The sequence below is a fragment of the Balaenoptera musculus genome, chromosome 18 (genome assembly GCF_009873245.2).
Source record: "Balaenoptera musculus isolate JJ_BM4_2016_0621 chromosome 18, mBalMus1.pri.v3, whole genome shotgun sequence".
Taxonomy (NCBI): Eukaryota; Metazoa; Chordata; class Mammalia; order Artiodactyla; family Balaenopteridae; genus Balaenoptera; species Balaenoptera musculus.
In genome coordinates, this window is record NC_045802.1 from 24,443,116 (window position 1) to 24,515,204 (window position 72,089).

General features: G+C 41.0%; 1 protein-coding gene across 1 annotated transcript; it reads right to left on the bottom strand.

Moving 5' to 3' along the window:
• Positions 1–8,893: 8,893 nt before the first annotated feature.
• TNFSF11 (TNF superfamily member 11) lies at positions 8,894–42,323 on the bottom strand. The gene is made up of 5 exons (XM_036831915.1): positions 42,087–42,323; positions 35,179–35,346; positions 15,310–15,355; positions 15,131–15,229; positions 8,894–9,315 (listed from the first exon to the last, which is right to left on the bottom strand). Exons 1-5 carry the CDS (start codon positions 42,321–42,323, stop codon positions 8,894–8,896), a joined length of 972 nt encoding a protein of 323 aa, XP_036687810.1.
• Positions 42,324–72,089: the final 29,766 nt, after the last annotated feature.

Here is a 72,089-nt window from a genome sequence, read left to right on the forward strand (position 1 = left end):
TTGCCACCAGCAGCTCCCTTCTCTGCCTTTACATATTCATCACTCTTCTCTCTTAAATAAATCTTGAACCGATATTTTAAAATATTATTTTTAAGTGGCCTAAATTGGTCTACCACTTCTGGGTCAGGACCTGCATTCTGGGAGACCCAGGACATTAAATGACTCATTCCTTCCAGGGGTACCAATAACCACAGAAATCTCCCTAAGCCCCCTATAGAAATAAGATTATGTCATATTATGGCTTTTTAAAAATAATTTAAAGGCTATGATATTAACAGTGCACAACAAATTTCAAAGGATTTTATTGTGAAGCACAGATAAGAAAGGTTTTCTGGGACTTCCCTGGTGGCACAGTGGTTAAGAATCTACCTGACAATGCAGGGGACATGGGTTCAATCCCTGGTCCGGGAAGATCTCACATGTCACGGAGCAACTAAGCCTGTGTGCCACAACTACTGAGCCCATGTGCCACAACTATTGAAGCCCGTGCACCTAGAGCCCGTACTCTGCAACAAGAGAAGCCACTGCAACGAGAAGCCCGTGCACCGCAATGAAGAGTAGCGCCCACTGGCCACACCTAGAGAAACCCTGTGCTCAGCAATGAAGATCCAACGCAGCCAAAAATAAATAAATAAATAAATAAATTTATTTTTAAAAAGGAAGAAGAAGAAGAAAGGTTTTCTACCCATGTTTGCCTGTTTTCCTCCCTTTAGCCAGCCTTTACTGATGGAAAAGCAGAATTTTTGCAACGGTATAGGGCCAGAAGCCGAACCCTCTTTTCAGGCCAGTAGATGCTCTATAGACACCATAGCTTGCAGGTTTGGACTTCTATGGGCCAATATTTCAGACTTAAATAAAAATTCCTAGGTTCTGAAACACCGAAGTTTCTGTTTTTAACAAACGCCTTTATTGCCTTTATCACCAATTCTTATTATGTCACAAACAAAAGTGTTCAGCTGACTTGTTGAGTTCCTTTTAACAATCTAGTTAAAAAAAAACAAAAACACAACCCACACACCTTATTAAACAGCCGTGCCACAAGGATGCCATCTTTCCATCTTTACCCAAGGAGCTTGCCAGCTAAGGGGACATTTCAATTAACTTGTCTCTGTCTGTCAAGCTTAGTCCCTTGTTGAGGGCAGAAAACAAGGTGAACAAGTTGTCAAGTCATCTTTAAAAATTTAACTCGGAGCCTCTTGGGTTTAACACATTCAGGAAAAGATTCTTCTTTGAAACTGTGCTGCTTCCTCATCTTGTCTTCTAAAATCAGGAGAATGGTGGAAAAACGTGTATCAGAAGAGAATGAGGGAATGTTGGATGATAAGCCCGTTCCTGTTCCTAATTTCAACACTGGGGAGAGGTCACTTCTTCTCATTCTAAAACACACTTTCCCCATGCTTCTAGGGTATTCCATTTCAAAATCACAGGTCCATGGACCTAGATATTATCATATTAAGTGAAGTAAGTCAGAAAGAGAAAGATAAATATCATATAATATCACTTATATGTGGAATCTAAAAAAAAATGATACAAATGAACTTATTTACAAAACAGAAATACGCTCACAGACATAGAAAACAAACTTATGGTTTCCAAAGGGGATAGTGGGGTGGAGGGTGGATAAATTAAGAGTTTGGGATTAACATATACACACTACTATATATGAAATAAACAACAAGGACCTACTGTATAGTACGGGGAAATATATTCAATATCTTTTAATAACCTATAATGGAAAAGAAGCTGAAAAAGAATATATATATGTATATATATGTATGTATGTTTGTATGTATGCATAACTGAATCACTTTGCTGCACACTTGAAACTAACACAACATTGTAAATTAACTATTCTTCAATTTAAAAAAAAATAGCACACAGGCTTACATCATGGAGCTCTAGGCTTATTTAGCACCAAAAGCTTCAATGTCGTTTCTCTATTGAAAAGATCAGCTTTAATGCTCTTTATGATTGAATTCAATGGTAGTGTCATAACAGGAAAATTTTGAAATGAAGAAAATATCCCTAATTCCATCTCCGTAACACAGCAACAGTCTCATATTTGTCTGTTCCCTCTGGGATCTGTCTCCATGCAAGTCGCAGATTGAGGGATTTTTGGATCATTCATTCTTTTTTTTTTTTTTTTTTTAATTATTTATTTATTTAATTTTGGCTGCGTTGGGTCTTCGTTGCTGTGCACGGGCTTTCTCTAGTTGCAGTGCACAGGCTTCTCATTGTGGTGGCTTCTCTTGTCATGGAGCACAGGCTCTAGGCACGCGGGCTTCAGTAGTTGTGCCTCGCGGGCTCTAGAGCTCACGCAGGCTCAGTAGTTGTGGTGCACGGGCTTAGTTGCACCACAGCATGTGGGATCTTCCCAGACCAGGGCTCGAACCCGTTTTCCCCTGCATTGGCAGGCGGATTCTTAACCACTGCGCCACCAGGGAAGCCCCATTCTTTTACTTACAGTTTCCCCAGTCCCAGCCTCTTCCCTGGAAGCCATCGCTGCTGAAAGGAGGATACCAGGGTGGCTGGTCCAATTAATGGTTGGGATTTGGAAAGTTTAATAAGTTGAATGGTGGCCCCCCGAAGACACGTCTACATCCTAGCCCCTAGAATCTCTGGATGTCACCTTATTTAGGAAACAGGTCATTGCAGATGTAATTAAGGATCTTGAGAGATCTTCCTGGATTATCCAGGCAGGCCCTAAATCCAATGACAGTTGACCTTATAAGAAACAGAAGAAAAGAAGACATGGGGAGATGGGGAGAAGGCCAAGGGAAGACAGAGTCAGAGACTGATGTGAAACAGCCATAGGGGACTCTTGGAGCCACCAGCAGCTGGTAGAAGCAAGAAAGGAGTCTCCCCTAGATCTACCAGAGCAAGAGCAGCCCTGCCCAGGCTTTGATTTTAGATTTCTGGCTCCAGAACTGTGGGAATAAGTTTTTTTTGTTTTAAGCCACCGAGTCTGTGGCCATTTGTCCAGCAGCTCCAGGACACTAATACGGAGGGTAACAGCCTCTAGCAGTTTCTAGGTCAAGATTGCATGGAAGCTTCCTGACCTTTCCCAAAAGGAAGCCCACCAGCCTGTCAGGCCAGTTCTCCCAGGAACATGGACACTGGGGTTTCTACCCAGCCTAGGGCTCCCCCATGTCTTGGCAGCAGGCACCGCCCATACCTCCAGATGGCTGGGGCCGGACCCACTTCTGGGTATCCTGCCAGTCTTCTTTCAGAATTGAACCCCTGCTTGAGCCTTTGGTCACACACTACTCATCCCTGAACCAACATGGATTCTCACCCACAAGTTGCTTTCCTATTTCATTCCCATAGGCCAGACACTCCTCGCGGCTCCCTAACTATTGACTTGGGCCTAGTAGGGGATGGGACTTGCCTTTTGGATTATGGGCCACCTATTTGGTGATTTTGTAGAAGAGAAGGCAATGGAAGGTGCCGCTTCTGTTTCTAGTGTAGACCTGACATGCTGTGGGCGTCTCTTTCTTCTTCTGCTGCAGTGTCTCTCTGCACCTTGGGATTTAGGTAAACTCCTCTAGATGCCCCTTGCCTATTTCATGACATGTTTCCTCACTTGGACATTCTTGGTAAGTCTCATTTATTATTTGTGCTTTCCCTAGAGTTGTGTGTGAACTTTTCTCCTTTTACTTATTAGGGTCTAGGATGTCTTCCTTCTAAATTTGAATACTCCATCTTAAACCTGAACAAGTGTCCTCAGCACAGGTTTCCCCACCCAGAGAAGGTTCAAGGACCCTGCCTCAAAGCACCTCCACCCCAAGGTCATGGCTGTGGCCCCGCACTTCTCTCCTTTTCTGCTTCTGCAGGGTGCTCTGTTCTGCATCTCACAGTGTTTGGGCAAATGCTGTCCTTCCACTGGCTCCCACCAGAAATGCAATAACAACAAACACATGAGGATGCTGGTAACTTACCAAAGATTTCAGGGTCACAGGTACAGTTCTGATCTCTCAACCCTCCTGCCCTTCCTGCCACCAGCCATGTGAGCATCCTGCAGCCCCAGGAAATTAATACCATCTCTCTCCTGGTGTCCCCCGCAACTCAGAGCATAGTGCTTTGCTCAACACAGGCAGTGCCGGGCAGCTAGAGAAAAAGTGGACAAACTGTGTGCATGACCTGGGACTCAGGATGTAGCAAATGGGATGAGAGGTTAAAAACGGTGGCTCCTGTTTGAGCACCTCCCATTGCTAATCCTCACAACTCTTCAACACAGACAGAGAGACTCCTGCTTTACAAGAAAGGAAACTGAAATCCAAATGGTGGCTATCTGCCCAGGGTTACCAGGCAGCAGAGCTCAGATTCCAAGCCTGAATCTGGCTGATGCCCAAATCTGCGATCCTTCTTCCAAAAGATGTTCATGTCTCATGAGGTACTTTCATTCCACCAACGTGGGATTGTTGAGATCAGTCTTTTGAGGCAACACAGCTTCTTCAGAATCCATAGGAAAAGGAAGAAAATGGATTTTTCCCAAGAGAATGACATCCCTTGATTTTAAGACCCTGATAAGGGAGATTGAAATATCTATTATCTTTTATCGGGAGAACTTCTTGTCTCTGAAACCAGCCCTGATCCCCGGTATCTTAGCTCTGGCTGCTACAAACGGAGCAAGTGACCCCTAGCTCATTCCTTTGCCAACGGAAAGGGCTACCTCTTTGAATTTTCAAAGCAGATGATTCTACAGGATTTTTCTACAGATATGGAAAGCCAGTAGCATATGAATAATGTTGTAAGTGGTCCACATCTGATAATATCAAAGAGCTTGTCACTGCAAATAGCCAGAGCACTGGTCAAGATGCAGTAACAACAGAAAAAAATCAGTCAGCAAAGGAGAAGGGAGGTGAGGGTAGATGATTAGGAAACAGAATTTTTAAAATACAAGACTAGGGCTTCCCTGGTGGCGCAGTGGTTGAGAGTCTGCCTGCCAATGCGGGGGACACGGGTTCGAGCCCTGGTCTGGGAGGATCCCACGTGCCGCGGAGAAACTGGGCCCATGAGCCACAACTACTGAGCCTGCGCGTCTGGAGCCTGTGCTCCACAACAGGAGAGGCCGCGATAGTGAGAGGTCTGCGCACCGCGATGAAGAGTGGCCCCCGCTTGCCACAACTAGAGAAAGCCCTCGCACAGAAACGAAGACCCAACACAGCCAAAAATAAATAATAAATAAATAATAAATAAATTTAAAATACAAGACTAGAAGAGTAGCAGTATCATAAAAGTATTATTAATCAAAAGGATAGATTTTTGTTTTATAGCTAACATCTAACACTCACTGTGTACAAATTTTTTATTGTACAAAGGGACACAAGGCTAAGTCATAATAATGTGACTCAATAACTAATTAGCATTTATAAATGCAACTACTGGGGGACATATATCAATTTCATTGCAAGGAAGCTAGAGAATCCATTAACAAAGCCAAGCCTGAAGCCAGCACGCGCTTGGAGGGCCCCCCAGTGACTCCACAGGCTAAACGTGGAACTGCAGGTTGAGTCAAAGTTGGGTCCCTAAAATGCGTACGTATGACCCCAGGCCGCTACCTCTACCCCAGGCCACATTGATAATTATACACCCAGAGAGAGGATGGAGTGTGAGGTGCTTAGGTTCCCACCTAAGTCACTGGGGAAATGGATCTTCTCTGGTTAGTTCTCTAGGATGGCCTGATGGAGATGAATGAGACAAAAGGAAGCAGGAGGAAAGGGAGGAAAGCAAATTTGCTAGACAAGGATGGCTGCGCATGTAGTGTTTTGGGAAGATGCAAGGATTCATGGACCTGGTATAGCTGTCAAAACCGACTCAAGAAGAGAGATGACTTCAAATTTGCCACGCTTCCCTTGCTTCAGATGTGGCAGGTGTTGGGAAGAAGATTGAAATGGAGTAGGTAAAATAAGCAAACAGTTCCATTTGCCCTAGCGTCCAATATGTGTTGGTTTCCTGACATATTTTGTCACTCCTCAACCTTCACTTCACCGTGCTGAGTGCTGACACGGTCGGGTACTATTACCATCAGATGCAGCAGCCTTCTGTTCCACGAGGGTCATCGGAGAAACTAAATGGTCCTCGGAGGCAAAAGCCAGGCATTAGGGGAAAAGAAAAAAAAACAGGATTGAAACACTCAAGAGGAGTGGAAGTGGAAAAGGGGGTGAGTGAGAAGAAAAAGCAGGAGTAAAAAGTAGCATGTGAGTGGGAAAAGTAGGGTTTGGATCCTGTTTTGGATTCTGCTATTCAGATCCTGGAAAGCCTTGAGTGTCACTAGAAAAGAGAACAAGCCTTTCCCAGACCTCCTGGCATATCCATTTGCTACAGTTGCCTCCTTCAAGGCACAGGCCAGTTCACACCAACATTTCATTGTCATAGATTCATTCCAGCAAAGCTCTAAATACCCCTGACCTATCAGGTTGTCAACATACACGAAATTCACATTACGGTCAGGCTGAATATTTAAGGTCTTCTCTAGAGGATCTCTCTTAGCATGGCAGACCATCCACCATGTTAGTTCTCCAGTCTGGCTAGTGCCACCATGTATTTTCTTACTAGATTCCAGGTTTTTTCCATCCCTAGGCCTTGGGTTTTAGCTCATTTCTGAGAGACTGCAAGTTAGTTGCCTCTAAATTAAAAGTGGGAATGGATAGTCAGCCCACCTCCTATCCAGTTTTGATTTCATTTCTAGACCTTCTGTGATCCCCATTATTGGGTTCAATGGCCTCATTTCTGTTCCTACAGCATTCTGTAGATGCCCAAGACTTGGAGATTACCACACTCTTACTAGGCTGGCTCCCCACTGAAATGAAGTTTCCTGCAGGGCAAGAGGAGTTCCATAGTATCCCTAGTGCCTGGTACAGTGCCTAGCACATAGTTGATGCTCAATAAATAATGTGCAGCAAACAAGCAAATGAATGAATGAATGTTATTCACCTTTGGAAATGATAGAACCATATTCTAGAAGCCAGGGTAGCTAATAAGGCTCTCTATGTAACAAGATTTTGTGTCAGTGGAGAGTAGAGAAATTCTCCAGTGGCCCCTCAAAGTTAATTTTTCCTTAAACGAAGAATATTTGGGACCAGCAATTGGGATATGTAACAGACATTTTGTACGAATCTACCTCAGATTTACTGATAGTTTGAAAACAATAGGTGTATTTTGGGCAATGACCAAGTCCCACCCCAAAAAAGAATTGACAATTTTTTTCTTTGTAACCTCTGCCATTTTTCTCCTATTATCCTGTTCCAACCATCAAGAAACATTTATCCACAAATGGCAAGTGCCTTGAATTATAGCTTCCTGTGTCTTCCCAAGCTGTTCATTTCCTTCTGTCTCATGTGGAGTAATCAACATGGGCTAGATGGCTCCCTCACATAAATTTCCACGAGGATGAGCATCCATCCACTGTTAATGCTTCTTCACTAGTAAGAGATACAACGTTCAGGGTTTCCGCCAGGTCAAATGATTGTTCTGCAGGGCCTTATGAACTTGTGCAAAGCACTATTTTTTCTCACGATATAGGCGTAACAAACTTTTCTTTTTTGAGTGGTGAAGCCTCTGTGTTCTATCTGGCTACATTCTTGCATACAAATCCCTTGTAAATTATTTTTCAAATTCCGAGGTTCAGCAATTTAATTGAATCGGTTCCTAATTTTTAATTAAATCTGCATTTCTCCCGGTAACCTTTGGAAAGACAGAAGCCACATTACCATATTGGAGAGAAAGGATCACAGAGCAAGACAGACATAAAAGAGAAGCACAAAATCACAAGGCAGGTTTTCCTATAAATTTATTTTCATACCAAAAAAAATAACATTCTAAGGCAATGTTTTTATTGTATAGTATAAAATAACTTCCACTAAATTAAAAATGGAATTTTTTTTTGCTATAAGCCACTGATAACTTTTCCATGAAAAAAATTTACAATTTGCAGCACCTGTAGAAAAAAACACCTGTTCAATAATTATATAAATACTCTTGACAGATCCCAGTAGCCCATTATGTATCCTTTTTGGCAATGTCAGCTTTCTAAAGTCAATTAGCTTCTAAATTTGAAAGGCACCTGGTGGCCAACATTCTGCTTATTATTCAAGGCATCCATTTTAATTTTTTGGAAACAGACTTGAGAAGTCTGAAAAATCTATTAAGTTAAAAAGAATGAAGAAGTACCATACAGTTGATATTAGCAAACAACATTTTTCCCCTTAGCTCTAAGTTTTCCCCAGGGGATTTACAAAGTGCACCAGTTAAATACGTCTGTACATTTAAAACATTAAATATGTCAACAGCAAGACATTTTTAAATATTTTGAATCAAATACTATAGCACAAATATAATTTACAATACTTTGCACAGAAAACATTACATCTGAAATATAACTTTAGATATTATATAAAAATACATATATTTTTTTCTCCTCATTAGAAAAAGTATTTATTTGCAGGTTCCAGGATGATGTAACAATTCAAAAGAATTTAACCCTTCAGATGGTCATCAGTTTGCTGTTAGATGACACCCTTTCCACTTCAGCTGCATCGTGGCACCTAACCACGGATTAGAGACAGAGAATTAACCCCTCCCATAGCCCAAAGGCAGTTTTTCATAAAGGCAACCATAGTTGCTCCAATCTGCTTTAATTCTAGGAATTCATTACAAAATTTAAAAACCACTGTGTAAGAAAACCCTTAGATTGTAACACACCTTGAGTCCAACATCTCCCATTGGCTGTAAATACATTCGCTCCCTACAGAGTCAAAGGCACGGGTCTTCTTGTACCCTGTGGGTCATAGCTCTTAGTAGTCTCACACACCTACATATATCTTTCTTGGCTTGTTTTTAAAGTTTTCTATACATCCTAGGAAATACGTGAAAACGCTTCATAAAATGGGGCTCAATCTATATCTCGAACTTTAAAAGCCCCAAAGTACGTTGCATCTTGATCTGGATCCAGTAGTGAAGGGTTGGATACCTCAATGCTTATTTTCTCACCAGACCGTAGCTTAAAAAATCCTCCAACGTTTATGGAGTAAAAATGGAATTCAGAATTCCCCGACCAGTATTTGGTGCTTCCTCCTTTCATGAGGGTATGAGAACTCGGGATTTTGATGCTGGTCTTGGTGACATACACCATTAGCTGAAGATAATTCGCAGTGAGGTTTCCCGAAGTTTCATGATGTCGAAAGCAAATGTTGGCATACAGGTAATAAAAGCCATCTTGGTTAACTATTAGTTTTCCATTGCTGAAAGTCATGTTGGAGATCTTGGCCCAACCTCGGTCATGGTACCAGCAGGACAGACTCACTTTATGGGAACCTGAGGAAAAGAGAGGCACGTGATTTAAAACCCACCCCTTCAAGGAGAAGGACATCCTCACAATTCTATGAGGTTGGAGAAAGACTTACTGTAACAGTCATTGTTCCAATGGGAGAATAATTTCTCAGAATTTATTTTCTAAAAGGGGAGTACAAGTACATTAAGAAGTACTTGTGCTCTCTGCTAGGCACCTGAGAGGGGACAAAGACAAAATCTCAATTTTCCTGCCCTCAAGGAGTCTATAGTACACAAGGGATAAGTATGATATATGGTCAGACAGGAAGCAAGGCATGGGCCCTGATAAGAAAGGTGTGGATATTGCAATGGGAATTCAAAGGAAAGAGATTACTTCTTCCCAGAGGGCTCAAGAACGATTTTGCTGGGCTACTGAACCTGATAACTTAAAGGAGGAATTCAGCCAACAGAAGCATAAAGGTCATTCAAGGTTGAAGGAAGAGAATCAGCCAAAGGCAGTTGAAACAAGAAAGCAAGAAACAAGTATAGGAAGAGAATATCCAGACTTCACATGACCCCACCTTCTCTTTTAATTCATGGAGACAGGTATATAGAAGGAGCTGAAAATCTGGGTCACAGCAACTTTGACCAAAAAGTCAAACTCTTAAACTCTATATTCTCATCACCATTGATTTTCCCCTCCTCCAATAGCCCAAATGCCTCCCAAGGTCACACGACTGAAAAGCTGCCCCCAGAGAAGTTCACAAAGAACATATCCTTGGCATTGCACTCCCCAGCTTCACAACTTCATGCAATCCTTTGTGCCCAAAGGATGGTAAAATCTCTTCTAATTATTAGACCAGAATTCTCCTTTAGCTCCTTCTCACACCTGAGCTTCACAACTTCATGCAATCCTTTGTGCCCAAAGGATGGTAAAATCTCTTCTAATTATTAGACCAGAATTCTCCTTTAGCTCCTTCTCACACCTGAAATGTGACAACCGATCTTCATGTCACTGTTTCTGGAGCAGCAGAATTTTCTAGAAAATCTTCTAAGTCAGAAAAGTGTCCAACGCTTTGAATATTTCAGGTCTTTAGTGTACTTTACTAGGTCTTTAAAAATTGGGACTACCTCCATGATAAACCTCATTAATCAAATATTTATATGGATACCTATTAGCCAACTGGAAAAGATGTCAGCTAGTGGGGAAAAAGCTGTTATACTGTGGAAAGTCCAGAGTTTTCCTCCAGAGGATTTTGTAAACACTTATGCTAAGTTAAGGTTGTCATCTGCTAGGATTTCAACAAGGCAAAACAGAGCTGAGGAGTCTCAGAATGGGGTTGGGAGTAGTTTCTGCAGCCAGGGAGAAGTTCTTTGCTGCCTGTCACCCACGAGAAATCCCCCCACGGAATTTAGACTTAAAGTGGATTCCACGGATCCATCACAGCTGACAACACTTCGGCTAGAGTGGGTCCTTGGGAGATCTTTGTAGAACCAGAAACCCACACTGGCTAACTTTCAAGACTGGCCTGAATCCTGGGAAAACGTGAACACCTGCATCTTTCTCTGGAAAGCCACAAAAAGGAGAATGTTCTATTGTCCCTGGAGGGCTACTGGGCAGCTGGGATATGGTCTGGGGACCTCAATACCAGGCTGTTCCAGAACCAACTAGATGGTAGGGTAAGTGGAAGAAAAAAAAAATGCAGCAGTGTCCAAGCTATGGTGGGGCAACCCACCATCCTTAGACATGCCTGCAAAGGCAAAGAAGCCAATGGTTCCAATCCCCGTGCTCAGGGACAGGACAGATTTCCTGAACTGCACATCGTATCCACAGAAGGGTGCCCGAGCGAGCCTGAGAAGCCATCACAGGCACTGCTGCCTCCAGAACCCAGCACAGCGCCCTGCCCTTTTTCATCGGGGGTCCTACCTCAGATCATCCTAGATTAAAGCATCCCAAATGTAAATATCATTCCATGGTCCCAAGTGAGTCAGAATGAGACTGTAAGACTCTATGCATCACATCCTCATGAACACTAGCAAACTAACTTCTCCAGGCTGGTAAACAGCCACCTAATCCATTGACAGAGCTAAAAAAACTCAAGGTGTTTCCTATCTCAAACCATCCCATGGCTACCTCCTTCTTCCCCTACTCTTGTATTCAATCCTTTATGCAATCAATTATCGGTCTTATAGTTTATCTGCTATGACGGCCCTTAACAGATAGCAGCAGAATGACTAAGGTGACGTCTACCCTCTCGACAGGTTGGATCAGCTAGCGTTAGACCAAGGGCTCAGAGATACAGTCCAGGGAAGGCAGGGAAGGATATGAAAGAGAGAGGAGAACACAGAAACCCTGACCGCATACCTCTCCCGTTGTTAGCTCAAGTCAAGTGGAAGGAGTGTCCTTATTTCCTTCTAAACATGCCTATATTTATCCATTCGCTGATCAATTTAGTCATTTAGTAAATATCTGAATGGTGCTTTCTGTGGGCATTCATTCTATCCACAGTTAAGAATTGCACCAAACAGTATACCCTCAAGGCACTTAGTAGTGGAGAAAAGAAGAAATGGGCACACCAAATGAAAAATATAACATTTTCATTTCTGCGGGTCACACAGCACATGGTTGAAGTTCAGTTAAAGCACCTGCCAAGTGGAAGCTGCAGAAATTAGTGGCGACCACGTGAACTCAGCCCAGTGACAGAGGGCAGGGAGGACTTAGGTCAAATGTGGACGGGTTGAGAAAAGGGAGAGGATTGTGAGCGAGGGAAACTGTTCGAGCAAAGAACGGAAGGCACACAGCACGCAGAGGAAAAGGGAGAAGAACCGTCAGTGTGAACTGGAGAGCTCATGAATAGCGATAGTGGGAGAAAAGATGAGAATAGCGCCCCCATCAGGTTGGAGGACCTCACACAGCAAGCCTGGGTTTCCATCACTAGACGACCTTCAGCCTTCCCAGCCGCCCCAGCCCCTAGGGTCACTGCTATTAGATATTAGAGAAGAAGTCTCTCCAGATATTTAGTCTGAGCTGCCCTTAAGAAAGCCATGAATCCTGACCTCACAAAATATTCCCCAATGCATTTTATTCAAGAAGCTTTGAAATACAATCAGTATAAGGCAGATTCTGATTCCTTTCTTATGTGTAAATAAGTACAAATAGGTATGAAACAGAGGCCCCGAATGAACATGCAAAATTAAAGCCATCTTCCTCTGAAGTATCCAATCCTGGCTCAAACTGGGAGATAAATGGACTCAAGGAGTCATTGGCCAAGTCAGAAGAGCAAATTCTATTTTCTTAAACAGAAGCATACACTAACTCATTTCACTCTGTCTCAAGCTCAATAACCATCAGAAAATAACCAGTTTTGCCTTCTTTTTGGCAATGATTTGATGCAAGGTGCCCGGAGGGAGAGCTATATAACTAAAACATGCTTGCTATTGCCAAATAGACTTTGGCACACAGTCTAATGCAATATTTATCATATGCCATTTAAAATGAACTGAAAAGATAAATGCAGACTACATTCACAGCACACACAGCTGATAGATCAGTATTAATTTGATTGCCTTTGCTAACATGCAAAATAGTTTTCCACTCAGAAAATTAGTGTAGTTCCACCATAAGGCACACACATACACACACACACACACACACACACACAGAAAGAGAGACAGAGAGAATTTGTTTATGAAGCAAGTATGTGGGACAGTATAGATAGTTTAGGAAAATCTAAAAATCAAAGAGTTGGTTTCTCCTTTCTATGTCTGCAGTCAGGAAAAATTCCTTTGTGGCCCATACTATATTAGTAGCTTCAAAACTGCTTATTAAAACTTGGAATTTTTTTAACTCTAAGAAGAACTTGCCTTGAATCATTTTTGTAAAACAAAAAATAGAATATATAAAATTATTTAATTAAACTTTAAATAATGACAAATTACATTCACTAAGTTCTTACTATATGCCCACTTCCATGTAAGTAATTTGCACAAGGTCACCCAGCCAGGTGGTACAGTGGGACCTCAAACCCAGGCCGTCAGACTTGAGACGCCCTGCTATTAAAACCACATTCATGGGCTTCCCTGGTGGCACAGTGGTTGAGAGTCTGCCTGCCGATGCAGGGGACACGGGTTCAAGCCCTGGTCTGGGAGGATCCCACATGCCGCGGAGCAACTAGGCCCGTGAGCCACAACTACTGAGCCTGCGCGTCTGGAGCCTGTGCTCCGCAACAAGAGAGGCCGCGATGGTGAGAGGCCCACGCACCGCGATGAAGAGTGGCCCCCGCTTGCCGCAGCTGGAGAAAGCCCTCGCACAGAAACGAGGACCCAACACAGCCAAAAATAAATAAATAAATAAATAATAATTAACAAAACAACTCACATTATTTAAAAAAAAAAAAAAACACATTCATCTACTTCTTACACAAAAAGAGGAACATAAGCGCTCTGAATTTATTTCCCTCTGACAAAGCCAAGTGGCCACAAGGTACTTATGTGATAACCTATAGTATAAAAAGCATGGACTTGGGAATCAACTAGAGTGGAATTCAACTTCTAATCCTACCACGCTGTAACCTCGATCAGATAACTTACACTAGATGGACCTTGGTTTCCCTGTTTGCAAAATCTGAATGATAATCACTACCTTGCAGGGTTGTAGTAAGGTTTAGAGATAATGAATACAGAGCAAAATGCCTGATACAAAGTGTGTGTATAAATGGTATAAGAATAATAACAATAATATTCCATTGTCACTCCATCATAATGTTCTTTGTGATTTTTCTGATGCTCACCTAACGCAATGTGAAGTAACCAGTGGGGATTATATGATGGAAATCACTGGTACGTTAGGTAGATGTAGACATAGAGCTCTGGGTTTCCTCATTTCCAAAAGATAATGAGGTCTCCAGTCTATTGAGCTAAATTCTTAGTCAGAAAAAAACGATAACTCCCTGGAGAAGGAGTATGTCTCATTTTCTAGAGGGCTATTATTGCCTCTTAAATATCACTCTGTTGAGCTCCTGCCTGGAACTCTGCAGGAGATGGCTGAGTATATGACCACCTGGAGGAATTCATGCACCTCATGGGCCAGCAAAGAGGATGTGTCAACTTTTGCTTGGAAAAATAGAGATGAGTATAACACGGGATTATCCTTCCCAGTTATGCAACCTCAACTAGCAGTGTTTTAAAATAAACTCACTCTGATGATCTGAAAATGAATATAGTGATGATGTCCATTCCGGCACGATTGAGAATCACTATTTCCGTGATGTGGATGACTAACTGAAGAATAGATGATTTTTCTTCTGGTCTAGAAGTTAAGGGCTCTCAAAATTTTGCTAACAGGCTAAGAATCGGTCTGAGTATTCAGATGGGCTGATAAATGACTCTTTTTTTAAACATCTTTATTAGAGTATAATTGCTTTACAATGTTGTGTTAGTTTCTGCTGTATAACAAAGTGAATCAGCTATTTGTATACATATATCCCCATATCCCCTCCCTTTTGTGTCTCCCTCCCACCCTCCCTATCCCACCCCTCCTATCCCACCCCTCTAGGTGGCCACAAAGCACGGAGCTGATCTCCCTGTGCGACGCAGCTGCTTCCCGCTAGCTATCTATTTTACATTTGGTAATGTATATATGTCAATGCTACTCTCTCACTTCGTCCCAGCTTACCCTTCCCCCTCCCTGTGTCCTTAAGTCCATTCTTTATGTCTGCATCTTTATTCCTGTCCTGCCCCTAGATTCATCAGAACTATTTTGTTTTAATTCCATATATATAGTGTTAGCAGACGATATTTGTTTTTCTCTTTCTGACTTACTCTTGAAATATTTTTCAGGCTGGATATAAATGGAACTTACCTGATGGGATGTCAGTGGCATTAATCGTGAGATGGGCAAAGGGCTGCGTCTCAGGCTTGTTCCTTCTGGCCAGATCTAACCATGAACCTTCCACCATGGCTGGAGATGAGAGAAGCCATGTTAGCTCAAAGAGGAGTCACCCTAGGGGTTTTCAAATATTTATACACATCCATGCTTACCTTTTTCTGCTCTGATGTGTTGTGATTTAACAACATGTTGCATTTCCTGCAATAAAAAGAATAAAGAATCTTATTTATACACTCTTTTGATAAAGCAGTTAAGAATTCAGGACTGTTGGACATACAATAAATTAATCCTCTTTCCTTCAAAATACGCCAGAAGTACATAGGCAGTAAAATTTCTTGATGTTCTAAGTAGCTATCAAGGGAAGTTCACCCCAAAGAATTATGTTGATGTGCTTAAAAATCAGACTACACACATACCATCCAATAAAATACTCTGGACAATAAGAGGAAATAAAAGACAATGTAAATTATAAAACACGGAATCACTGAACATAATTAAACATTTGTAGCAGGTACACAAATGGAGATGAAGTTAACTAGGAAAATAACAATTACCACAGAATATATGACCCTCTTAAATCTTTAGAGAGTCTCTTTTTATGTCTGTTTCATTAGTGAATTCCTGTTATAATGTTGAAGCTCAGCCCATAAGAAAGAGAAAGATGCTTGGCTCCCAGTGGTTAATTTTTTATTTTAAAAAGTCACAGTGTATTTAAATTACTACATGGAAGTCTAAGAGCTTTTAGATTACCAATCATTAACTTAAAATATTGCCACAAATAGAGGTTTAGAAGTGCAAGCCAGGGCTTCCCTGATGGCTCAGCGGTTGAGAGTCTGCCTGCCAATGCAGGAGACATGGATTCGAGCCCTGGTCTGGGAAGATCCCACATGCCGCGGAGCAACTAGGCCCGTGAGCCACAACTACTGAGCCTGCGCGTCTGGAGCCTGTGCTCCGCAACAAGAGGCCGCGATAGTGAAAAGGCCCGCGCACTGCCATGAAGAGTGGCCCCCGCTTGCCACAACTAGAGAAAGCCCTCGCACAGAAACGAAGACCCAACACAGCCATAAATAAATAAATAAATAAATAAATAAAAGAGAAGTGCAAGCCAGTAAAAGAAAGAACTCAAGTACATAAAGAACGTAGGTAATTGCATATCTCAATTTGAGCACTGACAATGAAGGGTCCAATAAGTAACTGCAGGCCCACCTGAATCAAGACCTTAGCTACCATTAAATAGTAAAGTGATGTGGATGGAACTTCAGGCTTTGACTTCACCTCAAATCCCTTCTCAATCTCCTAAAAATACTGAGGATATTAACAGCACCTTTATCATCGGTGGTTGTGAAGACTCAATGAGATCATGCATGTAGGCACTCAGCACAGGGTCTGGTAACTCCATACATCTAAATACTACTAGAAACACTCTGGAGAGATTCCTAATTTCTCTGTTATTGGGGTGACCATCCATGCTAACTACCCCACCCCCTCATGATGTTTGAAAGGTAGGCCAGATAGCTTAAGTTCTTGGAATGTCTGGAGAGAAGGGCTTTGAGATAGATGATAGTTAGATAGATAGAGGCTATAACAAAACTTCGACTGTTAACAGTTGGAAGGGTTCTAGTGGTAAAATTACATTGATTCTTCTCTCTGCCTTCAAGACCCCCAAGAGAGAAGAGAATCAATTCTATTTTTAAAGACCCTTGGAGGATAGCACAGCTGTCTTCAGTTACCTATTCTAACATCCTAAAGAAGTCATAGCATGACTGACTCTTAGAAGGAAACTTTACAGCCTCATCCAAGGCTACTTCCTGCCCTTGCCTTGACCCAGGGCACTGCCCTGCACAGCTCTGGGAGCACCTCTGCAGGAAATTCCAGGCAAATGATGGCTGGCTCTTTTGGGTTGTGCAATGCAGTGGCCAGGCTTTGTTCCTCTCCCCACTCCATCCAAGATTTATTTCTCTCCCCTGCTGACTGCCAATCTCCCAAGTCTTTTCTCATGATCTTTGGATTCCCAATGGTACCCTGATTTCTGGAATTTCCTGGTTTAGTCTTCCCTGCGTTCACAACAGAGATTTATATATGCACAATGTACCTATTATACATTGTGTATACCTTTATACATTTATATATACCCAGTGTATCTTTTACCTTTATAAATACATAATACATTACATATATAATGTATATATAGTGTATCTTTATTCATTGTATATATCTTTTCACATTTATAATGGTGATATATACACACACACAATGTTTACTATACATTTACTATACATGTATATAGCTTTATACATTTATGATACAATATATCTTTATACATTGTATATCTCTTTATATACTTATATATTTGTATATAATGTAACTTTATCTGATTATTATCTCTTAAAAGATTGGAACAAATAGGAACCTGATGACAGTAATTCAGAGATTTAAAGCTACCCCTCATTTTCCCTCTAGCCCCGATCGGCCTCACCATCAGAAGGAAGAGGGGAGAGGGAAGAAGGAAGCAAAGCAAAGTATGACATATGCCTACAAATGCCTGCTTGGTGCTTTTCTATTGAGAAAAGCACACTTATTATTGAAAAAAACAAGGTAAGATCCGTTTTGCTAGCTCAGTGGTTCTCAACCTTGAACATGCAGCACGATCTCCCAGAGGGCTTGTTGAAATACAGTTTCCGATCTGCTTGGTCTGGGGTGGGACCTGAGAATTTGCATTTCTAACAGATGAGCTGGTGTTGCTGACCTGGGGCCTCCATTTGAGAAGAGCAATCCCTCTCACATCCCAAAAGATTTCAGAGATGAGCAAATCTGAGATTTTCTTGAAGCTTGAGACCAGGCCAAAGGAGCAGCAGACAAAAGTCACTGATTAAGTGGGCAGGGAAAGTTTGTTCTCTCCTACCTGGGAATGAACTTCTCCTGCCCATTTAATCAGCAGGTGCTAGGTCAGAGCTGTCACAGAAACTTTTCATGTCAAGAAAATTCAATAACCAGTGCCATTCAGAAACACTTTCAATGTCTGCTTAAAAAAGAAAAAAAAAAGTGTGTCATGACCCAAGATGAATTAAAACTGAGCTAAAGACCCATGAGGTAATGCTGCTTTCATGTTATGTATTGTTGGGTATCCAAGAATTGCAATTCCTCTCAGAAACCCTATAGGGAAGTTTCCACATGAAAAGCAAAGTACGTGATGTGTCTATAGCCTCAGGCTACAAAAAATGTAGTCTCAATATCTGTTCTTATATCCCTACCCCACCCCAATCTTTTGAACTCAAGATCATTGTTATTTATGTGCACAGATATCAACCACGAACATAACATTCTTCTAAGACTACAGTTTTAGGGTACCCTGGCCCAACTCCAGCCAGTCTAACTCAATTAGTCTGATATTGACTTGGTAGCATTTTACAAGAATCTCCCCAGGTGATCCTAATATGCAGCAGGCGTTGAGAAGCATTATTACTAATTGAGCGTTTCCGTGAATGGTTGCTTGGTGACAGCTCTATTTAGTCCTAGATTTATTATATCCTCACGATTTATATATATTCCAAGTGTTGAAAATTAAATCATCCCTTACATTTGCAGCCAACAAAAAGCCAGCTATCTCCCCTTGTATTATCCTGTTTGATTCATGTTAGAATCAGAGGCTGGGTAACTACTACTAAGCTCACTTTTCAGAATGGAAAATCGAGGCCAAGAGAGAATAAAGATGCCCCTAATAACTCTGGGACTTGAGCCTACGCCTTCCAAGTCCTCTTCTAGAGCTATCAGCCCACCCCCCTTCACAACACGTGGTCATCAACTCTATGCCTGGAAGCTGGCAGGAAAGTATCAGGGGCCTGTGATGGGGTTCAGGACATGCTACCCCCAAATATGGTGCTTTGGCAAGTGGAATATTTTAAGCTAAAGGATTTTGGGAAATGGCAGAGGCAGGAAGGACTACCTGGCTTTGTCCTTCTCCCCTGAAGCAGGTCACAGACCCTCATGTGAGAGGTGCCTTACCACTGGGAAGAAAGGAGCATCTTTATCTCTTAAGGCGGGAGGACGCCTAGGGGAATCTGAAGGAAGAGGCCTTGCTCCGTTTCCCCCAGTTTACCACCCTTAGCTCAGACCCTATCCTGTCCTGTCCTGTCTCATTTTTCTACACCTTTCCACCCTTCATCAAACTGGGTATAAAAACCACTCAGCTTAACTATTCCTGTGGGTCTTCATTTCCTAATGAAAGCTCCTGCGTCACGTAAAACTTACATTAAATAAATTGGTATGCTTTTCTCTTATAATTTATCTCTTGTCAGTCTAATTTACAGGGCCCCTGTAAACCCCTTAGATTTACTGGTGAACCTAAGTTGGGAGAGGGAAGAAATTTTTTTTCCCTCTCTATACCTGTCAGGAAATTCTTAGAGGGTGGTCCCCTCCCTGAAGTAGAAACTCTGAAAGGAGGCCCACCTTGACCAGGGATCTGACAAAAAGGAACCTCAACATCAGGAAAGATGGACTCAGAATTCTTGGGGGGGGGCTTCAGAAAACAGCAGGCTCAGAACCTGCCAAGACTTGTTCAGAGCTTGGCTGGTGAAGCCTCCGAAGTAAGCCATGAGGGCCCTGGACATGGGGGCCTCACGTCTCCAAATGTGACTCCATCAAGGCCATTCCACAGAGCAGGGCCACTCTGTTTGGTCATTTTTCTCGAAGATCAGATACTTTGCTATGTACATACCAAGCACAGTTTTCTCTTGAATGGCCCCCTAATATTTTTAATTTTCAAAATTATAAGAAACTCTTCTAAAGGAGTACCCAAACTTCACCCCAACGGACAATTCCATTTATTTCCTAAGCTTTGAATTTACGATTATTTTCATCCACAGTAGTCCTCTTCTTTTGTCACATTAATTAGAATGTTTTAAAATTTGCAGAGTTCTTTAGTCCCAAATTTAATCATTCATACATTGCTTCTGGTTTCTTTGAATGCAGAAAGTTCTGATTCATCTATTAATAATTTGGGGAAGACACTACAAAGAACATCCTAACTCCTTTCCTCTGAACAAATTATTCAGATGAAAGAGATCTTTTAAAAAATGTTATATGTGTTTGATCTTATTTTATATCCAGCTATATTAGAAAAAAAAATTAGAAAAAAAAAAGTTAACTCTCTGGATACACATTCAATGCACTCATATGTTGTCTACACTCTCAGAATGCCCACAGCTCTGCATAAAGAAGTATAGGTAGTTCTGATACACCTCCCAGCAAACAGCCTCCAATAGAAGCCAGAAACAGTTTCCAGGGTGAGGAAGCTGGGCAGACAGCCCTCCGTGTGATCTTCTCTTGGCTGAAAGCTACTAAAGAGGACCCAATGCCCTGCTCCCCAGGAAGATCAGCGATCTACCTTCTCAGAATACAGCATGTTTAGCATCTGTCACATGCAAGGACAAAGAGAACTACCCCCTGGTTTCCAAAACCTACTCATGACCATTAGGATCACCTGTAAGTTACTAAGAAAAATCCAATGAATGAATGAACTTATTTATGGTCACACTGTAACAAGTAGGCTTTTCAGCGAATTTATGCATTTCTTAAATAAGCATAATTTGCGCCTAAATTATGAGAGCTTCATTTAACCCTTCAAAACAGGACAAAAAGGAAAACCGACCTACTGGTAGACAGCCAAAAAAATCGCTGCCAATTCAAGGATAGAAGAAATCCTCTGACATACTGCCACCTGGTGGACACTGTCTAACATTGCCAAGCCTGGGCTTCCACAGCCAGACCTCGCAGATTTGAAACTGCCGTTCGCCCCCAACTCCAAAGTCTAAAAACAAGAGAGATGCGGAAGTTTCACAACATTTGAAAATCTGCTCCTTGTGGTATCTTCCTATTTAGACTGCACTGACTCTTCATCTTTGCTGTCCGAGTACATTTGAACAGACAAGAAAACAACCGGTATGATTTTTCTTTCCTTTTTTTTTTTTTTTAAATTTCGACTTTTTATTTCACTCAAACTGTTGGGATTTCACAATTTCTCCTCCAGGAAAGAAAGTACACAAAAGATCAATATGATTGTGTAACTGTGGTCTCTAGGACTGCTTCTCTTTAACTTCTCCTGAATTCAACATCCCAGAAGTACAATTCCCAGGAGTGTGACAGGGAGACTGCTGGGACAGGCTCCCTTGATCATCTTTTAAAAATATTTTTGGATCTTTTTCCAAAAGAGGGAGGAGGGAGACATCCCAGAACTGGCTCAGTCTTGATATATCATCGCCACTTAGGAGAGATTGTACTCCGTAAGAATAAATATAAACACCTATCAGTACTTTCAACTTCTTTTGAGTAATTATGGGAATTTTGCTCCAGGTAATTTAAACATTTACAGCAAACGCTTAAGCCAGCCTTTGCAAACTCAGCTGGATAACTGCCCCAAACAAGACTTTGATAGCATACCAATTCAAGAGCGAATGTTATTAAATTGGCCTTAGTTTGTTTGACTGAAGTGGTTTTTTTTTTTTTTTTTTGGTCTTAAAAAATCATATGTATAAATAGATTTAAATTTCCACTGAGGACACTCCCAGCTGTAAAGATTCCCTGAAAAAAGGTCAAGCTCCTGGAGTCTGGCCTTATCAGACTGAAAATCCCACCTGTTCATTGTGATGTGAATTGTGTGATCCATGTGGGACCTGTCAGTCAGCACAGGAGAAGCAATTTGTCTAGCCAGATGCTTCCGGAAACCACTGGCACCAGCTCCTACCTGGGGTCTCAGGTGGCTGGCTCCGCCTGCAATCCCAATAGCAGCTGCAGGGACATCTGGCTGGTTGAACAAGGATTTAACACCCCGTTTGCCAGATATAATACAGGGTTCATACACTTGTTAACATGTGTAATGCATTCATTTTTACATCTGAATGATACCCTTCCTTTAATTCTTCTCCAACCTAGTTACAAGAATAGTGTTTTCATCAGCTGAGTTAGCACATAAATGCCACATATGGGTTGCTTCTGAAAATGAATAGCCAGTTTCCTACTCTTGCAGAGAAATCCTGCAGACTTCCACCTTGTAAATAGCTCAGAAATCCATCCTCTCCTCTCCAGCCAGAGGACCACTGCCTTCCTTCAAGCTTTCATCATTTCTCATTAGGATTACAATAATAACCTCCTACCTCCTCTCCTGATCTGCTTTCCTCCAACTGGTCCATTGCTGCTAGAGAGAGCATCAGAAAGTCCGCATGGGAGCAAGCCCCTTCTCTTCTTTTTTGAAAGGTTTTTTAAAATTCTTATTGAAATATAGTTGATTTACAATGTTGTGTTAGTTTCAGGCACACAGCAAAGTGATTCAATTATATAGATAGATGATAGATAGATATATTCTTTTTAAGATTCTTTTCCATTATAGGTTATTACAAGATATTGAATATAGTTCCCTGTGCTATATGGTAAGGCCTTGTTGGTTATCTATTTTATATATAGTAGTATGTATATTTTAATCCCAAACTCCTAATTTATCCCTCCCCCTACTTCCCCTTTGGTAACCGTAAGTTTGTTTTCTATGTCTGTGAGTCTATTTCTGTTTCGTAAATAAGTTCATTTGTAGTATGACAATACTACAAATACTACTTAGTATGACAATCTCTGGGTCCATCCATGTGCTGCAAATGGCATTATTTCATTCTTTTTTTATGGCTGAGTAATATTCCACTGTGTATATATACCACATCTCCTTTATCCATTCCTCTGTCAATGAAGTCCCTTCTCTTCTGAAAACCCTCCAGGGGCTGCCTGCAGACTTCAGGAACAAGTCTACATTCCTTACCTGGGCTTATAAGGCCCTGCACGACCAGGCTGGTTACCATTCTGGACTCTCCAGCTATTCCTCCCCTGCACCCCCAAACTCCATCACCCCTGAGGACACTCTGGACGCTCAAGCCACACAGAACTACTTAGAGTTATTTCTCTCTGCAGGTCTCCTGCCCTCCCATCCATGCAGACTTGGCGTACAACTGCTCCCCTGGAGAAATGTCTTACTGTCTTATCAATAGCTCATCTTTAATTGTAAAGATTCTTTTTCCATGGCATTCTTGGCTCACAAGGCACTGAAACAATAGCCACCAGGTGTTGTGGAGCAACTAAAAAGACAGGATTAGAATTGATGCCTTAGCTTCGCTTGCCTCCTCTCCGAAAGCTCACATGGAAATTCCAATCCACAGAACGTGGGGGAACACTTCGTATGCACCTGGATGGAGCTGGAGGCCCCCCAGCTTGTCATGAAGAGTCAATGGTGACAGTTTGAAAACACCTCAGAGCAAAGAACTTTAGGAGCAGGAGCCATTAAAGGTTCTGTCACCTAAATACATGTCATTCAGGTATAGTGGAGCCTGTGCGTCTCAGCCCAGATCCCCTGGAGCAGAGCCCTACAGGGTACCGGGTACCAGGATGCAGAGGGCAGAAGCACTGGGAAGGGGGAAGGGCAGCTCCCCCCCAATCCCCACAGGGGAGGGGGAGGGGAGGGGGAGATAGGAGGGGCCCAGGGTCCAGCAAGTGTCGGGGCAGGGGAGACAGTAGATAAGGCGTAAGCCCCCCTAATCCTGAAGGTAAGAACCATCTCGGACTTGAATTTGTAACTTTACCCTCTCATCCCTAAAATTCTTTATTTCTTACTATGAACTACTGATTTTAAAAATTCTCTCAAAGCCAAAGTCTTCTCAACAGGATTCTACCTCCCCCACCCTCATGCACCCCCCGCTGTGAATCTCCTCATCTCTTTGTCTCCTCACTGAATCAGCCACCAACCCACGACCATCTCTGGAAATTCTCAAGAAAGAGCTTTACCAAGAAAAATGCGGACCGGCCTCCTCCTTCCACCCCAAGTACAGTCAGCGAGGGCTCACTTCTCCCAGAAGAAGTCTGCTGATTGGAAAAGACATGTCTTTGCACACAGATAATGTACTCTACCCACCGAAGGGCTAAAGAATACGGTGCCCTTGTTTTCCTAAAGCAGAGTGATGCTTTCCCAGCAGGGCGATGGCTATGCTGGGAATAAAAAATTAGTTTTCATTGTTTAACCTTCATGGTTTAAATGAGGAAGTTTCGCTCTAGTTAAAGGTCCCTTCAGGTTTATATGAAGTAGCCCTATGACAGCAATATTAGTCTTCATAAAGAGCCCAATTTTAAAGTGTCTTGCACTAGGGTACTTGTTTAAAAAGTTTCATCTAAGGGCTCGGCAGGGTAACTGCAGTGGGGAATCTTGGGCTAACTGCACTATTTACCACGTCTCTGCTCTCTTTTGCCACTTGAAACGTAATTATGCCACCTCACATTGGCAGAGCTTCTGACATTCACAAAGCCCTATCTCCTCTGTAGAAGGCTTACTCTCACAGACTCTTCCCCAAAGTATTTCTGACTGCTACAAATGGAACTAAAGGGGAACAGAGGTACCAGGCCAGCCACTGTGGACCAGTGAGGCCAGGGAGGGAAGGGGCAGGATGGCCGTGAAGGTCCTCCAGACTCAAAGTCCCTATGGTGTTCATGCCCCAAAGAGGGAAGACGCTCCCTCTTGAAGAAGCAGGAAAAACACCACACTTGGGAGCGACCTCCACCCCGTGATGAGAATCTTCCAGGCACTGGCAAGGTGGCTAGCTTCCTACAATATTAAACAACCAGCCACCTGATGACACCACGAGCAGGGATGAGCACAGATCACTCACGTATTCGTTAAAAGTGTTCTTTAAACATTAACTGAGCGCCTACTCATTGTACCTGTCATTGGCTAGAGAAACCAAACATCACATAGTCTCTGTCCTTGGAAAGCTCACATCTGGGTGAGTCAGACCCGCACCCGGCTCCTGGGGTCAATGTTATGACGGGGTGAATACAAGAAGCCCTAGGTGTGCACAAAAGGGGCCCCTAACCCCAAAGGTGGGCAGGCAGGCATCATTGGGGGACTCTTTGGGAAGTAATGCCTGAGCTAAATTTTGAAAGACAATTAGAAAACTGTACACAAAGAAGAGCCTGGAATGGCACATAAAGAACATGCACAAAGACCCATGATTTATCCATCCATTTCATCCATCCATCCATCCATCCCACAAAGCTCACTGATGGCTGCTAGGGCCAGATGTTCTGCAGGATACTAAGATGCTGCGTGTCCTGGACGGATATCCTCTCTGCCTTCACTGTGTTTATGGCTGTAGCACGGGGGCGGGGGTGGGGTGGGGAAGGGCACAGCCAGGTTAGGGAACTTCTAGCACTTTCCTGAGGTGGGTCCACTGAGCACAAGCTGAGGTGGGGTGAGGAGATGGAGCCACAAGGTAATGAGCCTGGAGAGGCTGACGTTGGAAGGAGGGTTCCAGAACACAAAAGGCTTTGTGTTATGTGTTCAGCAGCTCAGACTTTATCCTGATGACTATAGGGGGTCCACCAAAGGATTTCCTTAAGTAGGAAAGTAAGATTTGAATTTGAGAAGTCACTCAGCTGTGGAGAGGATAGGCTGGAGGTAATGTGAGTAGGATGGGGTGCCCACTTGCAGTGGTCCAGATGCAAAATGGCAATGGTGATGGCGACACCTGTATTCAGGTGGCAACAGCAGTGACACAGAGTAAAGTATGTGAAGGTTTAGTAAGGAGGTAGAATTCCCAGGATGGGGGTGAGGTGAAAAGTCAATGAGTAAGTGTCTAAGACCATCTTCTGGCTTCTGATTTGGGGTGATGGAGATAATATCATAGTAATTCACCACCAAGGGGTAGATCAGATGAGAAGCAGGTACAGGCACCGAGAAGAAGAGATTCTGAGCTCACCTAAACTTTCTGATGAAGATAAGCCTTACAGTTGATAATTATCAAGATTATTTTTACTGCTGCTACTGCTGCTATTCCCACCCAGTGTTCTCAAAGGGCAATGACTAAGGACTGGGGTAGCACCCTCGTGATGAGGAAGCTACGAGAGAATGGACCTCTCAGACCCTGAATCTCAAAAAGTTCAAGCAAACATTTATTGTCTGGTCATCTCAGATATAGACTGTTCTCTGCAACTTCCAAGACCCATCTTCTCCACACAACACAGGCTGAATCCTACTTCTTAAATATAGTCATTCATTCATCAATGGCTTCCCTGTCCTCCAGTGGCCCTCAACTCTTCTTAGGATGCTTAGAACACCTCTTTGGTCAGTATCCACCCTGAAGCCTTCTTGTAAAGACGGACCAGCCCCCAGCCCTTCTAAAAAAGGATTTCCCATGTCACAAAGTCTACACCTAAACTACCAAATCAGAATCTTTGTAACAGATCTGGGAACCTTTTTCTTTCTTTTGTAAACAAGGTCCCCAAGTGATTCTTAAGATCAAGCAGGTTTGGAAAACGCTGCTCTAGGGCACGCCATTCTCTCCAGTTCTACAGGCTGTACTTCTCCTAGGACGAGCCACTCCTGGTGGAGCAATCCAACCATCCTTTACCAAGTCCCCTCCAACTGAGGACCCTCAGTCTTACTGACTTCTGGAGTCTTAGCTCAAGATCCCCACGCCACATAACGAGATGCTCCTCTTTCAGGAACGTCCTTCTTCTTCTCTCTTTCTTTAAAAATGTCAAGCCAGAATATCTTTCCTTCCACCCTGGAGTACTTCTAGCACGAAGATAAGCCCACCTCTGACGACATCACTCCCTGGTTATTTCCCTCGTGCAGACCCTCCTACCTTTTGCCCTGGGTCTCCCCTGAGATTGAGCACATCACGGCCAATGGCCCGTTGTTGGGCAAAAGGCAGTAGATGGCCTTGGTTTTGTAGGAAAATTCTGTGGGTCATACTTTGGCTTTCCCATAAAGACAGCTTTTATAAATGCTAGATATGATTGGGGTTGATTGAATTGCAGTTCCCAAAACTGTTATGGCAGAGATGAAATCCCATTGGAAAACCACTACATGACTAACATCTTGATTTGGGAACGTCAGTGCCCCCAAACCCCAAGTTGCTTTGTGGGTTTACAAGAAACTTTCTTGGGACACATACTCTTGTATACAAAGGAAAAGAGATAATGAATGGGGTTTAATTTTTCCCCTTGTTTCTGTTGGGTGTGTATTAACTAAAAAGCTAATGAGAAATAATGGCTATGTAACAACTCCAGTGTTTACAAGTTCATAAACAGTTAAGATCTACTCAACTTTTAATTGATTTCTTATGTACTTTAGTTTTAAAAATGGGAATAGGTTTCCTGTAATAATTGACATTGGAATTCTAAGGAATCAGCTTTACAGATGAAAAAAACAACCACTCAATCTGATGAACTTTCTGGTTTTAAATTAATGTTCTTGAATCCACAAAACCTACTAAAAACTGGACAAGTGAGAATCAAGGTTTATTCACAGATCACAGATGCATATGACTCAATGAATCTTTGGAAGTTCCTCAGAAAGATGCATGCTGTTAAATCTACCTTCAAATTTCTCTCTCTTCTGGAATCTAAATAATCTTAAAGTACTTTAACTTTTAGAAATAAAATCTTGACTGTTCCAATTTTTCAAAGACTTGTATATATATACAGAGTTACCTCTTGTTCATACAGTGAACCCACTTTCTTGCCTAAATAGGGTTTAGTGAGTACTGGAGACCACTCATTGTCCCCCTAGAATCCATCCTCTCCTCTCTCCAGTTAGTTATAGGCAACCCCTTTCCTCAAGCTTTGGTGCAAACGGTTGCCCCGCTAGAGACTACAATGTGTAGTCTACTTTGCATCCATGTGTCATTTTATGAGTAAGTTCCAGCCAATAAGATGCTACTAGAAATGACTGACGTCTCAACTTCCAGGTACCGCCTTGACTTTTTCTTTCTCCCTTTCCTCTGTCTGGAGATGACAATATATGGAGAAACCAATTTGGATCCAGAGATGGAAGGTACCTGTTGAGGATGGAGGTGCTTTCCTGCCAGCCCTGAACTGCCACCTCTGGATTATTGCACACAAGAGAAAAAACTTCTATCTTATCTTGTCCAATGAGTGATGAGTCTCTTTGTTAGGGCAGCATAGACTATATGAAATAACAGTGAATATATGACTGAGGATCAAAGGACTGTGAATCTTTGGGTACATCATTCTTAGTACCAGGAGATAGTTTCATTTATATTGTGAATCCTGCAGGAGATAAGGCCAACTATGCACTGATTCCCAGGGAATAAAATAAGAATTCCAGGTAAGAATTAATTGTTCAGTGATTATGGCTCTGGTCTTACTCCCCATTTTCCAGTAAATATTTGGAGGCTCAGAGACTTACTGACTCCAGGAAATGGTTAGTCAAGAATATGCTAACAACATAGCTTACTGGTAGTCATCACCATTGGCTTTTCATATTCTGGGATGAAATAGAGAGTTTTACAGAAACATAAAAGAAGCCAGAGCTGTGTTTTTAGTTCACATTGTAAACCTGCCTCTATATAGTTTATAAGCTATGAAGAGGCAAATAGACCTGGGGAAAACATGATTAAAGCAAGAAGTCCAGATGAACATAACTTTCAACAAAAATTAACCTGTAGTATGATTATATGGAGGCATTATTGCTTCAGGCTATAATATTAATAATCATCAATTATAACACTGGTAAGACATCCAATAGATGAGAACTAGGCTTATAACATTCTGAATGGCTTTGTGAGTTGGTCAATGACTCATGTTTATTTAAAAATATTAGTTTACAGAGTTCAAGAAGTCATCAGTCATTTACTTGTTCTTTTCCTTCAATCTTGAGTCTAAATTAGATGTGATATATTCAAATGTGAGCAAAGTGGCTGCAGTTCTCGTCCTGATGGAACTGCAAATTCGTTCCAAGATCTCTAAGCATTTCTGACTGTGCAGCTTCTTCAGGGAAAAATTTTTAATGCTCCCAAACGTGCATATTTATTTATTTAAGTATTAAATTAAAACGTTCCTGTATATTAGCTACCTTATAAAATATTCACAAAAATATTTTGAAGCCAATATTAAAATATACATATACATGTAAATCACCTTGCTTCCTTCCAGCGGCCTAGGGAGGCCACCTTGAATGCACTGAACACCCCACGTTCGAGAGCAAGGTGATTGGTGTGATTTGTATATTGATCTCTCTCCTCCATATCACCCTTTCAGATACATTTCAAAGTAAGTTTCAGGAAGTCTTTCACCAACAGGTACCCAATGTGAAATCAACAAGCAGGCATACTAACATCAAGTAGAGTCACATCCCAGGGCTCAGGATGTATAAATATGTATAAACAGATGGCTTTCCACTGAGACTGGTCGGGAGGTCTGAAGGCCAAGTGCTCCTGTTCAGGCCTGAGCCCCCCGCACTGCTCCTCAGGCTGGCACAGGCCAGAGAGGCGGCCAAAGCTGGAGCAAGAATTGCTTTATAAATCGGACACCGTATTTGTACTAGTGTTCTCTTTATTGTCATAGACTGTTATGAGAGACTTTGTAAATTGTGGTTGGTAGGGTTGGATCACTAAGGCTTTCAGAGTCCTGTGCTAAAGGGAAAAAAAGCCAAGAAAACCCAGCCACAAACAAAAAAGGCGGAAAAAACAGCATTACTTGTCTGACCAAAGACGGGCTGGGTAAACACCACTTTTTGCACACATAGAATGTGATATTGTGCTTATGTCTAGCATTTGTTACCATTGGATGGGGAGATCTCTCAGTAATGATTGCAGCCACAAAAGTAATTGTGTTTTATGGGTTCACCCAATATCTATATTAGAACTGAAGCTAAGATACAAACCTGCTTATGAATGCCTGATACATCCATCCTATTTTTAGTATCAGCAAGAGAAATGAGAAATCTGATTATTTTGGCAAGATGTGTAGACTGTCACCTTAACCAATAATCCTCATCAAAGGATAACACATTTGGCATTATTTGGCCAAGGTAAGAGAAGGGTAAATCCTTGGTTAAAGGATAAGTTATAGCAAAGTGCCTAGCACAGTGTGTGCACTGAATAAAATTGCTTGAGTCTAATGATAAGATGAATAACGTGTGTCTCCTTCCTAAAGAGTCCCTTGTCTGGGGGAAGAAATGGCGTCTTCTACCTCCAAACACACAATGGTATATTATGACAACTTCTTATTCCTTAAAAAGAATTATCTGTGTGTAACATTGTTACCCATGAGTAACAATCCCATAGCACAACAAAAACAAATATTAAATTAATTAAATAAAGTTCTACTCATCCTGTGAGTCACACTAGTCTGTTAGTATAATTAAAGCTGTGTGTCTTAGGAACTCCCTGGCGGTCCAGTGGTTAAGACTTCACCTCCCAGTGCAGATGGTGCGGGCTCATTCCCTGGTCGGGGAGCTAAGATCCCACATGCCTCACGGCCAAAAAACCAAAACATAAAACAGAACAACACTGTAACAAACTCAATAAAGACTTGAAAAATGGTCCACATCAAAAAATCTTTAAAAAAAACCAAAACCTGTGTGTCTTTAATAAGAGCAGTTGACTATTCTTGTCTGCCCACAAATCTTTCTCCTTCTGGCTTCCCAGGCACTGAATCTCTCATAATTAGTGTTACTCATGTGGAATGAGGCACTCTGTCTCCAACAGGCTCCTAAAATAGTGAAAACTCTGTCATTATTGTTCATCAACATCTTTAAGTACAAACTGGCTTATCGTACTCTCTAGACAGTCAGTCAGAAAGCTCAAAGGAAATGGGACACTGAACAAGTAAGTTCTGATGGGGGAGTTAGCGGCGGAAAGTTCACCGAGGGAGCAGAAGTGAGGACTGCCAGGGAGCAGCTATTGGCCACGTCTCTCCATCTGGTATTTGTTTTCACTTAGGACGTGAGATAAGGCTATCACTTGAAAAAAAAATAGCACACAAACTGTCCTAGTCCCATTTTTGAATAACCCAAATTACACCCACTTATTCAAAATAATTTTCTATTATATTAAGTTATACACACACATACATTCACACACATACAATGAGGTCTACTCCAAGGTGTCTGTTCTCGTTCATGGACTATGGCTTTGCCTAGTTCCATCTTTACATTATCCAATCCTATTTTAAATGCCTCTATAGAGTTTTCTAGCTTTGTACATTCCTTGTTAAGCTAATTTTTCAGGCTTTTTAAAAATTATGAATGAAATCTTTCATTCATGTTTTCTAATTATTGTTTGAAATGGGGGCAGCTAGTGATTATTACCTATTAACTATTTTTTTAAATAAATAAATCAATTTATTTATTTATTTTTGGCTGCATTGGGTCTTTGTTGCTGTGCGTGGGCTTTCTCTAGTTGCGGCAAGCGGGGGCTACTCTTCGTTGCTGTGCATGGGCGTCTCATTGCAGTGGCTTCTCTTGTTGCGGAGCACGGGCTCTAGGCGCGCGGGCTTCAGTAGTTGTGGCGCACAGGCTTAGTTGCTCCACGGCATGAGGGATCTTCCCGGATCAGAACTCGAACCCGTGTCCCCTACATTGGCAGGTGGATTCTTAACCACTGTGCCACTAGGGAAGTCCCTACCTATTAACTTTTACAAACTGATTTATTTTGCTTGTAGCTTTTCAGTTCTTTTGAATTTTCCCAAGTATACAATCATATCACATGCAGATTCTACCTTCTGTATATTTTATTTCATTCTCATATGTAATTACATTTGCTGGCACATTCTGAACAATGTTAAATAACATGGGGACAGTGGGCATCTTTGGTGTATTCCTGATATTACGAGAAATGCTCCTATTTTTCATCATTAGCTAACTTTTAGTTTGAGCTATTTAGGATAACATCAAGAATCCATCTCGTTCTGTTTTCTAATGGATTTTAAACATCAGAAATAAGTGCAAAATTTTGTCAATCACTTCTCAGTGTCTATGAGATGATAACATTTTTCTCCTTTGACTTGTTAAGATGAACCATCCTTGCATTCTCATAGGTAAATGTTAATGGTATCTGTTCTTCTTAATATTACTTATTTTCCAAATTATCTTGGCTGATCTTGCGTACTTATTCTTCCAGAGGAAACCCAAAGTATAATTTTTAAGAACCAGAACACCATTGAAATTAAAAGTTTATCTCTTTTTCATTGTAAGGATATACAGTATGGCTTGATTTAAACAGAAAATTAGGAGACAATCATTTACCTAACCAGAATTACCTTAATTAGAGGTTCAGCTTTGAACTAACAGATTACCTCTGGTACATGTCAATGTTTATAGATAGACCACTCAGTATTTAGGAGGTGGGATAAAAAGCTGACTACTGAAAATGAAACATAAAACAAAAACAATAAAAAATGAATTAGAATTTGTCTTTCTCTGTCTGACTTAACTTCACTAAGTATAATATTCTTTAGGTCCATCCACGTTACTGCAAATGGCAATATTTCATTCTTTTTTTTAATATATCACTTACATGTGAAATCTAAAAAACAATACAGAAGAATGTATATACAAAAACAGAAACTGACTCACAGACAGAAAACAAACTTGTGGTTACCAGAGGGGGAGAGGGAGGGAAGGAGGGACAAATTAGGAGTATGGGATTAACAGATACAAACTACTATACATAAAATAGAATAAGCAACAAGGATTTACTGTATAGCCCAGGGAATTATATCCAACATTTTGTAATAACCTATAATGGAATATAATCTGAAAAAAAAATAACTGAATCACTTTGCTGTATACCTGAAACTAGCACAATATTGTAAATCAACTATACTTCAATTAAAAAAGAATAGCAAATTGAGAATTAGATTTCACAATATATAGCTCAGTAGATCCTCTTTTTCCCAATGTAGATCAGGATTTTTGACGATAATTTTAAATTGAGGGTCTTGCAAATGTTATGTCTTTCTCTCCTCCACTAATACACTATCCTTCAACATGTAGCTTAAAATGCCTTAAGAATAGGCTGTTTAATTACTTACTGTATTAATTAAATTAATTAATTATACATCTTAAATAGACCTAGAAGTTTCCTAAGGATAGTATATAATCAACATGTTTATTGCTGCTGGTGATAAAAATGTCACAGTGGTTTTCTGCAACTTGCTTCTGTGTCCTATTGTTTTGTCCTCTTGCATGTTTAGAAAAATGATCAAACCTGCTCTATCTAAACTTTTAAAATATGTCTTTGATTAAATCATCAACAATGACAATGAATTAGTAATAATGGTGATAAAAGTAATATATAAACATTTAATGAGTGCATACTATATTTCCAGTACTGTGCTTAGGTCCTTTACATCTTTTATTTCAAATCAGCCACAGTCCTGCTACGGAGGGATTGTGAGCTCCACTTTTTAAAGATGAGGAAGCCAAAGTGAAGAAATATTAAGTATTTTCCAAGATCACATTTATTTAATCATAAGTCTATCTGACTTCACATGCCACGATTTTTCCCACAAAATATATATGAATTAAGATGATGTGAGCAGAGGTAAATACAGTCTAGTAGCCATTCAATTTCCAATTTCTTTCCATAGTAAAAAATCAGAAGTTACTCATTTTTCTCTTATTTTTAATAGTTTAATTTTTTGCAAAAGCAGAAAAAGAAAATGTTATAGAACTTTAAAAAATTAATTAGACTAGTGGAATTGCTGTTGCTATGGCTCAAAAATTACAATGTAAGATAAAAAGATCAAATTTAAACCCACATTTTAAAATATGCATCTACTGTGTAAAGCTAAGCACCTACACACTATAATGAAAATGTAATATTTTTAAGCAATAGCTCTTATAGATATTAGAACGATATGTACTTCCTTGATTCTATGATGTATTTTTTTTATATTTCAGAATCTATAGAATCTATAATGATCATGTTTAATTCTTTAGTTAAAATTTTTTTCTTTCTTTGTGATGCATGAAATAAAGTAAGCTTAAAATTCGTGGTATCTTAGATTTGTTGAAATATAGCAAATATCAGTTTTAAGGGTTATACAAAACAGCTTTATCGCCCTACTTCTATGTCCAATACATATCCTCTTTTTAAAAAATGCTATTACTATTTGTGAATCTTTAAAAAAGAAACTAATTAAATTTTAGTTTAGATGTAAGGCATTTGAGAACTTTAGTATTTACTCTAAGATGATCAGAGATAGCCCAGGGAGTTGCAAACTAGAGGTTGGGATGTATGAGCGGATGCAAGAATCCATGCAGATGTGCACGCAAGTATGCAATGTATACAGATGTGCATGCACTGGAGTCACGGGATTCTACCCGGTTCTTGGGTAAAAGTAAAATAATTGCAAGGCTGCAGAATTCTCAAGTGACTTTATCCAGGAAAGTAAAACAGGCAGTTATTACAGGGTTTCTCAATTGAGGCTGTCGGTGTAGAGAAGTCATTCGTCTTCTCTGTCCTCATCTCCTCCCTTCTCACCCAGCTCTCCCGAAGAATGAAAAATGAACAGAGAATTTCCATCTCACCCACCACAACAATTCTTGCTCTACTCGCTTACCCCCTCACTTCGGATGACAACAGTGGACCAGCTATAGTTATTCTCAACAGAGACCTGGATCCACAGATGTGGAATAGAGGTTCCTACCATTCTAAAACCAAATATAAAGGAAGTAGCCAGCAGAGAATCCTGTGAGCTGAGGGAATGTCTTCTAAGGCAGGGAATTCAAACTAGCAAACTGACCCACTGACTACCACAAACCATCTTTGTCCTCCTTCCAAGTGTGAATGTAAATCCCTCCTCCAAAATAAAAGAAAGAAAGATAGAAAGAAAGAAAGAAAGAAAGAAAGAGAGAGAGAGAGGGAGGGAAAGATGGAGGGAGGAAGAAAAGAAAGAAAGAAGGAAAGAAAGAAAGGAAGAAAAGGAAGGAAGGAAGGAAGAAAGAGAGAGAAAGGAAAGAAAGAAAGGAAAGAAAAGAATATTTGCATGAATGTTGCTGGTCACCAAAACTAAGCACTACCAACTTCAAAAGAATTCTGCTAATCCCACAAAAAAAAAATTCTATTTAGCTCTTTTACAAATTATTAAAATAAAAAAAGAACAAAGTCAACAGCACTTAGCCAGTTTTAATTTTCAATATTAGGAGAGTCAGTGAGGGCCCTTGACTTATCTCAATGTGTACTCACCTTTTGCACAGCTGCTTGAAAGGCCTGTTTAATTCTCTTACACGAATCAGGTATTAATTTTGAGTCTTGACTCTCCAGAGTTGTGTCCTGCAAATCCGTGTTTTCATGGAGTTTGAAAATTCTATTAATGCAGTGAGTGTCATCTTCTGATATTCTATTAGGATCCATCTGAGGGGGGAAAAATGTGAGGACGTCAGAGTGGTTATCACTGATCATTATGTTATTTAATAGTGTGACTTAAGGACAAAAGAATTCATTCTTGCAAGAGTCATTATGTCCCCAACAACTAATAGTTAATACAATTACTACCGAGTTGGTGAAAAAATTGACTTCTAATTCATTTTTATGAGTAGTTGACTACCATCCACAACACACCTGTACCCATGTGATTCATGGGGAAATTATCAAAATCGTCTGACATTGTAAAAGTGCTCACTGATCAAAGAAATTACATGTGTTCAGTACAGGGAGAGAGAGCCTTTTATCTTTAAGTCCCCCCCATGCAGCACGCTACGTGGGATTATGAAGCACACTTGGATATTCAAAGCATGAAACCTATATAAATCAGGTGAAATTAACATCATGTTCAGCTGCCATGTTTGCCTGGCCTTTTCCCTTAATCAATGTGTGTTTTAATCAGCTGAGGAAGGGAGGGAGAAATCCATTTCCTAGCTCCAAAGAAAAGCCAGAAGCATAATTTCCCTTTTCGTTGAGCCTCTCATCAGTTTTAACCTGGAGTGGTACGTCTGTCAGAGGGTGCCCGAGAATGTGTGTGGTGCTATTTGGTGTCACCTGGGATGACGGGGGCTCATGGTGTGAGCAAGCTCTATGGATACATGCTGAGGGGATGCTAAAATTCTTGTAGTGTACGGGATCGTCCCACCCAAAATATCCCCATCAAGTTATTAGCTGGTCCCCTGGTTAAAACAGGTGCCAGCATTAGCACTTCTTTAAGTATTACTCTTTTCTTAAAATTGTCTGCCAGCTCCTCCAAGCCTTTGTAGTGGTTTCAACTGCCAAGTAAATAGTAGAGGTAATTAGCTACCTAATTGTTTTAATTGGTTTAATTTTTAAGTGGTTTAATTTATTGTCCTCTTCTTTCAAAAAATTCAAGGTACTTCATGTGCATTTGCTTATGACTAGGTACAGGCTAGATGAAAAAAAGGGAAAATTATGTAAGTTTCCAATAACCAAAGCCCAGTCAATTAATATCAAGTCTCTCGTTCCCTGGTTTAATCATCTTTTTGAAAGTCATCAGAAGATGTGCAGGTTTATTAACCAGCTGTCAGAAGTAAACTAAGAAAGTACCCTATCCATACCCGTGATTCTCAAAATGAAATAACAGCCTTTCAACAAATGTGCACCCACTAATGCAAATTTTATCATTCCACTTTTGCACGGTGTGACTCAGGAAGCAAAACTATTTGCAATCCAAGTTTACTTTTTCTTTCTTTAAAATAATTAGTATGAATCAGAATATCTGAGATTTTATATAAGGCAAGTGTTCAATTCCATACTTTTTTTAAAAAGCTCACATATACCAATAAGTTTCGCAAAAAACCAGAGAAGCCTGGACAACTGATATGAAGAGTCATTGGATTCAGACCTCAAGAAAGAAGAATCCTGCAAGGGCCTCAGCTATCTCACCACCAGAAAGCCGCTGAGCTAAAGGAACAGTGTGGTATTAGTGGGGAAATGCCTGGGTACCCTAACATTGGTTAAGCCCCAGTCCCGCTGACAAGCTAAGTGCCATCAACAGAAGCAGCAGTACCGGCGACCCTTGCTATGGAAACTATAGTCCAATCACTTGCAGCGTTACAGGCTCACCCAGAATTTGTTAGGAATGCAGACGCTCAGGCGCCACCCCAGGCAGTGCCTGTGAATCTGCATTCTAACTAGATCCCAGGTGATTCTGATGCACGTTAAAGTTTGAGAAGTAATGCTTTCAAATACCGAAGATACAAATATCAATTGTCTGCTATTAAAATGTCTCCAAATTTCTTTGGACACCAATTTTAAAATTTTTTCACAAGTAATACCAATTAGTATTAATACAAAATTAGTGAAACGGTCAATAATGGCTAAGGGTTTAATGCAAAGAAATATAATGCCAAGATTTTTGTCTCTTCTCTATTAAAAAAATATCCATGCCCAGGTCCCACCCTTGGCCAATTTAATCAATATTCCTAAGGGGAGGGGTCAACTGAGTCTCTCTCCCCAAGTGTTTCTAATGTGCAGGTGAGAACCACTGTTTCAGAAAGTCACATTAGAGCTAAAACATATATAAAATGTCACCAATTGTTTTCCCAAATGGAAGTATGGCATAATTAATTTTGATATACTCAATTAATTTTGATATACTATTTTGTTTATTTAAGGGTCATATGTTAGAATGTTATTTTTATTATTTTTAAAAAATTATTTTATTGAAGTATAGTTGATTTACAATGTTGTATTAGTTTCTGGTGTACAGAAAAGTGATTCAGTTATACATATATAAAACAGTTTGCATCTGCTAATCCCAAACTCCCACTCCATCCCTCCCCAACCCTGCCCGCCCTCTTGGCAACCACAAGTCTGTTCTCTATGTCTGAGTTTATTTCTGTTTCATAAACAAGTTCATCTGTGTCATATTTTAGATTCCACATATAAGTGATATCATATGGTATTTGTCTTCCTCTGACTTACTTCACTTAGTATGATAATCTCTAGGTCCATCCATGTTGCTGCAATGGCATTATTTCATTCTTTTTTATGGCTGAGTAGTATTCCACTGTGTATATGTACCACATCTTCTTTATCTATTCATCTGTCAATGGACATTTAGGTTGTTTCCATGTCTTGGCTAATGTGAATAGTGCTGCTATGAACATAGGGTTGCATGTGTCTTAGAAATTTATTTTTAACCTACAAACAAATGTCTTTCTTATTCCAGTGCCCTTGTAGCTCTCCTTTCCTGAAGATGGAGACCAGGAGAAAGGGTGGCGTAGAGGTGCAGAGGTGCAGGGCCGCAGGGCCAGCAACACACACAGGCAAATGATGGCCTCTGTTCCTGTGGTCTCAGCACTGCAGGAGCTGCAGGGCAGGGCGTCGGACTGATGCTGGACCCTCCACATTACTCACCGAGTGGCTGGACAAATGTAACCTCTCCCCTAACAACCTGGATAGAAAATTTATATGATGGAAAAATAACACTTTTTAGTCTATTTTAGCTACTAACGAGATCAGTTACACATCACAAATTAGAAAAAGGTGTATTTCTAGTGCTGCAAATCATTTGAAAAGCTTTTTCAGTAAATTCAACATGCAAAGCACTAGGCTGGATGCTGTAAAGAAGGTAATGAGCAAAACAGGCAGTTCTGACCTGCAAGGAACTTACACTCGACAGAGGAACGAAGAAACTCATCCAAAAATCAGAGTAAAAAAAAAAAAATCACAGTAAACAGTAAATGAATTTATTGTATCTAGAAATGACTTAAAATATTAAGTGAATCTTGAATATTTGATTTAAACTGGACTTCAAAAACACAGTGATCAGATGATGTAGTTCATGTGAAAGGAACTCAATCTTAAAAAAAAAAAAAACTTCCTTGAAACTTAATCATTTGTAGGGTTAAATGAGGCAGGATGCTAGACATTTGTGCTACTTTGTTTTCTGTTTTTTCAAGCAGGCAGCCTACACACCTCCACATCAGATTTTCGGTAATGACTGCTCTCCTGTTTGGGTAACAAACAGCCCAGGGAGGTTGGTGTGCATATTGGGGGTTTGGCGGAAGGCGTTAAAAGGGGACAGAGATTGAGTTTCCTGAAAAGCTTATCTTGTAGCTAAGCTCTAAACTTTGAATATGGTTATATGGATGCTTAAAAAAAAAAAGGGCACATAAATTTTAAAAGCAATTTTTTGTAAGGGTTTTTTTTTCTTTGTAAACCAAAGTATGAATACTATGTGGTAAATATATAGCACAAGCCACATGCTATTTTTTCTTTGGCAAGGTTGGTAGGGGAAAAGCCAATCTACACTGGATCTAGTACTTTTTAAATTTTTTTCCTTAATCTAGGCACAAGCAATCTACAAACATTCAGGAGGCTGATTCACGTTTAGCTATTCAAACATGAGTGGAGCAGGGGAAAAGTTTTTGTCACTATAATTTTTACATTATTTGGGGGCATTTTTCTAAATGCATTTAAAACTAAACTGAATTGTTTTTTCTTGAGGATTTGCATGGCTCCCCCCTCCCATCTTTAAACAAAAACAACAAAACTGGCTCCTTTTCTTTTCTTTTCTTTTCTTTTAACTGTTAACTGCAAACATATTACCTGATATTAGATGATTGCATTCTAGTTCAAACACATTCAGAAGCCCCAAGTAGTTGACCCACAAATTTAGTGGAAATCAAAAAACTATCTCTTATTTGGTACCAAGTTCTCATCCAAGGAAGCTGATATAAGTGAAAATGTTAAATCAGTGTCAGGTCAAACTGAATCTACTCTCTCAGCTAGAACTTCGAAAGAAGGTTTCCAGCATATGTGAAAGTGGAAAGAGTTGTAGACTTGTAGAAGCTCCACGTACCCATCACCGAGCTTCAGCGATTACCAGTGCGTGGCCAATCTTGTTTCATCTATAAGCAACCACTTCCCTGTTCCCCAGGCTCCCCACCTATTATTTTGAAACGAATCCCAAACATCTTATTTCATTTGTAACTACTTCCGAATGTATCTCTAAATGATTAGGACCCCTTTCAGCATTAACTGTAGATACCATACTCAGCAAAACGTAACCACATCTAGTGGAGTATCCTCCTATGAAAACATTGCTCCGAATATTACTTCTTAACTGAAGGAGATGACCTTTTAAAAATGTAATACACAGTTGGGTTCAGAGTAATGGCTGATATATTTTGCATAAGTTTTGGAGAAGCCCAATCTTCATGGCATTTAGGAAAACTGTACCCAGAAATTCGATGACATTAAATTCTCCGTCTGAAAATTTTCTATCCATGTGACATCAAGATTGCTAAACGATCATCAGAAGGCTAGACCCCTCAGCCCACCAGGCCATGAATATTGAGAATCCCTACAAAGAAGCTGAGCACTTTCTTCAACAGCCCAACAGGTCATTCTTTCCTAAATGGTCCCGCCGATTTCCATGGTTCCTGCCAATCTAAGCTGTTCCTGGTCCCTGGAACTCATTCATTTCCTACTGCTCTTTCAGTGCTGAATACTCACTTCACTACTACTGCTATGAAAATGCCATAACCCCAAGGTGTTAGAAAAGATAAAGAGAACTACTGAATCTTCTGTCCCTTTTCTGAATGCTTCTCTCTTATTTGACTAAGAATTTAAAGTCTTTTGTTATAGGCCCCTTCATTACCTGGCATCATGCAATGCACATAGTATGTGGACATTGTATGTTGAATAAATGATTCTTAATTCATATTCCATACCATTTAATAGTGTCATGTGCAATGCAGGCACTCAATATACAGACATTAAATGGCGGGGCGGGGCAGGGGGAGGAAGGGGACAGGACCACATGCTGGATGAGAAAATGGATAAATCATTCATTCTTGGCTGCAGCATACTCCAATGAAAGAAAAATGTTTCATCACTTTCATATAGATTTGTGTAATCTATGTTGCAAGTAAGCCACTTGAAAGTTGTATTTTTAGAAAAACTTCCTCTCAATAGGAAAAGATTATTTTTATCAATATACAAATACAAATTTTCTAAAGCACGGCGCATAGTATGTCTACCTTTTAGTAGATAAAGTAGTTCTATAAAATGCAAATTAGTGGATACTGAATATTTAACAAAAAGCCTATGATTACAAGTAATGGAGTTCAAGACTCTGGCACATGTCAAAAACCCATACAGCCCAGGTAATGCCTTGTTCTGATGCATTCAATTTGGTTTAGTAATCACCTTTGAATCTGAAAACCAATGAAGTCCAAACCCAAGTCTTTTTTCCCATAAAAAAAAAAAAAATGCACAGTCAGCCCCCCACTTCCTTTGAGAAAGAGTTCACAGCACCAGACAAGAATACTTGAATGAATCCAACCAACTGCACTGCAATTTCCAAGAAAACACAAGAGCATAAACCACCAGAAAGCATAATGTTACAAATTTACCCCTTCCTTTCTACTATCTCTCTGCCGTTCCTAGCCGGCTTCCTCACCTTTGAAAAGCTTGATTACTTGCTAGATTGTTGCTAGGCTGTGCCGGGGGAGAGAACTTCACCACCTCCACACACACTTTGCTTCCTTCCTCCGCCCACTTTAGTGGGAAGGCACGAGGGCCCTTCTTTCTAATTTCACTCCGCGAGAGCGGAGCCCGGGTCCTAAGACCAGGCTTCTCTGGCCGCGCTATGTCTTTCGGTCCATCTGGCGACTTGGGCATCGCCCCCCGGGGCTCCAGCAGCTGCCGGCAGCGCACGCACTGCGCGGTGCAAAGCAACCAACCCCAGGACCCCAAATCCTCCCGGGGGTGGGTGGGAAGGGAAAGGGTCGATTCCCAACGGTAGGCGCTCAATTTTTTTTCCTGCGTGGACCTAAGTTCATTCTTTGCTTCAAGTGGGAAGTGGAAGCAGAGAAAAGTGTGCAGTCGTTTCCCAAAGAGGTGAGCGGCCAATGCGGTCTCGCCGGGGGAAATTCAAACGCACCAGGCCGGGCGAGCTCAGCTTCGGCGCGCAGCGGGGCCGGGTGCGTGCGCGAGGACCAGAGGCCAGCGCGCCGGGCCCCGCGCCTGGCTGTCCCCCAGCCGGACGCTCCCTTTTTAGGGTCACTTTCCCCTCCCCAGATATGCAAGCTCTGGGGAGTCAAGCCGGGGGACTAGACTCCATCGCCTGCAAAGTGCTGGAGGATGAAGGCGGGTGCGCCCCGCCCGCGCGCCCCTGGAAGGCGAGCACTCACCTGCGCTCGGAAGTAAAGGAACAGGGCGACGCTGCACGCGACCTGGCCCAGCCCCAGCCCCAGCAGGGCCACGAACGTGGAGCGGGAGGCGGCGGCGGAATGGTGCGGGGCGGGCTGCGCGGGCGGCGGCGGCGGCGGGGCGTGCAGGGCGCCCTCGTGCGGGGCGCCGGAGCCGCCGCTGCCCATCTCCTCGGAGCCGCGCAGGTACTTGGTGTAGTCTCGGCTGGCGCGGCGCATGGCGCTCGGCCCGCCTCGCTCGGGCGCTCGCCTCCCTCCGGGGCTGTTCGGCCGGCGGCCAAGTCCAAAGGCGGCGCAGAGCCGGCGCGCGGCCAGGCGGGCCTCGACGTAGGGGCGCTCAGTGGCGGGCGCTGCTCCTGGGGCGCGCGGGCGAGCGAGGAGGGTGCCGGCCGCCCCAACTCTTATAAACCGCTTCGGGAGGGCTGGCCCCGGGAGCCAATCAGCCCCGGCCGAGCCTGCCTCTTCCACTCCCACCCCTGGCTCCCCTTCCTTCCTTTCGCCCTCCCTCCCTTACTCTCTCCCTGAAAGGCCTCCTCCCTCCCCATCGGGGCCCTCGGAGGAAGAGGCTGTGGGTTGTTCTAGCGGTTCCAGAGGCCACTTGCCCATCCTCAGCGGCCTTTCTGGAGGTCCAAGAGATGGGCTGGGGGAGATGCAGATGAATGCCTTGGTCAAGGATAAAGGTGACATCGCAGACATTCCTGGGGCAGTTGGCATCCCCGAGCCTCAGTTTCCCCTATAGGATTTAGAAAGTTGGACTTGGTGATGTCTGAAGGCCCTTCCTATTTGCCTCTCCTCCTCCCGCCAACCCCCTCACATTTTTTTTTTAGCAAGGAACACCCTCAGAGATCCTGAGGGTGCAGCCTCTAGCATGTTTCCAAATATAGGTTCCGAAATATGTATTTTGGCAGGCTTAGGAAACCAGAACCCTCTTCCCAAACCCCTGTTTCTGCACCCTCAAAGTGGCTTTAAATGAGGCAGATTTTGAATGTGGCAGCAGAGAGCCGATAGACACCAACTGTGACTTAAAAAAAGAAATTTGGTACAGAGAGAGGGGTAGGACCCAGTAACTTTACATATAGGACCATATATATGAAGAGAGTTCAGTCACATGCCATTCCTACTGCTTGGCAGTTACTTTCCTTCAGTGTCCTAAAAATAAGAGAGGTATACACCCAGAGGCGGGCCACCCAGGAGCGCTCCTCCAGCTGTCAATCAGGAAAGAAAGATATTACACAAAGCTGAGGTGGAATTAAATGTTGGTTTCCTTGGTAAGGAAAACTTTTTTAAAAGTCTGTCTTCAGAATTGTGCCCCTTGGTAAGAAAATGAGAATACGAACATTGCTCACAGATTCTGATACAGCTTCAGCAGGAAAGAACAGAGGTACTGGCCAATTTAAACACCTATAAAAACTTAGGATGTTTTCACTTTTTGTTACTACGTTTGAATTTTGTGTCCTCTTTCTGCATAGTTCTCGAAAGGGCATTTCATAGGTAAGATTCTTCACAAATGGCACATCTCTGAGTTACTAAAACTCGTGTTCGCAATTAAACACTTAAAACTCAGCACGTGTTGAGGAAGAGCAACTAGGCTGGGTAAAAAATAAACACCCAAATGAAATGATTTGTTCAAATTCAAAGATGCTTTTAGCATTCATTTGTGTATGTATCTCAAGTTTGATGAGGAAAGAGGGAAAAAAACAATTTTCAAACTCCAATAGAGAAACAACAAATGTTGATCTTCTATTCCATGCAGTCTGGGCCTCTTCTTACTTTTTGTTGGTTAACTTTGGGAAGTAACGGTTGTTTTCCCTCTCTTTCTCTTCCTTCTCCTTTTTCTTCTTTTGGGAAACAATTCTATATTTCATCCTTTTTATAAATCTCTACTAGAATCAAAGATTTTAAAAAATGTGTTATAACAACTAAACCCACAGTGACTTTACTGTATAGCCCTTTCCATTCTTTTTCAATGTTTTATACATGTCTTTTATTCCTTGGCATCTTGATCCTCAGATTAGAAGAAGTTCCCTCAAATCTCTGAATCTGTTCAGTTGTGTTTGACCTAGTCGCTTCATGGATAGGACCGTATATTACATTCCTACAGAGTTCTTCATGCGACTTTCCTCCTGCAAGGCAGTTATTTTCCTTTCCTATCCTAAAGGTGTCATCCCTCTGTGTTCCCGCATCCACAGGCTGGATTGGAAACTCCACTGTCAGTCCACTTGTTGCTTCTTCAAAGGTAATGAAACTTTCTGGCCTATTAATTAATTAATTTATTTGTCAACATTTCACTCCCGAATTACTCGACATTCGCTTAATAAAAGGGCTGGTCCCATGGTTGGCTTCGCTTGGAAAATCCTGCGTTAAACAAAATTAGTTGTTGTTTGTTTAATGCGGATCATATCAGTGACATGAATGTACAAATGTATTTTGTAGATCTCCAGAAAAGGGGTTTGGTATTCTCTGCTTTTCAAAAAGTTTTCATTTTTTTTTTTTTTTTTTTTTGAGGGGACGGGAGGTTCACATATCAAGGGTTTAAGAAACAAAATTTGGTAAAAACCAGATGAGAAACATCTGTAGAACACGAATGGACAGTGCAGCACAAATGGCCTGAATATCAGTAAAATAGTCAGTAGCCCGGGGAACCTACAAGGACTGAAGGAACAGGAAGAGAAGAGACCAGAACACGACCATGGAGGATACTGAAGAGTCTGTCAGATTGGAAAAAAGCATTCAGATCCATTTTATTTAATTTTTATTTTTTTAATTTTTATCTTATATTGGAGTATCGTTGATTAACAATGTTGTGTTAGTTTCAGGTGCACAGCAGAGTGATTCTGTTATACATATACATGTATCTATTCTTTCTCAAATTCTTTTCCCATTTAGGTTATCACAGAGTATTGAGCAGAGTTCCCTGTGCTACACAGTACAGATCCATTTTAAAGCATCATGCTGGCCATCCAAAGCATTTCCACAGACCTGCGGTTTTCTGTCCTTGCCAGGGCTTCATGGAGCCCCTCTTAAACACCACTGGCCCAGCAGGTGACTCTCAAGCTCCTTAAGCATGTTTTAGATCAACTTCTGGTTCCTATTGCTTCATTGCCTCACTTTTTTCCCCTGCAACCCTACACTTTACGCCCCAGCAACACAGGACTGCTTGCACCTTCCCATTTCTTGCCCTTATACCTTTGGTCATTCACTGTCTTCCACCAGGATTGATCACCCTGACTTTTTCACCTGATTATTGCCTTATCTTCAAACATTCAGTTAAGGTCCCTTGTCCTTAGGAAGCTTTTCCTGATAGCCCACCACCCCCAGGCTGTCTGTCACGCCCCACTATTTCTATCTAATTCCTTATTATATGATGTGCATATGTTTATCGTAGTTCTGAAACTTCTTTTTATGATCTTTACTTTGCTTCTCTGTCTCACCTACTAGACTGTAAGCTCCCTGAGGGAAGTCATGACCTTTGTATTCCTACTGCCTTAACACAGTGCTTCATGAAGGTCTGTGAAATGAATGAGTAAGTAAAAAAAAAAGAATATAAACGTTTCTGACATTCCAATAACAGAGGGCTGAACTGGGGAGAACACTAAGTATTAAATAGAAAACTACCCCAAAATAACATCACTCTCTAATTATACTGATAACCTAATTTAACTAGGAAAACATACAGCAAACTTAAGGGCATAACATGCCCAGACAATAAGGAGAAATAGATATATGTATTTTTTAAGGCTGATATTGTAGAAATTTATTATCAAGCTTATAGAACTTAAAATTTGAACCTGAGTGACTTTCAGATTTTATGTAATTATCTATACACTAGCAGCTCTCAAACTTTTTAGTCTCAGAATCTGTTTACTCTCTTACAATGGAAACTTCCAAAAGCTTTTTTTTAATGTGAGTTGTAGCTGTCAATATTTACCATATTAAAAATTCAAACAGAGAAACGTTTGCTCATTTGCGGTAACAACATTAACATTATTTATGAAATATAGATCATTTTAAAAATAAAAATATAAGTGAATAGAATTGCATTGTTTATGTTTGCAAATCTCTTCAATAGAAGACAGTTGTATTCTTCTTCTGTCTGCTTCTGTACCCACTCTGACGTGATACATTATTTTTCTCAAAGTGTATGAAGAAAATACAGCCTCACACAAACATATAGTTAGAAAAAGGAGGAATATTTTAATTGCCTTTTCTGATAATTGTGGTGTTTTCCTTTTCTACTACACCAGAACTCAACAAGTGGTCACTTCTTAGCCATTATTTGCACTATGGAATCTAAAACCATCCGTGGAGTTTTCCTCCTCTGTTACAATAATATCCATTGATCTATATTTTTATTTGAATGGTTCTCTTACCCAGGGATGATTTGTAACACTGGTCATTTGGAAAATATTCATTCACTGAGTTCCACAGATTTTCCAAGTGTTGACATATTTCATTATACAATATCAAAAACCTACATTCACTAATATCACCACTGATTTTATCAGGAAAGTCTTTAGTATTGGGAAGCTGTTAAGTTCACAGAGGCAAATAGGAGTTTTTCAAAGTTCTAATTTGTCCTTGAAAACTTGAATTGTATTGGCAACAACTACTGCCAATTGCTTTTCTTAAACTGACAGACTCACTTTGTTCATTTTTCAAATGAAAAAATACCCAAGCCTGAAAAGCATAAATGTTTGTCATTAATTCATCTTGCAACTTGAACAATGACTTGAATGCTTTTTCTCATGACAATCCTACTTAGTTATGTAGCAGAAGTGCTTCAGTGCATACATCCCATTTTGTCCCATGTAATATAAAAAAGATGTATATTCAAGTATTAAGACTTAATAAAAATAATAGTTTTTACTCCATCAAAGATATATTTTTTTAAAACTATTTTTTAAAGAAACTCTGAAGTGTGTAGCAGTGAAGAATACATGACTACTAATGCAGTTTTCATGTCAACTGTACTGATTTATGCTATGGCTCCAGCATTTTATACATTAGTGCAAATGCCTACAAAGTAGAAAAGCAAGTTATGATCGTAGTATTACTATAAAGGTAGCTCAGATCTTGAGGGTCCCCTGAATGGGTCTCAGGGACCTCAAAGGTCTGAGGACCACACTTTGAGAACCACTAGTCTGTTGGATGGAGGCATAAGTTGGCACACTCTACATAGTCCAGCCTAGTTCTGTTAGATGTGGCAAACACTTGGTCAAAAGGTCTTGGAGACATTTTTAAATAGGTAAGAGATAAAACAGATAGAACTTGATGACTGGACATGAGAGGTGGCTCGCAGGAGTGTTGGCTTGGATGACAGGGTAGATGATGGTGCTGTGAATCCAGGTAAAGAATACACAAAGTTTTAGCGGTGCTACGGAGGATGAAGTCATTGTGAATCTTTTTGTTGTTGTTGTTGTTTGGCCGTGGCATATGGACCAGGGATTAAACCTGGGCCATGGCGGTGAAAGCCCAGAATCCTAACCACTAGGCCACCAGGGAACTCCCAAGTCATTGTGAATCTTATAGAGAGAGAACACAAGAGAGAAATCAGGTGTAGGTAGATTGGGGCAAAGAACAATGAGTTTTATTTTGGACATGCTCTTCTTCCTACCCTGGGTGTCCCTGCCTCTTCTGATCTCAGGTCCAAGATGTTTTTGCTCACTGAGGACCCATTGAAATCTCCCATCTGGGTCTGGCTTCCCTAAAAATCTAACCCACCATTTCCATTACCTTTTTTTTTTTTTTTTTTAATTTATTTTATTTTTTTTTTTTTTGGTGCGTTGGGTCTTCGTTGCTGTGCGCGGGCTTTCTTTAGTTGCAGTGAGCGGGGGCTACTCTTCATTGCGGTGCGCGGGCCTCTCACTATCGTGGCCTCTCTTGTTGCGGAGCACAGGCTCCAGACACACAGACTCCGCAGTTGTGGCTCACGGGCTCAGTTGCTCCGTGGCATGTGGGATCCTCCCAGACCAGGGATTGAACTCGTGTCCCCTGCATTGGCAGGCAGATTCTTAACCACTGCGCCACCAGGGAAACCCTCCATTACCTTTTATAAGCAACCTGTTCTCATCACATTCCCTTGTGCTAACAAATTAACTAATAAACTATAACAACTTAACATTGACCTGTGTCAATAGACAGTTAAATTAAGGCTTTATGTTTGCCGTCATCACGAAATATACTGCCTTATCCCTAAAGGAGTCTCTATTCCCTGAGACTCCAGGGAATCCTGAATGGGAGGTGGAGGTGAAAAAAGATCTTGATCATGTTTGAAGGAAGTCCACAGCTGTATGCCTCTTCTGTGCACAATGCTGGAACTATCTAAAGTAATTTTAACCTCCAGCTTTCTAGGAAGCAACTGTGTTTGATAGGTTTTGTTTTGTTTTTTTTAACATCTTTATTGGAGTATAATTGCTTTACAATGGTGTGTTAGTTTCTGCTTTGTAACAAAGTGAATCAGTTATGCATATACATGTTCCCATATCTCTTCCCTCTTGCATCTCCCTCCCTCCCACCCTCCCTAGGTTTTTTTTTTTAATTGAAGTATAGTTGATTTATAATGTGTTAATTTCTTCTGTACATCAAAGTGACTGAGTTTTATATATATATATATATATTCTTTTCCATTATGGTTTGTCACAAGATATTGAATATAGTTCCCTGTGCTATACAGTAGGACTTTGTTGTTTGTGTTTGATAGGTTTTTAATTCATTAACATTATCTCAGACTTACTCTTAAAATGAAATCATCTGAAGTATTAGACCTTTTAAGTAAACTTTTGGGAAATACAGAAATTAATCAGAGAGATTGTAGTTGTTTCTAAAAACATAATCAAATGGGATTAATGATATTAAAGAGCCTTACTGTATTTATCTCCTAAATGTTTTCTGAATCTTTTTCCTCTTCAGTTTTGCTCAGGAAGTAATTATTATTTCTTCTTTCTTCTTCTTTCCCCTGCTTTGAAATTCCTGTTTTCATTATATTGGGTCTCTCAGATGTGTGTCTCATGATCCCTATAGTTTAACTTGTAATTTCCATCTATTTTATTTTTGCTTTTCATCACGAATATATTCTTTTATTTGATATTCTAGATCTTTATTTCCTTTTTCAGCAGTTTCAATTCCATTCTTCAGGTCATCTGTTGGATTTTTAAATGCAGAATTAAATTTTATTTTAAGAAATCTTTTTTTTTTTCCTCTCCGATTGATCTTTTGCAATACTTTCTTGTGTCTCCTTAAGAATTCTCCTTACAATCATTTTTAAATTCACCTCTACTCCTTTACTAAACCTCCTCTGACAGGCAGCTGTTTTGTTTACTTGGGCTAGGTTCCTCTTTCAAGCTTCTGAGATCCTTTCAGTGACATTTGACCTTTTGACCTGTGTGTATCAGGTTACTGGAGGTGTCTTTGGCAATAGTGGACACACAGGAAGTGATGGGTAAGGAAGGTGTTTCCTCACCTTACCAGGCAGCTGGCTTAAGGAGGGCCAGTGGGATTCTCCCAGGGCTGGGAATTTCAAGTAATTCCCAATGTCTCTCAGGATGCATGCGGATCACCTGTCCAGAGCCTCTCAGGAAGCTATGGGATTGTTTCTTTAGATTTTCCAGAGCCTGTTAATGCTTAGGTCTACTCATTGCTATCAGTAATTTTGTCCAGAAATTAGCCTGTGCTTTTCTATTTCTCTACTGAATCCTCAGGACGTGAAGCCTCAGGTAAACCTCCCATCCCCACATACTACATACTTTATTCTTTGAGATGGGAGTGAGAGGGTGACAAAGGTATTTGATGCCAGCTTCCCAAAATGCTTGTTCCCTCCTCTTTGCCTCTAAATCAGCCTTTCGTCATTTCTTGCCTGTAATACTAAAACAGCTTCCCTTTTGTCCTTTTTGCCACCAACCTCCTCCTACTTAAACCTGTTTCCAGAAAAATCTATTTATCATGTGCAGCTGGCTGTATCATTTTCCCATTTGAAACTGGTCAGTGGCCTGTGATTACTTAAGATAAAATCGGAGCTACAAACCCCTTCTTAATTTTTTCCCATCTGTATCTTTAGCCTCATCTTCCATCACTCTCTCCTTGTACTTAAAGTTCTAGTTTTAGAACATAAAGAATAATTTATAATTTCCCTATACTCTGTGCTATTTATTTCAAACCCCTATGTCTTTGTTCATGTTGACAATTATTCATGCAACAAACATTTACTGAACACCAGCCACGAGTCTGGCACTGTGGTGGGCATAGGAGGTATGATGCTGAGCAAGATACGTAGTTGTCACCACAGAGCTTACACTCTAAGACGAATGTTGCACTTACACTGAAAGAACAAAAACCTAATAAGTGCAAAAAGGAAACGATGTGCACTATTTCCTGCCCCTGCAATGGGACTTTAAAGCCATTCAGTAAACTCTGCTTTTATTTATTTATTAGGTAGAAGATCTCAGGCCATTGCTAGCACCATAACCATAACCAACTAGACAAAGCCAGATAAACTTTTTAAAAAGTATCTTTAAAAAAGATATGAACAAGCTGCAGAGATGAAAATGATGCCAGGAAATTTAAAGGGACTGAATTCTATATGAAAAATCTTTCCTAGGGGAGAAAATATCAATAGCCACTTTCCTCCCCGAGAGCGTTTGCCAAGCAAACACAGGCAAGTGTAGGGTCAAGTTTGCTACAGGCAGAGAGATTCTACCGGAAAAGACATGACACATTAAAATCTGGAGGAACTCCAAATGCCTAGGTAGTTTTCTCCAACTACTTGTTTTCTCCTTCACAGGACTTTTTCTGAGTGCTGGGAAGCTTACAAGGCTGGGGGACTGGCTTGAGACAGTAGAGTGGGATCTCCCAAAAGTCTCACAGTGTATGTGAAAGAATATTACTGGAGAGAAAGGTTTACAATAAGCACTAAGCAAATATAGCCACCAAGATATTTGAAACAAGAGTTGTGCTGAAACTAATTAAAGCTACAGCCTAGCTCAATTTCTAATTGGATTGAAGTCCTCCTCACCTTAGCTGCAAAATAATATCTATGGCAGTTCTTTAGTACACAGTGTCCACAGAAGGCCTGGTTGGATGCACTCGACCTTACACTTAAAGGGCTGAGGTGCACCTGTGACGTGTCCTGCCAATTCTGTTTATTTGGTTGACTCTTCAACCTTGAAGTCTCAGAGCCGGTGATAACTCCTCCTAGACTTTTCCCCCTAATTTAAACACTAGATTTTTCTAAGAACCCTTCCTCTCTTGTCCCTTCCTCACCTTTATCCTATCACTTTCTTCATTACAGTGACTTTCTCCATATCAGTGGCTTCCCCCATAGACTATAAGAACCTTGAGGACACGGAATCTGTATTGTTCATTATTTAGCCTCATCACCCAGCAAAATGCCTGGCACACAGCAGGCACTTAATTAATGTTGCTGAATAAAGTGAGTCCTCCTGAATCTTAAAATATTGAAACAGCAATGCGTATGCAAAAATATGTATGATAAGACGTTTCTGAGCAAACACACTTCAGAAATAACCAGTATGGCAGATATCATAACCACCACAACAAACATGTATTACACAGTCATATGCAAAGAAGGCACTGTTAGTCTTCTAGGAAAGGTAGAAGAAAAAGACTAAAAACTGAAGGGACTTTGTTCAATCTACTATGTACTGAATGCCTGAACAAATGTCCTCTCATTTCTGTTGGACTATACATCTTATGTTCTTTCTGTTATACCAAGCTGCCTCTCATAAAACAGTACACAGGTTTTACCAAAGGTCCTCATGCAAAATAGAGGATGAATTGGTTATGACAAAGGAGGCAAGGATATACAATGGAGAAAAGACAGTCTCTTCAGTAAGTGGTGCTGGGAAAACTGGACAGCTACATGTAAAAGAATGATTTTAGAACACTCCCTAGCACCATATACAAAAATAAACTCAAAATGGATTAGAGACCTAAATGTAAGACTGGACACTATAAAACTCTTAGAGGAAAACATAGGAAGAGCACTCTTTGACATAAATCACAGCAAGATCTTTTTTTTTTTATAAATTTATTTAGTTATTTATTTATTTTTGGCTGTGTTGGGTCTTCGTTTCTGTGCGAGGGCTTTCTCTAGTTGTGGCGAGCGGGGGCCACTCTTCATCGCGGTGTGCGGGCCTCCCACTATCGTGGCCTCTTTTGTTGCGGAGCACAGGCTCCAGACACACAGACTCAGCAGTTGTGGCTCACGGGCTCAGTTGCTCCGTGGCATGTGGGATCCTCCCAGACCAGGGATTGAACTCGTGTCCCCTGCATTGGCAGGCAGATTCTCAACCACTGCGCCACCAGGGAAGCCCCGCAAGATCTTTTTTGATCCACCTCCTAGGGTAATGGAAATAAAAACAAAAATAAACAAATGGGACCTAATGAAATTTAAAAGCTTTTGCAAAGCAAAGGAAACTACAAACAAGACGAAAAGACAACCCTCAGAATGGGAGAAAATACGGACAAAGGATTAATCTCCAAAATATATAAACAGCTCATGCAGCTCGATATTAAAAAACAAACAACCCAATCCAAAAATGGGCAGAAGACCTAAATAGACATCTCCAAAGAAGACATACAGATGGCCAAGAAGCACATGAAAAGCTGCTCAACATCACTAATTATTAGAGAAATGCAAATCAAAACTACGAGGTATCACCTCACACCAGTTAGAATGGGCATCATCAGAAAATCTGCAAACAACAAATGCTGGAGAGGACGTGGAGAAAAGGGAACACTCTTGCACTGTTTGTGGGAATGTAAATTGATACAGCCCCTATGGAGAACAGTATGGAGGTTCTTTAAAAAACTAAAAATAGAACTACCATACGACCCAGCAATCCCACTACTGGGCATATACCCTGAGAAAACCATAATCCAAAAAGACCCATGCACCCCAATGTTCACTGCAGCACTATTTACAATAGCCAGGTCACGGAAGCAACCTAAATGCCCATCGACAGACGAATGGATAAAGAAGATGGAATATTACTCAGCCATAAAAAGGAATGAAATTGGGTCATTTGTAGAGACATGGATGGATCTAGAGACTGTCATACAGAGTGAAGTAATTCAGAAAGAGAAAAACAAATACCGTATATTAACGCATATATGTGGAACCTAGAAAAATGGTACAGATGAACCGGTTTGCAGGGCAGAAATAGAGACACAGATGTAGAGAACAAACGTATGGACACCAAGGGGGGAAAGTGGCGGGGTGGTGGTGTGATGAACTGGGAGATTGGGATTGACATATATACACTAATATGTATAAAATAGATAACTAATAAAAACCTGTTGTATAAAAAAATAAATAAAATAAAATTCAAAAATTCAAAAAAAAATAGAGGATGAAAGTAAGTGATCGCTTAATATACATATATCCATGCTTTATTACAGAGTGAAAACTTCAAAAAATCAATCTTAAATCTAAATGGTTGAAAACAGGAACACTGGGGCCATATGTCCAGTGATGAAATCCAGGCTCTGACTCTTACTGGCGGGTAGTCTATGTTTGTATGCCTTGGTCAACTCATTTGAAAAATATAGAAAGTGAAATTTACCTTATGGGGTTGTTATGAATACAATATGAGTCAATATATCCAAAGTCCTTAGAAGAGAGCTTAATACATGCAGGGTACTGTTTTTCTTTTTTTTTTTTAATTTTTAAATTGGAGTAGAGTTGCTTTACAATGTTGTGTTAGTTTCTGCTGTACAATGACGTGAATCAGCTATATGTATACATTCTCCTTCTTCTCCTCCTCCTCTTTCCCCTCCCCCCTCTTCCCCCTCCCCCTCCCCCCTCCTTCTTCTTCTTCTTTTTCCTCCTCCTCTTCTTCTTCTTCTTCTTCTTTTTGTTATTATTACCATGACTACTACACAGCATCATTTATCAGCCAGTGAGATTTTCTGTCATCATCAGTCAGGACTGGAAGTGAGATGAAGGGCACTGAGAAAAAGAGCTGTCCCAAATACTATGCACTTTATTTAGTGGCAGTAATTAGCAATCTTAGAAGAATAGTTGTTTCAGGTTCTTATCTTTAAACATAAATCCAGTGTGCATGAAAAGAAACAGAAGAATTGAAGCAATAAGATCTCCCCTATAGTAAAGGATAGCCAACCGCAGTTAGAAATCATTGGTGAGAGCAGTGGAAGATATGGAAGAATTACTCACAAGTAAGGAATGCACAGCAGAGTGACTGCAGAGTTCAACAGCCAGTGAGCCTTGGTGGTGCAGTGACCAGCCTCAGTGCTCCAGGGCTGAGTACAAGACCTTCAGAAAAAGTTGAGTGTGTCAATACGCCCTGTTAACTCAAGCAGAGAAATTATATGGAAATATTTCCATCATGCTTGATTTTTTTCATTCTCATGATGTGGGTGTTGTAAAAGGTAAACTTAATTTTTTTATCTGGAAAATTCACTCATTTTTCAATGGTGAAATGTATTTGAGGAAGAAGATCATTAGAAATGTGTAAGATCACTATTAGTAGTAAGTCATCTGTTTGGGTGTGTTAATACATCCAAACCTAATTTTTAAATTATTATTAGCATACCACAAGACACAGGGCAGACAACTGCATAACCTCATTTTATTTTTGACATTTGCATATTTGACATTTATTCTTCCTATACACGTTTGTAATGAAATTGTGTGACTCATCTGTAAAGGGATTAATAACAATATGGACTTCCATAAGGTTTTCGAAGAAAAAATTAGCATTCTAAGAGCCTTGTACTGAATTACACCAACCATTTTGAACTAGGGGGAATTCACTGACAAAATCCACTGCCTTAAAAAGTGAATGTCTATTTCTCAGAATTTTCGAGCCCAAAATAGACAGAGAATTGGTAGAGATGTTATAGAGTGGATTAATCATCAGATGGGTAGTTAATCTAGGTAATCTTTAAGGTTATTTCCAATCCTGAGATATAAATTCAAAATCTTAACTGGCCCTTCCAGATGTCATAGGCTGCAGTTTGTAAAATGTTTTGAAATGAAAAATATTCCATATGAACCCGTATTTCATTGTTCATTATCTACATCAGTGCTGCCCAATAGAGCCTTCTGCCACAATGAGAATGTTCTAGGTTTATGCTGTCCAATACCGTAGCCATTAGGCATGTGTAGCTATGGAGCATTTGAAATGCAGCTAGTGCAACTGAGGAAATGAGTTTCCTCAGCTCCTCATCAGCCACTGAGACTGGTGGCTACCATATTGGAAAGCACAGATCTATATTCACTTTTCTTTATCTCTGATTTACAAATGCTTATTAATATTTAGCATTTAAAACATCATTTCACAGAAACTCAGGATCACTATGACCCAATGATTCTAGAGCCAGCCCAAGTGAGTAGAATTCTTGATGGGACTGAGAAGAAAATTCAACTTTACTCCAATTCCACATCCTAGCACAGTGCCTGGCACAGAGTATCTGTCAAAAATATTATGCAAATTTTCTTTGAATTCCTTGAATCTCTTAATTCAAACATTAAATTCACCCCATCCCATAGGCTTCAAAAAGAAAGCACCAGTTTCTTATTTCATTTTTACTGTGCCAAAAGTCCAAAGATAATACAAGTTCAAGAACTTCATGAACCAGCTCAGCACATGAACTCAGAGATTAGTCAACAGCTTAAACAAACAAGGCTGGCCAGCTGGTCCTTGCTGTCTTTTACCACAGTCTGGGACAGGGACAAAAGGCATTTAGGAAAGGATTTGTATTTCTTTCACCTCATCACCCAACCCCCTTGCTCACAACCCATCACTTTAACTTCCAAAGCATTTGGCTGATGATAAAGAAGATGGCAGCTGGTCCTGGAGACCATGCCAGGTATCCCACAACTGTGCTCAGGAACATCTCTCTCCATGGGACCCAGGTGAACTCATGTCATGCAGGGCCCCAGGCCGGTGAGATGCAGTGTGCCTTCCTGCACCTCCCCACCACAGACCTGCAGCCACAGGGCAGATGATTATCGCTCACTACATGGGCTCTCAATTTCTTGCTGTTTAATGTCCAAGCGGGCAGTTCTGCAACACCAAGAAGAGTTTAGACAAATAAACAGGATCAGGACACACTATAATTAATGGGCTCCACCACACAGCCAAACTGCCCAGCTTCAGAGTTTCAGACTATTTTGGATTCACCATACAACTTTGCTTTTTCTGCAGCTACTCCATTTAGAAGGAGAGCAGGTCCAATCTAGGCCAGGATTGAGTGGGAGGTTCATGCAGTAGCTGCTGTAAGACTGAAGTCTTGCATTCAGTGTGTTTCCTCATTGGTTTTCTCCACCCCTCTCTCACTGGTATAAAGAGTGGAGGACCCCAAACCTATAGACACTAAAGATTGAGAAATACTCCTATGCCAGAGTCTACCATAGCCAGAAACGAGCAGGCTTTGTTATGGTTGAACTGTATACCCCACAAAATTCATATTTTTTTGAAGTCCTAACCCCCAGTACCTCAAAATATGATCATATTTGTAGATAAGGTCTTTAAAGAGGTAATTAAGTTAAAATGAAATCGTTAGGGTGGGCCCTAATCTGATATGACTGGGGTCCTTATAAGAAGAGGAAGTTTGGATACAAATACATACAAAGGGAAGATGGTGTGAAGACACAGGGAGAAGATGGCCATCTATAAGCCAAGGAGAGACGCCTGGAACAGATCCTTCCCTCACAGCCCTCAGAAGGAACCAACCCTACTGACACCTTGCTCTCAGACTTCTAGCTTCTGGAACTGTGAGAAAATGGATTTCTGTTGTTTAAGCCACCTAGTCTATGGTACCTTGTCATGGCAGCCCCAGAAAACGAATACAGACCTCTTCCGGCTCTATATAGGGCTATAAACTTCTTAGTAGGGATATGATCTCTTTACCTTCTATCTTCCTTTACTAGCTTGAACACACAGCCAGAAGAAACACCAAGGCACTCTTCTCCCCAGATGGGAGCTATTTTTCCTCCCCTGGATACCTTTATCCAAAATGTAGCAAATAAGTTATGACAATTGGGGATGAGAAAACATTCAGCTTAGGGTGCTCTGGCTTTGTTATCTAAAGCTGTCATCTAATCCATCACTTAATCCAGCACCTAATACTGCACAATGTATAGGAGGCCTTGGGAGAAGTAGAAGAACTCCAGCCCTCAAGGGTTCCACCATCTATAATAGGGGCTTATACTGAAAGGGGACTTGAATGTGGAAAAGTGGTGAACAATAAGGAACTTATTAATAGCACTGGGCCCTTGGAACAAATATTCTGGCCATCTCACTGGTAAAACACTTGCCAGAAAACCATGGTCAAGAGAAAAAACATGGTCATTTCATGCTGCAGCACTAAACTCTCCTTGCTTTGCCTCCATAATTTAACAGATATTTAGAACGCAAGAGGTATCAGTGGTCTAGATTGCCCACCCCTCAGATTCACTAACCCTTCCGGAAGAAAAGTGAGCATCCTTTTTCCATAACTCTCAGGGAGAAAGTAGCCACACATTTTCCTTGAGGATCTCATTTCAAGTATTTAAAAACATTTTCCATCAATATGTTCTCCTTTGTAGTTAACCCAATCCAATACACTGTCACTTTAATATTTTTATTATAAAATTTTAATTGAAAAAGCAATATGCACCTATATGAAAAAATACATTAAAATATTGAGAAGAAAGTAATCACTCATCATCTCTCACTGGTGAAATCCATGTAAATAATTTAGCATGTGACTATCCTATATATTCATATAAATATGTTTATATTATTTAAATTGCATTGTACATGCACATGTGTGTCCTGATTTTTTTCTTGATATTGTTATGAGTATTCCTCTTCATGAATAAATACCCTTTATAAATATCACCCTCATAAGTAAAGGTTTGACCCTTTTTTTTTGGTTGTCATGTTTAACATCTACAGTTATCTGGTGACACTAAAAACAAATCGTTAAGCTTTTGATTTTAAATTATTTGTACATCAGATAGACTCATCTTATCTCTAAAATCCACCCAATCACTAAGGTCCTGGGGTTAGGGTCAAAGTAGGAAGAAATAGGGTTCCAGAGATGGAGCACTTGTTAAATACATCACTTTTTTTTCGACTTACGAATTGAGTAGTTTGTTCTTTGGGGACAGAAAATATCCATGGTACCAAAACAGCCATAACTAAGTGTCCTATTTTCCACTTTAATGACTACACCCCATAATTTACTTAGCCATCGCCCATCACTGGACTTTAAAATTGTTTCCACCTTTTGGCTGTCATAAATGATGATGTGATGAACTTCGGGTATGGATCTTTTGCTAATTTCCACATCATATCTGTAGGCTATATTCCTAGAAGAATTATTAGACAAAAAGGTAAAATTTTAAGGCCTTTTAAGCTATAAATTATAGTCGTGCAGCCAACATCATCTTTAAAGAGTATAATCTTTCATAATCTTAAAATATGCCATTCAGCTTCCCCCTCACTGGATCCAATGACTTCAGTTTCTTTAGACATTAAGCTCCTCTCAAAGGAGTGATAAGACTCTAGACTCCCAAGGAATATATAATCTCTCTTAGATGGAGAAGCTTGCAAACTTCAAGACTCTTCAACTATGATGGAGGAGACTTTGGAGTCCATTCTCCCAGGAAATCACAGGCTGTTCTCAAATGTATTCTCTCCCCAGTCCTTGGAAGGTTGCCATCCCTATTTCAACAATAAAAAAGAGAAAACAGACACAGTGAACCAAAAAGCTAGCATGACTGTACATAAACCTACATACAAAGACAGTGGGACTGAATATTTTAAATCCAGACCATATCGATTGCTATGTATTTATGTCTATGAATAGACATTTATTTATTATCCAACGAATATGCACTAAGTGTCTGATGTGTGCCAGGCACATATGTGGTAGATGTTGGGCTTACAGATGGCAAACAGCATAGACACAACCTCCACCTACATGGATTTAGTTTACGTGGGTGAGTGAGTATGTGTAAGTCAGATGGGGAAGCCTTCCTGCCCAGCTGGGAAGGCCTGTGGCCAACACAGTGCAGTCTGACCTTTCAGTTGCCAGCTGGGCCAGCCCCACTCCCAAGCCTTCCCACACACTCAGAAGAGGAGTCTTTGTGAGTTTGTCTTCTCTATGTCAACATGCTGTCGAGGAGAGGTGATACAGAGAGCAAAGAGGCAACACCCCGGATTTAATTTCCAATCCGGACAGAGGAGAAGAGTTGGCCCTCCCAGACCCCTTGCAGGCCCTGCATTCAATGCTTCCATGAAGGTAGATGGTAAACAGGAAAAGTCACTACCACCCTGGCTATGATCTATTATCTGCAGAGCCAGACTGGCAGGTTTCCTATGCAAATAAAGCATCTTCGCTCTGTGTCTAGGGTGAGTTTTATTTGTAGAGCAACTGACCAAATTCTGGGGCTCTGGTGAGAGCCCAGACCTTCGTGGACCCCAGGTCGGCTCATAGTGCTAGTCTGTCAAGGGTGTTTTCTGTCTCTTGCTTTGCTTGTCTGTTCGTCCTCTCTCCAAATCTTTAGCAATGCAATAATAAACACCAGAAACCTAACTCCACTCAAAACATTCACAAATGCTCTGCAACCATGCTTAATGGCATTGAAGCGAAGGAAGTGGGGCTGGGGGAAGCAGGGTGTTGGTGGGTGTTCCCAGTTCCTATGGTCACAGTTGTAGCCACAGCCTTGAAACACAGGGTGTCGGGTTCTCAGCTAGCCCCCTCGGCGGGAAGAGCTGGGAGTTTCTGACCTCCTTTGGGGTTAAGGATGCTGGTCTCAGTCTGCGTAAGCGAGTGGTCACAGTCCTTAATTGCAAAGGGGAAGTGGTCAGAAAACACACTCTGTCCTGGCGAGATTGATAACTTGTAAGATATCTTGGAAGGATGCCAGGAATGAGGTTGTATGTGAAACTAAATATACATGCATCACTTGCATGTTTGCTTATAATTTCCAACATATTCTGAAAAGACAAAAAGAAAGCAGGGGGAAAGAAGTTTGAGATGGCATCCATAACAGAAGCCAATAATATCCTCTGCTATTTCCTTTCCTTGGTGAAGGGAACGTTTTGAAATCATAACAGTTAACATTAAATCCAACACTGACTGTGTCCTGGTTACTAGTCAATGCACTTTCTCTTTATTGGCTCAGTTAGTTTGTCATAACACTCCTTTAAAACAGTCCTCTGCCCCCATTTTACAGATAATGAAACTGAGGGCCAGAAAGTTAAGTCCTATCAAATATCCCAAAGGTCTAGTTAGTGGTACAGCCAGGATTTGTTTGGGGGCAGATGGTTCCAGGTTCCATGCAATTAACAGTTACACCCAGCTGCCATTGAGAACTGAATAATTGCCGTCAAGTTTAAAAACAACATATCCCAGGGAAAAGGAACTGAAGTTTTTGATCATGCTGCTAATGAAGTTGTTGCAATTGTAATTGGAGTGGTTTTAAACTGGACAGTCACCCTCAATGAGGCCTGTGAGCTGGGAAGCAGATTTATTTTGTGCTCCCTTCACATTTCTTAAGAAGAAAGCAACCTAGAGAAATAAAATAGACGTTGCCCATATGCAGCTTCCAATCTGACACTGAATGTCATTTCTGTTTGGGGCCACCATGTTATCTGAGCTGTCATTTTGTCACCTGACCTAAATCGAAAGAATTTTTGGGAATTATCGACTCCTGGAGTTCAAAGTGGTTAAGTCTAGGAACAAAATAAATTTTCTAAGTTGATAGACAATGAACTTGAGACCACAAAGCATACTTGGTGATCATAGGCCCATACTTAGTCTTCCAGGAAAAACATGAGAAAGAGTTTCTCTGCCCTTATGAGCTGGCTCTGTTTAAAATGAAAGCCAAGGGCAAGGCTCCAGGGCTTTGCTTTTTGTTCCTGAAGGTTGGTGAAGTTTCCGGAGCTTGTTTAGAAGTCTTCATTGAGATGATCCAGAAGACTACATTAAATCCAGCAAAAACTTCTTGAGTACCTACTGTATAAAGAAGACCATTCTAGATATTGTGGAGGACACACAAAAACTGAAAAGGCAAGGGCTCTGTCTCCTAAGAGTTCATGGGGATAACAGGGTCATAATGATCCCCATTTGAAGGCAGACTGGGAAATAGGCCTGGGACTTTGAATTAGAGGGGAACTAATTCTATCTGAGAGGATGAAAGAAATGTCTTTGGGGAATGTGAGGTACGAACTGGACTCTGCAAGTGACTAGGATGTCGAAAGGTGAATAAAGGAAAAGAAGGGAATTTCAGCTCAAGGAAATACCTGGAGTAAGAGCTCAGTGTGAGAGATTGCACAGGGAGTCCTGGACGAAGTGGGTGGGCCGGCATGACTGTGGGCCCTGATGTGTCTGTGTGTGCACACCCCTGCTTGTGCCTGCGTGTGGGTACAAAAGGGGTGGGTGCTCTAATGAGATCTGGAAACACAGGCCAGGGCAATGCCCTAGGAGCTGGAGGATTAGCGACTTCATTCTGCACAGCGTGGCAGTAGGTGGTCATCCAAGTTTCCGAGCAGTTCAATGACACAATCAGGACTTCAAGAAGATTTGAAATGTCCTCAGGAAGTACACCTGAGCTGCAGATCATGGTGACCCTAATCATCAGACCCAGAGGATGACGTGGAAACAGTGTCCCTGAAGTCTGTTTCTGGCTCCAGTGTTGGCCTACACACTGTAGGACAGATGGAAGGGGTCGATTTGGCCCTCACTTTTCCCTGGGGGATAATACCGTAACCAATATTTCACCAGTAGTATGGCATGGCAGGTAAACAATTGCTGTGTGATTATTAAAATTTTTATAGGAACCACCAGCCTTACACTGATGGGCTCATCCTTTTTGGTGGAACATGAAGCCCAGGGAAGAGAGTCCATTCTGACTCAGCAGAGGCTGTAGTGAGTGATGGTAAGGGGATCCCAGGCCCCAGACTCAGATACAGAAGTTCAAGTGTGAGCTACAGACCCTATTCTCTGGGTGATCTTTGGCAAATTGCATAACCTCCATTAGCTTGGTTTGATTCGTTTGCTAGGGCTGCCATAACAAAGTACCACAAACTTGGCTTAAACAATAGACATTTATTGTTTTACAGTTGGGGAGGCTAGAAGTCCAGGATCCAGGTGTCTGCAGGGTTGGTTCCTTCTGAAGGTTGTGAGGGAAGGATCTGTCCCAGGCCTCTCTCCTTGGGTTGTAGATGGCTCTCTTCATGTTCACACAGGGCTCTCCCTTTATGACTGTCTGTCGGCCCAAATTATCCTTTCTCATGAGGACACCAGTTTATTGAACTAGGCGCCACCCTAGTGGTCTCATTTTAACTTGATTACCTCTTTAAAGACTCTATCTCTAAATATGGTCACACTGAGGGTTAGGACTTCAACATGAATTCTGAGGGGATGCAACTCAATACATATCATTGTTTCCTTCTTTGTGAGATGTCCCTGGTAGTATTACCTACCTCTTATATGTGTTACGAGAAATAAGTCACTAGAGCTTATTAATTTCCTTTTAGCAGTGCTTGACACATAGTGAGTACTTAGAAAATAATAGCTACACAAATTAGAAAATAATAGTTAGAAAATAATAGTTTAGCAGTGCTTGACACATAGTGAGTACTTAGAAAATAATAGTTACACAAATTAACAAAGGAATATAGAATGTTCTCTAACCCTGACCATCTATCTTGATCGCTCATGCCTTGCTTTCAAAGGAAGGTTGGACTGATTGATGTGTAAGCAAACCATCAAAATTCCATGACAGTTCATTATGAAGGGGGTCACAGTGGTTCCTAAGTCACCTTTCACAGCTTTGAATGTATATATTCTTTACTGAGCAAAGTTTCCTATTATAAAATGAAAAAAGGAAGCAGGCCATATGTTTAGATTTTTCTCTCGGAAAGTATAAACCTCACTGTACTTTTAAATGCAGACTGACAACAGTCTGATTGATGAGCTTGAACAACCAAGGCCAGTTGGAGTTCCAGTGTTGTGGCCCATGCTGCCTAAGCGTCTCCCCTGCTGGATGGGAGAGCCAGGACAGCCCTGGGAAACAGACTGTGTTTAACTGCCAATGCCGAGTCAGCAGCAAGTGTGCAAGGATGGTTATTTGTGGGAGGCACGAAAGAGTGGCTATTATTTTAAAAGAAATTCTCATAGAAAGAATGTTGGATTTAAAATAAATAAATAGGCTGATGGAAGCTGAATAAAACTGTAATGTAAGTCAAATGCCGAGCATTAGGCCGCGTCCATCCACTACTCATGAAAACAGCTCTCACAGGTTCTGTGCTTTCAGTGCTTTCAGGATTCACATGACAATCATTGTAGTAAAACAAACAAACAAACAAACAAAAACGCTTCAAAAATAATAACACATAATTGATAATGCCTACTTTATGATTTTGAAATGTAGCTTGGGTTGGGCATGGCACACCACTAGCTCTAATGATATAAGTTGAACATACATGTTTCATTGATTTTTTTTTCCACACTTTAACATCTCCAAAGTTGATACGTATCTTAAAATTGATGTTTTGAGAAATCATGTGTCATAGTTCAATTGACAGCATTTTTTGTTCTTTCTTAGTGGTACATAAATACTGCTAGGCTAAAAATCAACGGTGACAGATTCAAAGAAATACGGTAGCGATTGAAAACTTATTTGAGTTTCCTTTGGGAATAGAAACATGACTTGCTGCATCCTCCTTGTACCTCCAGTATTTCTTCTTCTAGACCTACATTGTGGTATAAATAAGAACATTCTCACGGTGCAAATGTAAAAAAATGGACACAGAGTGATTAGTGATCTAAACAATCGATAACACACCACAAATTCGCAGTGAGTGATTCAGACTCAAAAATAGTGGAATAGCTCTGTTAGATCATGCAGTAAAAAATATGAGATCTTAAAAGAGTAGCCAAGGAATTGCTCGTGTGTATATTGTGTGAGTGGGAGTTTGTATCTTTAGTGCCATGACGTAGCCTGGGAATTGGAAAAGAGAAGGAAGATGAAGCAATATAAGCAGGACGTGGCGGGTATAAGAAGCTTGAGCAGCAGAGACCATTGGTGAGACTGAGTAGAGTGTAAGTAGAGTCAGCTCTCAACCTTTTTATTGTGCAAATATCCTGTCCCCAACTAGATACTTAGCTTTGTATCCACATTTCAGCTCCCAATGGAACCATGCATTGACAATTCCTTATATCCTGGGCATCCAGTTAGCGCTTAACAACACCTCATTTTTTTTTTTCCCTCATTAAAGTAGAGTTGATTTACAATGTTGTGTTAGCTTCAGGTGTACAGCAACGTGATTCAGTTATACATATACACATATATATATTCTTTTTCAGATTCTTTTCCATTTTAGGTTAGTATAAGATATTGAATATAGTTCCCTGTGCTGTATGGTAGGTCCTTGTTGTTTATCTACTTTATATATAGTAGAGTGTATCTATTAATTGCAGACTCCTTACTTGTCCTTCCTCCTCTTCCACTTTGGTAACCATAAGTTTGTTTTCTATGTCTGTGGGTCTATTTCTGTTTTGTAAATAAGTTCATCTGTATCATTAGACTCTACGAATAAGTGATATGCTATGATATCTGTCTTTGTCCAATACCACTTTTCTTAACAAAAACTTTATAACATATTCCTGTTATGATGTCTACCATATGCTAAAGGAAAAAGAGAAAAAAAAGTGGATAAACGTTTATCCCCAAGCTTCAGGAAAATTCTTCCAGCAGAACGAGGGCCTCCAGTGTCATGGAAGTTCAAAAGAAAATTTTAGCTTGTTCACACAAATTGAGAACTGATCACTCCTGTAAATACAGCCGTCTCCTTTAGGCAAGTAGTGCTTGACTCTTCTTAAATCTCTCTAAGTAACCCTATGGTACATCAGACTAGACTAAAGTTTTCACTAGCACAGGTTTTGTCCCTGTCTCACAGCACGAGCAATGTTAGACAGAGACAAACCTATTTCAGATCGAAAAGGAAACAAGCATATTTTAAAACAGAAAAAGGATTAAATAGATTCACCACATTACCCAAGGGAATCTACACTTTGTGTTTTTCCTTCTCCAGCTATGAAAAATGGAAATAATGGCCATCGTTTAAGAAGGCATCTTAAAGACATTCTCAGGACAATATAACTGTAGAAGAAATATTTTTAAAGAAAATAACATAAGCTTATTTATTGACATTTTTCCTTCCCTACTTCCCGTATACACTGGAAGCTTCGCACCCATCTCCATGCTGTGTTACTTGCTTCACACACAGAAGATCAACAGGTATTTACTGGGAACATTAACTGCCAGGCACGCTGCTAGGCTCTAGGGATGTGATGTTGAAGAAACCAAGCACAGTCTCTGCAATCATGGAGCTTAACCAATTACCAGGACAGCAGCCCAATTCCCCCATCTAGCTCTTCTGTGAATTTTCTCAGTGGGCATTTCTCCTTGAGCTTGTAAAGCAAATGAGAATGTGGCCCCAGGTGTTTACCGTAGAAATCCTAGTAAGATGGAATTTCCAACTGAGAAGAACATCTCTCCCATCTCTGCCTGGGGCCTTGAGTTTTCTCTTAGGATCCTGCAAGTGTCATTGCAATGCAATAATGGATGTGAAAAGTGCCTCATCCCTGTAGAGATCTGTAACAATCCCCACTGTTTTGATTATTAGCTCTAGATCTCCAGCACTGTCTTGTCAAGACTGGAAGAGTTCATGGCTACATTACTCTAAAAAGTAATGCAGCTTTCTTCCGGAGATAGTGAATTCCAACAGCCTAAAGAGACTGAGAAAAAGAAAGGCAAAAGGGAAACAAAGAAAGCTTGTTTAAAGCGGAACCACATGGAGGAAATAGGTTTAAGTTAAACATGAGGTGTGAGGTCCTGATTCAGTAGCAAGATATTGAGTGATAAGTCAGTGGCATTCTTACTGACAAGTTTACATCCTGTAAATTCCATGTACTGTCTTGAGAAATGTGATTTGCGATGAGGAAGAAGGACAAGGATAAGCGGTCTATTTTTTTATATGTCATTACAGACTTGGGATAGAACCACAAACCAGAAACAGAGGAGCCAGACAAGTTCATGACCCATCAGCACGACCGCCATCAGCCATTGTCATTGACTATACTTTCTCTTGCCTACTGTCAAAAGCCCTGCTCAAGCGGAGTTTGCCTGACAAATGTGATGAGTCCTTTTTTGCCTTTGTCTGATTTTTTAAAAATATTTTTATTATCAGCTGCACAGGCTAGAGCAGTGCTATGGCTGAGATGTGGTTGGAAGGCTCAGGACTCCTTTTTCTTTGAACAAAAGACTGAGCTTTTCCCTCCCCTTGGAGGGGTCCCACAAAGAGAGATTGGGGTGACATCTTTCCAGCAACTCAGTATTCCTTCCAAAGACTTCTTAGCCCACAGAAAGGGCGGAGGGTTAATGGTAGGCTGCTAGAAAGGGAAATTGGTTGAAACATAAATAACTGAAAGAACAGATGCAGTATTCTAGAGAGCCCAGTGTGGGTGCAACAGACCAGGCTCAGCAAACTTATATGGATTTGTGTCCACAAAAAGTGAAGGGAGAGGGAAAGAAGGAAAAAAGATGAAGAGAGGGAGGGAGGAAGGAAGTCAGTTAGTACTAGCTTCCTACATCTCACAGCTCAGAGGAGGAGATAGAATTCATTGGGTAACAGCCCTCTAGTGTAAAATCACAACTGTGATAAGTGCTGCAGAGGAGCTCTCCATACCAATACGAGTGCATTTGACAGGAGGAGCCTGATTCCTTCTGAGCATTCGTAGAGGCTTCCCCAAGGAAGTGATGCTTGAGCTGATAGAGAAGCACTGCGCTTTAACCAGGAGGATATGTAGGGGGAGAGAGTCTCAGGCAGAAGAACAGGATGTGCAAAGGCCCTGTGATTAGATGAATCACAGCCCACCTAAAACATGAAAGAAGAGCAGGGTTGTTGGAACCCAGAGAACAAGTCTGCAGAGCACCTTGATCACACAGAGCTGCGTCAAGTAGCAAAGGTTTTGGTCTTCATCCTAAGGAAACTAAGGAAAGGGGAAAGCTCAAAGGATTTTAAGCACAGGACAGAGATTTTTTAAAATATCACTGTGGCTTCATTGTGGAGTCTGATTTTTGGTGGGTAAAAGGGGATAGGGGAGACCAGTTAGGATAGGATAGCTGTCCAGGCTGGACAAGACTGTAACTTAGACTAAGGTAGTGGAGATGGAGAGGAGAGAGCAGACTGGGGGGGAGAGGCAAGAAGAGAGAAAGAGACAGAGAGAGAATGAAGAGAAAGAATATACCCTGGCGGCTCAGAGGGAGGTTTCAAACTGGTTCAGTGGAGACCAGTGGTGCTCAGGTGGCAGCCAGTGGTGCCCCCCGACAAACGCTGAGCAATATTTTGGGTTATTTCACCTGGAATGGTGGTGCTACTGGCATCTAGTGGGTAGAGTTCAGAGATATTGCTAAACATCCTGCAATGCATAGAACAGCGGTACAACAAAAATTTATCTGACCCAAAATAACTATAATACCAAAGTTTAGAAACCCTAGTCTAGATCCACCTTGTTCCCATCTCAGTCCCACTGAAGGTAGACACATCCCCGACCTCACATCACCCTAGGGATAACTGAGTCATGGAAAGAGCATTGTCCATAGGAAAGCAGCAAGAAAGACAAGTTGGTGGCCATTCAGCATCCACCAAACTCCCAGCTCAGGCCAAGGAAGCTCCTTGCTGCAGGTGAAGGCATCCTGCACCATTCTCCCTTCCCTCCTCCCCTTCCTGACACCATCCATCTGTCCTAAAGTCTATGAGAGCTGCGAAGACTTGTCCTGCCCCTGGTTTCCAAATGCTCATCTCTCCTTAGCTTCTCTCCACTGTGTGTAGACTAGTTTCTGCTGCCCCAATGGGTGGCCCATGAATGACTGTATCTTCAGCCTTGGGGAACATTCAGGAGATAAGCTAAGGGATTTGTGAAGTGCAGAGGTAGGGGAGAAACTTACAATTCAATACTTTACATAATTTCCCAATATATTACTTCTAATCAAACAACAGTTCACCATTCATATTATTTCTAATCAAACAGCAGTTCATCTTTCTTCACTGGTCCCATGGCACTTGGCAATATATTACACTACCCCTTAGAATCAGGCTGAAGACCAGATCCCCAGTCCTTTTACACTTTTCCCTTTTGCTCCTACTTCACCTCTCCATTAACCAATATTCACCTTCTCCCGATGGTTCCCAGAAAAGTTAACTCTCAGCCAACTCTAGGGTTAGTTAAGCCTTCTCAAAAAAGAGTTAACTTCTCCAAAGTGTTAACTCTTAACCAACTCTAGAATTAGGGTTAGTTGAGTCATGGTCCCAAGGCAATAAACCTTCATTAATATTTCTCTACCTATTGTTCCTCTTTTGCAGACTTTCTTTCTCATTCTCATAGAGAGGGTTGCCTGGCTCACCTGTTTTGAGAAACAGAATCACCACCTCTGCTTCTTAGAGAATGTGATATCCATGATCTCACAAGCAGACCAAAAATTGGAGGGGAGAGCAGGTGAGCAGGCAAGAATGGATAAGGATAAGTGATTGTCAAAACACCAACAATAAAAAAGAAATATGGTAGCTAAGTTCTATCAGTGAATACAAATTTTCTACATTTTCATGCAGAGGAAACATCATCCCCAAAATAATGGTCTGCATTGTAGAAACCAAAACCATTTGATATTTTATCGCATTGCAGAGAGGAGTTCATTTCTTTTCCAAAGTCCACCTTGCCTTTACATTATCATTGCTCTACCATTTCTGAAACTGTGTGATATTACCTTTGTAAGAACAATGATGTCTCTGGAAGATTTATTGCTGAGTCTTCCACATGAAAAGCTAAAAAAGAAAAAGACTTGGATTTTGGACTGATTGATTTTTCTGCCCTATTGTAATGGGTAGAAGATTGACTTTCTTCTAAGAAATTTCAGAGAAACACTTGACTTGCTTCTTTTCAAACTCTTAAGGAGACAATGATTCATGTTTACCTTGCTGTTGTGATTATGATGAATAGTGAATTACACCAACATTCACGACAGATGCACAGAGCAATAGGAACACTGTTTTTTTTTTACAGATGATTTTCAAATATTAACCCAGACTAAAATAAATGCCTGTGGTATTTGTCTATAGCTAAAGTCATTTCTACATATCCCATACATAGCTTCAGGGGAGGAGGAAATAAATCCAAATATGGACTAGCCCAGGCCCCTCTCATGAACAGGCTGCTACCTGTATGAAGTGATTTCAAAGTTGCTGGGAAGTACCTCCCTACCCTCAGCTTGCTCTCCAATGGTATTTAGCAATGTTCACATTCCTCACTTTGAGCCCTTGTTAAAATGTAAGTGTTAATGAGGAAGCAAAGACATTTAGCCATTATACATATTAATAACTGTATTAGCTGGGGTTCTTTAGAGAAACAGAACCAATAGGATGTGTGTATATATATACAGAGAGATTTATTTTAAGGAATTGACTCATGTAATTGTGAAGGTCGGCAAGTCTGAAATTTGCAAGGCAGGCCAGCAGTCTGGAAATTCTGGCAGGAGTTGATGTTGTAGTCTTCAGTCCAAAGGTAATCTGGAGGCAGAATTCCTTCCTCCTTGAAAAGATCTCAGTCTTTTCCCTTAAGGCCTTTGACTGATTGGATGAAGCCCACCCCCATTACAGAGTAAGCTATTTGTACTCAAAGTCTACTCAGTTAAATGTTAATCACATCTAAAAAATACCTTCACAGCAACATCTAGACTAGTGTTTGATGGAACAACTGGGCACTGTATCTTAGCCAAGTTGACATAAAATTAACCATTACAAGCACCTTGGCTTGAATTAGCCTGCCATATTTATTTGTCAGTTTCATGAGGTGTCACTACTTGGGAAAGGCTAGTTTTGACAAGGCATAAAAGAGATAGGAGAAAAGAACAGGACAGGAATGCCTGACAACAGGAGTATAAGTCAAACATTGCAGAGGGGAATCCAAAGCCAGGATGAGGACTGTGGGGACACAGGGTCCTGGGAATTTGGCTGTGGGAAAGGGAAGCCAGGCTTTGGAAAGGAGGTTTCTGTAGAAGTTGGAGGATGAGAAGGAGTGTGGAAGTAATCTTGGAGAGAATTAGCTTAGAGCCTTAGAAAGATCATCTGTAGAGGCCCTTGGACCACTCTTGAACTAGTGCTTTGTTGGACCTTAGTCTCTATTTAGGATTTGTTTAAGAAAATAGAAAGAAGAGGAAGACTTATTGATTGATACTCACCATGTGCCAGACACTATATTCTAATTTCTTTATATGTTAATTCATTTAATCTCCCTGACAATGAAATGAAAGTAGTTCTATTGTTGTCCTCATTTTACAAATAAGAAAACTGAGACCTAGAGATGCTAAGCCACTTGCCCAGAGTCACACAAGTGGAAATCAGCAGAACTAGAATTTGAACCTATGTGACCCATCATCAGAGCTTCTACTCATTCTGTTTTCTCCAAAACTGGTCTTGAAGATGTTGTCCAGTAAGTGGTTTTGTGTTCCTTGTGTTAGGACATATACATATACAATATGTTCCTTTTAGTACCAGGAAATGATTGTATCTCCCAAGGAACTGGTTTACTTAGATGTATCAGAAAATCTAACCCACTTGGTTTTCTCCTTCTGTGTAGTTGGTAATTTTCTTTTTCCATTTTGGTAGCCTCTGTTTATGGATGCTTATTTTTCAAATTACCCCAAACCTTACTTGTCAGTAAGAAGGATATAAACCCTAAACAGTTGTAGTATTTTATACATTTTTTTGTTGCCTAAAATAATCCAATAACTATGGACACTGAGAAATTTCATATTTCTGAAGAAGTCCCATTATCCCAGAAAACAAAACTTTCTAAGTGATTTCTCTGACAGGAACAGCTGAGGCTCAAACAAACACCAATATGTCAAGAACTCACGTTCCAAGATTAAGTGGGAGTAGATAGTAATAATCCACTGGAAATTTCAGGCTTTGGAAGAACCAGCCCCTGCTCCCCTCTGGTATCCAGAAGAGCCAAACTTCCCACATCCGACCTCTAGGGGTCCACGTAGAGAATACTGAACAGCACACAAGGTTCTTGAAGAAAAGTGATTCAGAAAAGGTAGAACCTTAGACTTCTAAGACCTAGAACAATTCCAGAAGGGGGATAAGGTGAGATAAAATTCTGCAATTGTCTACAGGGTCTCAGTAAAGCAACAAGTCTACTCATTGGGGTTGGTCCCTGGTTTTGCTTCAGATCATTCTCCTGATTCTGCTGCTTCTCCAGCCCAGATTTCTCTTGTTGACCAAACCTGGTCTATGCTATCCACTCCCTGGCCTTGATTTGTACAGATCCCAATCTCCATGTATATAGAGTTCAGCCTCCACGTCCTGTCAAGGACCTCTGTCTAACGTCTAGCCTTCATTCCACTTCCACTGCTAACTCCTGCTTCCCTGTGGTTGTCAACATCTTGCCTTATCTCAGTTCCAGCCCACAGTGACTCAGCTCACTGACAGCACAGCTAAAACACTGCCTTTACCCCAGTCCTTCATGGTGGAATGGTAGTGCCCACACTGTGGAACAGGGCAGAAGACCAAGGGCACAAACCAGGTATATCACCTGATACTCCATGGTCAGAGCTTTCAGGACCATAATACTGAGGTTGTATAGTCCCAGCCTTGGTTCCTTTCTACAATAGTAAAACACAATAGGACACAGCAATGCTCAGTTTATTTCCTAGCCCAGGCAGAAGTCTTCATGGAGCTATAGACAAGGCATCTTTTTCTTCCATACAGAATGAGTCTTCATACGAGCCAGCTGACTGGGCGTGGTTGCCAATGGGTTACATCCTTCATGTGCTCTGAACCAGCAACCGCAGGAGAAAACCAGATCAGAAAAACTAAGGCCAAGGTTATGAGACAATCTGGAAAGTCCAGAGGACTTCATTGAGATGTACCTCATAAACCACAC

Excerpts from the sequence above, each read along its gene's own strand:
- TNFSF11 (XM_036831915.1), bottom strand. The coding sequence starts at position 42,323 with ATGCGCCGCGCCAGCCGAGACTACACCAAGTACCTGCGCGGCTCCGAG. Across the intron at positions 15,356-35,178 it reads TTCAAGCAGCTGTGCAAAAG|GAAATGCAACATGTTGTTAA; the intron begins GTGAGTACACAT and ends TTTTTATTGCAG. Across the intron at positions 9,316-15,130 it reads TGCCACTGACATCCCATCAG|GTTCCCATAAAGTGAGTCTG; the intron begins GTAAGTTCCATT and ends TCTTTTCCTCAG.